General features: G+C 42.2%; 6 protein-coding genes across 8 annotated transcripts; 4 read left to right on the forward strand and 2 right to left on the reverse strand.

Annotated features, from left to right (window-relative positions):
* Positions 1 to 1,142: 1,142 nt before the first annotated feature.
* tmem53 (transmembrane protein 53) lies at positions 1,143 to 2,840 on the reverse strand. The gene is made up of 3 exons (XM_024436446.2): positions 2,633 to 2,840; positions 2,287 to 2,390; positions 1,143 to 2,174 (listed from the first exon to the last, which is right to left on the reverse strand). The coding sequence occupies exons 1-3, from the start codon at positions 2,685 to 2,687 to the stop codon at positions 1,479 to 1,481; spliced, it is 855 nt and encodes a 284-aa protein (XP_024292214.1). The 5' UTR covers positions 2,688 to 2,840; the 3' UTR covers positions 1,143 to 1,478.
* Positions 2,841 to 3,377: 537 nt separating this feature from the next.
* LOC112260476 (dual specificity testis-specific protein kinase 2) lies at positions 3,378 to 37,302 on the forward strand. Of its 2 annotated transcripts, XM_024435623.2 has the most exons (12): positions 3,378 to 3,801; positions 3,943 to 4,113; positions 11,113 to 11,417; positions 20,917 to 21,038; positions 23,749 to 23,797; positions 29,146 to 29,292; positions 29,711 to 29,793; positions 30,602 to 30,686; positions 34,301 to 34,384; positions 34,517 to 34,603; positions 34,783 to 34,921; positions 36,016 to 37,302. In XM_024435623.2, the coding sequence occupies exons 3-12, from the start codon at positions 11,196 to 11,198 to the stop codon at positions 36,957 to 36,959; spliced, it is 1,962 nt and encodes a 653-aa protein (XP_024291391.1). In that variant the 5' UTR covers positions 3,378 to 3,801; positions 3,943 to 4,113; positions 11,113 to 11,195; the 3' UTR covers positions 36,960 to 37,302. The 2 variants fall into 2 exon arrangements, with proteins under 2 accessions (XP_024291391.1, XP_024291390.1); XM_024435622.2 differs by having other exon boundaries at positions 3,378 to 4,113.
* Positions 37,303 to 38,842: 1,540 nt separating this feature from the next.
* LOC112260478 (target of EGR1 protein 1) lies at positions 38,843 to 43,246 on the reverse strand. The gene is made up of 7 exons (XM_024435624.2): positions 42,824 to 43,246; positions 42,670 to 42,710; positions 41,345 to 41,441; positions 41,104 to 41,259; positions 40,746 to 41,005; positions 40,499 to 40,661; positions 38,843 to 39,713 (listed from the first exon to the last, which is right to left on the reverse strand). Exons 1-7 carry the CDS (start codon positions 42,935 to 42,937, stop codon positions 38,967 to 38,969), a joined length of 1,578 nt encoding a protein of 525 aa, XP_024291392.1. The 5' UTR covers positions 42,938 to 43,246; the 3' UTR covers positions 38,843 to 38,966.
* Positions 43,247 to 43,468: 222 nt separating this feature from the next.
* Positions 43,469 to 45,499, forward strand: LOC112260479 (THAP domain-containing protein 1). 2 transcript variants are annotated; one of them, XM_024435626.2, is made up of 4 exons: positions 43,469 to 43,950; positions 44,175 to 44,328; positions 44,539 to 44,711; positions 44,939 to 45,499. In XM_024435626.2, the coding sequence occupies exons 1-4, from the start codon at positions 43,801 to 43,803 to the stop codon at positions 45,314 to 45,316; spliced, it is 855 nt and encodes a 284-aa protein (XP_024291394.1). In that variant the 5' UTR covers positions 43,469 to 43,800; the 3' UTR covers positions 45,317 to 45,499. The 2 variants fall into 2 exon arrangements, with proteins under 2 accessions (XP_024291394.1, XP_024291393.1); XM_024435625.2 differs by having other exon boundaries at positions 43,470 to 43,950; positions 44,536 to 44,711.
* A 3,470-nt stretch (positions 45,500 to 48,969) lies between these two features.
* selenop2 (selenoprotein P2) lies at positions 48,970 to 52,091 on the forward strand. The gene is made up of 5 exons (XM_024435628.2): positions 48,970 to 49,061; positions 49,226 to 49,468; positions 49,795 to 50,007; positions 50,847 to 50,958; positions 51,249 to 52,091. Exons 2-5 carry the CDS (start codon positions 49,242 to 49,244, stop codon positions 51,468 to 51,470), a joined length of 774 nt encoding a protein of 257 aa, XP_024291396.1. The 5' UTR covers positions 48,970 to 49,061; positions 49,226 to 49,241; the 3' UTR covers positions 51,471 to 52,091.
* Positions 52,092 to 53,159: 1,068 nt separating this feature from the next.
* elovl8a (ELOVL fatty acid elongase 8a) lies at positions 53,160 to 59,181 on the forward strand. Its single transcript, XM_024436447.2, has 8 exons — positions 53,160 to 54,184; positions 54,867 to 54,933; positions 55,065 to 55,252; positions 55,442 to 55,522; positions 55,637 to 55,693; positions 55,856 to 55,970; positions 56,683 to 56,810; positions 58,907 to 59,181. The coding sequence occupies exons 1-8, from the start codon at positions 54,116 to 54,118 to the stop codon at positions 59,072 to 59,074; spliced, it is 873 nt and encodes a 290-aa protein (XP_024292215.1). The 5' UTR covers positions 53,160 to 54,115; the 3' UTR covers positions 59,075 to 59,181.
* Positions 59,182 to 70,212: the final 11,031 nt, after the last annotated feature.

The following is a 70,212-nucleotide window of genomic DNA, read 5'->3' on the forward strand; positions in this document are numbered from 1 at the left end:
CAACCAAGCTATTGTTTATTTTTTTTAAAACACATTTTAGTGTCAACTTAACCCCATTAGCATCAGCTGATTGATGCTAGAGACAAAACCATTTGAACCAAAACACTAAATCAAAGATTTTAGATTTCATTAGAATAAATCCCTCCATAAGGCAGACATATTCAGGTCATACAAGCTAAAGGAAATAAACATCCACAAAGAAGATAAAGAACACAGATCACACACACTCCTTTTCATGTTTGTGTATTTGGCACACCCTTGCTATTAGGAAACAGTGTGTATGAGTCTGTATTGTCACAACGTAGGCCAATAGTTTATCCACAAATCACCTCAGTAATTCATTATTTTCTGTCTTTTGTAATATTGCTATTCAGACTTTCATTAATTGGGCACACCATCCAAATGGTTATTCATGTTTGCTCTTCATCTCTTAAAGTCAGGGAGGCAGTTAGGTTTAAATCAGATCAGCAGGAAGAGTCTGCATCTCTGGAAAACATTCCCAAAACAACCATTTGGCAATGTGAGCCATGCAGCCACCCAACTAACAAAAATGATCTAGTATGTACTCCAATAAGCTTTGTTCATCTGTGTCTGCAGATGTGTAAACTTTTCCCTTCTCCTTTGAGTGGATATAAATGATGTTTGATGTGCCAGGGTGTGCTTTCTGTAGAGACAAATGCCCATGCCTCTCTCCAAAATGTGAAATTTGATATTCAGAATAATTCAATAATCATCTCTACCTGACCAACTTAGAGCACTGCTCTTCAAACTATCACTGATGTCTGGCGAGGCAAAGGCTAAGTTTAGACAAGGCCAAAGGTAGCCATGCACAATCTGCTTTGGTGGGTTGAGTGGAACGGGTCCTTCCCCAATCGCAGCATCATACAGATCGTCACATCAGAAAGAATATATTTTTTAAATGACCTTTTGTGTGATGCAATATTTACAGTATAGGCAATAAGAATGCTGCACTGCTTTACTACAACTGCGAAGTGTTATTGAATTGTAATCATGTGTTCAACCCTATAATTTCACAAGAAACTTAATTCATGTAATGGCCATTGCTAACTGTAATAGTTCATCTTCCAGAGTAATCCAAGGTTCCGCATTTTCAAACAAGTAGACCAAAAGAAATGCAAATGTTGACATAACGCTTCTTTAATTTATAGAAGGCACAATAGTTAAACACGTGTTTAGTAAGTACATACATTCTTAGTCAATCACATTCTTTTGAAATATCAACCACTGGATTAAAGATTCACAAATAGTACCAATCAAAATTCACAGCACTGGCACTTTGGTTATCACTTGTCTATTTCTGCTTAATTGTCTTCAACTCTTAAAACTTAAGCATTTGAAATAAGATGTGCAGTGGAGCTGCAGATTTCCAAGTACAGATTTATACATGTGTAACATTACAGTAGAATCACAAAAACATAAGTGCCACAGACTTTTGAGAAACATTAATTAGTGTGCTTTCAATGCTGGATCAAGTGTCGCTTTTTTATTTGCACTGTTGAATCCTTCATGCAGTTGGTCAGGAAATCCAGGCATCTCTTGGAGTACTCCTCTGGAAAGTCACGGAAATGGCTCACGTGGGCTGGGGTTTTGAAGTCAAAACTTTCCACAGACACCCCTTTCTCCTTTAGAGTCTTGACCATGAGCTCAACATCACTGTACCGAATCACTCGATCAGCTCTGGAGTACAGGTACAGCTGGGGCCAGGTAGGAGGGTGCTCCCGGATGGCATCGTAGTGGTTCTTGTGGATGTACTTGGTTATGGGGTACAGAACCACCCTAAGCAGGAAAACAGTTACAGCAAACAGTGCCAAGAGAACACACCTCAACATCACATTGATTTTGGGTCCCAGAGTGGCTGTAAGAGCCCGTAATGCCCCCCTCACATTTCCACTGCCTGGGGCACTGTCCACCACAGTCCCAACTATACATAGGGTACTGAACTGTTTATGACTGTGCAAGAGCTCAACAATGTAGCGGTACAGCATGAATCCCCCGTTGCTGAACACGTGGAAAAATATAGGGCTGTTTTCCACCTCGTAATCATAGAGTATCTCAAGTAGTTTGTGGGCAGTATTACTCAGCTCCTTGTAGCCAAATGATTCAGAGACGAATACTGTCTTCAAGGGCGCAGTATAGCAAATAGTGACACAACCCTGGAACAAAGAGAGGGGGAAAGGTAAGTCACACATGAATAATGAAGTAGAATAATAATTTATTGAAATGACAGGAGACATTTACCACCACAATAATAGTTTTTACGCCAACCTGTTCGTTATAAATGGAGCTGTACTTGGCAAGATGTTTGTCTCTGCAACCAGCCCATCCCAGCAGTATGACAACTGGTTCCTTTGTTCCATGCCAGTGTCTTTCTAAAAGGAGAAAAACAAATCAGTTATCTGTTAAGTAAACTAACTGCATAACCAGGAAAACGAATTTAGCTAGCTAGCAAGCAGTCTTTGAGTCAGAACAATTCAGCTATAATTGAATTATGGACAAACCTGCCAGTGCCCACGTTAACGTTGTCTAAATAGCTCATGGGTCTGTCTGACAGCTAACGTTAGCTAGATTAGTGTTGTTAGCTAGCCTAAGCAAGGCTAGATAAAGTGCTCACCCGAGATCAATGCATCTGGAAACACAATGTTATAGTCCATGCCATCATCTTCCATTCTGTAGCCGATTATATTACAGAACAATGAGCCCTTTTGCTATACGATTCATTTGGCTGATGCGCTGAACCGCAACGTTCTCGCAGGTTCGCTAGTCGCTACGGAAGTCAAGAGTTGTTCGTTCATTGTTTCTGATTGGTTCGTTTTCCCTTCACTATACATTCAGTTCCATGTTCCTCCACGAGATGACAGCCAATGTCCATATTTGAGTTTTCAAGCTACAGTAGAAAACGAATCGAATATTTCACTCAGAATAACATGGGAATTATTTGACAACATTATGCAAGCTGTGGAATAACAATTTTGTAATTTATTTCGTTTGACCAAAATATATTTAGAGGTGTACCCTGTACCACATTATGTGATGAGTGTTGTAAATTAGTAGTGTGAAATGTGAAATAACTGTAGACTTCTAGAGTCAATGCATAGTAGAGGTAAATTAGTATTCACAGCTGGTGAAATTATTATATACGTTCAAACTACCATCAATATTCGACTTAACACAGTCAAATATTGCACATTACACACACCCTATCAAAAACAAAAACATTAGTGTGTTGCATTCTTGTCCCTGAATGGAAGCCTCAGCTGTCAATCTGGACGTGAAAAGGGGGATCGCAGTTTAGTGGGAGTGTTAAAGGCGGTACATGGTCAATCGGCTGTCTGCACTGACCGTGCAGCATTACGGTGATATGGCCATTCATACCTCTTGCGCTTCGCAGATAAGCGCAGAGCTGTTGTGAAGGAAGTTGTCAAGAAAGTGAGTTTATGTTTAGGTTATACAGGACCTCCCGCCTTCACCGATCGTCAACCAATCATGTCAATGCGGAGCCATCCACAATGTTAAAACATTTAAGAGGCGCACAGCGATGCGGCACAGAGCTCAATATGTGCTTCTGTGTGTCTCTGGGTGCTCCGCAAAATTGCGTCACACCATCGATATGGTCTCCGACCACATTTTCGGATCAAGCATAAATTGGCTCTTAGGGGAGCCAGTCAACACTGCGTAGCAGAGCTGTCAAACGACTGAACTGTCTTTAACCACTGCGATTGTGTTTTAATGAGAAAACAAATGCCACATAAGGTGTACCGCGAGTTTACATTTCGATTTGAGGTAAGCTATAACTCGTGTAGTTAAGAGTTACTTCGGCGTTGGCTGCGTAACTTCTCGTTTGTTAGCAAAGTAGAGTGGCTACCGTTAACTAGCTTCTCATCTTCTCTTGTTGACAAACTAAACTAACGTTACCGAGACCAGCTAACTACAAGCAAGTTAGCCAACTGGCCGCTACTAGCTCTTGCATGGTGAGTAGACCGACTGGCCTGCAAACTATTGCAATGAGATGGAAGTAACTGCGTTTGGCCTGTCATTTCATCAAGTTGTTGTTGAAGAGTCCAACATCTCATCATCTTCATGACAAACGACAAGGTAAGAACTCTGGCTAGCTCTGCCAGCATGCGAAGTTTGCTAGCTTAGGTAACGTTAACGTTGGCGGATGAAGCCTGCCACTCAGTATGTGTCCGTTTCGTAACTAACGTTAACGTGAGCTAGTTGGTCAGCTAGTTTAGCAAGCTAAAATAAGCCAACTAACGTGATCACGGAAAGTGAAACGCGTGGGGTAAACAGACCAACATTTGTTGCAAGTAGTAGCTAGGTACCAGTAACAACAAAGTTACTTTAATTAAATAGTTTCAACGTTGTAGCTAATGCAGTAACTCATTGTTTATAATGGAATATTGCACTGAACTAATCAAACGGCAAGTGTTCAGATAATTCTGGCCATTAATGTATTGTATCCGAACTCGTATTGTAGGTTATAAACATATGTTATCAGATCAGAAGAAACTGGTCCCTCCCCTATGAACAAGACTGGGTCATTATTTAAAATGTCAGGTATGCCGTTGCTGCCTCGGATACCCATCCTTTACATCTGACTGGGCTCTGATAGTGATCATAAAAAATACATTTTGGTGAATAGAATCCATTGACTATTTCACAACAGAATAGAAACCTAACTAAATGTTCTACCCTCAAACACTCTCTGATCATCCATCTTTTTCATGGGGATTCTTGATCTTGCGTTTCATCATAACCAGATGACCCTCCTGTTGGCGATTTAACAATAAACATATTTTATTGTAGCACATTTGAACAGCTGGATAGAGCACAAATACCTGGTGTCAGGCGACCACAGGGATGTCTGGGGCTTGACATTCAGGTAAAGATGCCAATGGCACACCGGACAAGTGCCAACCGAAAGCTACTGGCCCAAATAAAATGAACAAAATATTGTCCTGGGTCAGGATCTGTCAGGGAAGCAAATGATGCGCGCATAATTTCAGTTGCAGGTTATTTTCTTTCATTTGGGCTGAGCAAGTAGCATACAAATTCAAGGTCTTTCAAATACTTTTTCATGCACTTAATTGTCAAACACCTGAAACAAATGAAAGCGGCTACATCTCATAAACATTTATCAGAAATTAAATCACAGAATAATTATTTTGAGCAGTAGAACTTCTAAATCGGCTACCATAACTTCAAGGGCTTTAAGGACCGAATAGCCTCGAGGAAATGTCAAGTTAGGCTATTCCATGATGAGTGAATTGCGCAAAGCAAATATTCAACCATCAACTAAAACTGAACTTTTTATAGCTGGTTTGCATTCCCATTCTTGATTATTGCCTTAGTATTTACTAGTATATATCATAATTTGGGACATCTTTCCTACCGCTGTTGGTGTCCTATCGAGTTGCTGCAATCTCACATTAGGCTTTATTTGTGCGGCGCGCGTGTGATAAATCATCGACATGACGAACTAACAGTTTCATGAATGAATCCGTTTTTTATCAGTTATATAGCCTAGATTAAAAAAATAGCATTATTACAATATTTACAGAATTCTAAACCTGTTTTTGCTTTGTCATTATGGGGTATTGTATGTAGATTGAGGATGTTTAAAACAAAAGATATATATGTGTGTCTTGTGCCCTGTAATTCCATTACCAAAAGCACACACATCTTTAAGATCTTTAATCATTTCGCTCCCTGATGTGGTGGGAGGATAATAAATGTTCACAGAAGTAACAAGTAAGGGTAGACCTGATTTAGTTACAGTGATTTTACTGATATCAATTTTGTTTATGAATTATTAAGTGATTTAAAACAAATTGGTAACAGAATTACCAAAATATCTGTAACGGAATTACTGCAACTGAATTGGCTACAATGGGAAATCATAGTCACAAACCACAGTTGGGTCACCTGCTACTCTCCTCCCTTCCACTGGCATACTGTGACGTTCAGCTCATTACTGTTTTCTTTCTTTCTATTGTCTGGTGGTCAAACTATGATTCACCGCACACAGTCGGAGTCTGGACAACCCTTCCCTCAACCTCTCTCTTTCCAGTTAATGTCAACTCTCACAGCTCTTAGTGACACCTACCCATGAGCCCCCTCTCTTTCCAGTTACTGTAACCAGCATCCTCACCCACTGAGAACCGGACGTCCATGGATGTTGACATTTGTTCGGCCCACCCTGGCCTTGACGTTAGCGTCCACAGACGGACCGGACTGGACCGAATCTGAACCTATAATAGAAGTATGTTTCACAAGTTTGGATAGCAAAGCAGAGTACAGTACAATGCAGTAGTACAGTATATTGTACTGAAATATATAGTACTGAACTCTGCTCTGCTGTATTGTACTACACTGTACTCTACTGTGCTGTGATGTCCAAACTTGTGAAACATGAGGAGAATGACATTCATATCCACACTTATGCATATCTGTGTAGAATAGATCTGGTAAACATGATGTAATTCTGTTACTGGGTGTAAATCCACTTCACTTACTGTAGTTCAATAACCAAACTCATATATATATATATATATATATATATATCTCAACTCAACTCAAGGTGCCATGTCATAGTTGGCATCCCATTCTCTCTGCAGACGTACATGCTCGTCGAATATCTCATTCCAGAATCATGGGCTTTAATATGGAGTTGGTCCTCCCCCCTTTTGCTACTATAACAGCCTCCACTCTTCTGGGAAGGATTTCCACTAGATGTTGGAACATTGCTGTGGGGACTTGCTTCAATTAAGCCACAAGCATTAGTGAGGTCAGGCACTGATGTTGGGTGATTAGGTCTGGCTCACAGTTGGTGTACCAATTCATCCTAAAGGTGTTTGGGTTTTGAGGTCAGGGCTTTGTGCAGGCCAGTCAAGTTCTTTGGAGATTGTGTGGTTGTGTGCTTTATTTTATACACCTGTTGGTGACATGTGGTTGAAATATCCAAATCCACTCATTTGAATGGGGTGTCCACATACTTTTGGTGATGTAGTGTATTTTAATCTTAATTCGTAGCAAATATTTATGTTTTTGTAAAACGTGGTTGCGTAAAAGCAATAGGGTCCAGCTGCGACCTCATCTCTCAGGGCAGTCATCCACAGGGTCTCTATGCTTCCACCTACTGAGATGGCATCGCTCAGTGCATCTCTCAAGAAGAGTGGGTGTTTCGAATGGAACCATATAAGGAGAACTGGGGGTTTCAAACAGTCTTTTAACAGTAGGAGCGCTGGAATTCCATTAATTACTAGAACCGCCATGACTTGATATTTCAATGATTGTTATTTCAAATATTCAATAATAACTTACATTTAAAAAAATGTAAGCTTACATACATTGCTACCGATAGGTAATGTTCAAAGACGCAGCTCACAGTGAGTGAATAGACACATTATTTTTTGCAAAACTGAAATGTCTTACTGTCAACTCTGCAGGCCATGACTGATGTCCGATAACCCAAACAATGTCTTGAGTGGTACCTTTCAAACCCCCCACTTCTCAATATGATTATTTTTGACTCCCCCACTTTTCCTGAGAGATGCATTGAGCGATGACATATCAGTAGGTGACATTATAGAGACCCTGAGGGATGAGGGATAACTGCTCTGAGAGGTTGTAGCTGGACCCTTCTCATTAAAAGGGAGATGTTACCAAAGTTTGCATCTGCACAGTTCTAGTGTTATCAAGATACCAGTATTGCGATAATAAATGCCATTTAGCAGACACTTTCATCCAATCATGCTTGCATACATGCTACATATGGGTGGTCCCGGGAATCAAACCCACTATCCTGTCGTTACAAGCGCCATGCTCCACCAACTGAGTTACAAAGGACCACTGCGATACCAGATTTTCCGCTTCGTGTTTTGCTTCCTTTCTTCCTAGTATTGTGATACTGGTATTGTGACCACACAATACCATTCATCCACAAAAATAGTTTTTGTATATATATTGTTTTCAGTGGAAATCACTATGTAGTCCTTGTGCATGGAGTTGTATGATTTGTTAAACTTTTAAATGATTTTTTATTTTTTTTGGCATACATTTTAAATTGAAAAACTAATTTCAAAGTTTAAATCCGTTACCGTGGAATTGCCCTCATCTGTAATTTTGTCATTAGTGGCCCATTGTAAAATTCCTCTACTTCCTCCAGTTCATTATCATTGAGACTGATTTATCGCTTTGGAAAAATGCATTATGTCCACACAAGACTACAGTGCCTTCAAAGTATTCATACCCCTTGACTTATTCCACAATATGTGACCAGTTTGAATTCAAAATGGTTTCAGTTGAGAAAAGAAAATCTCACCCATCTACACTCAATACCCCATAATGACAAAGTGCCAATGTATTGAACATTAAATACAGAAATCTCATTTGCATAAGTATTCACACCCCTGAATCAATTCTTTGTAGAAGCGTCTTTGGCAGCGATTACAACCGTTGGTGTTTCTGGGTAAGTCTCTAAGACCTTTCCATACCTGGATTGTGCAACATTTGCCCATTAAAAAAAAAAAAAATGTTCAAACATTTTCAAGCTCTGTCAAATTGGTTGTTGATCATTTGCTAGATAAACTCTACGGCAAGATCTGAAAAATGATTAAGTCAAAACTGTAACTCTGCCACACAGGAATATTCACTGTCTTCTTGGTAAGCAACTCCAGTGTATACTAGTGTTTGTGTTATTATCCTGCTGAAAGGTGAATTGATCTCCCAGTCTCTGTTGGAAAACAAACTTAACTAGGTTTTCCTCTAGGATTTTACCTGTGCTTAGCTCCATTTTTTTTAAATCCTGAAAAATTCCCCAGTCCTAACGATTACAAGCATTCCCATAACATGATGCAGCCACCATTGAGCTTGAAAATATGGAGAGTTGTACTCAGTAATGTGTTGTATTGGATTTGCCCCAAACAACTTTTTTTGTGTCCTGAATACAAAATGTTAATTGCTTTGCCACATTTTTTTGCAGTATTACTTTAGTGCCTTGTTGCAAACAGGATGCATGATTTGTAATATTTTTTAATTCTGAACAGGATTCCTTTTTTTCACTCTTTCAATTAGGTTAGTATTGTGGAGTAACTACAACATTGTTGATCCATCCTGTTTTCTCCTATCACAGCCACTGAACTCTGTAACTGTTACATCATTGGCCTCATGGTAAAATCCCTGAGCGCTTTCCTTCCTCTCTGGCAACTGAGTTAGCAAGGATGCCTGTGTCTTTGTAGTGACTGGGTGTTTTTGATACACCATCCAAAGTGTAATTATTGACTTCCCCATGCTCAAAGGGATATTCAATGTCAGGTTTTTTTAATATATATATTTTTAACCTATCAATAGGTGCCCTTCTTTGCGAGGCATTGGAAAATCTCCTTGGTCTTTGTGGTTGAATCTGTGTTTTGAAATTCACTGCTCTGCTGAGGGACCTTACAGATAGATAATTGTATGTGGGGTACAGAGATGAGGTAGTCATTCAAAAATCATGTGACCTGTTAAGCACATTTTTACTCCTGAACTTATTTAGGCTTGACATAACAAAGGGTTTGAATACCTATTGACTCAAGACATTTCAGCTTTTCATTTAACTTTTTTATTCTCTCAAAAAAATACAATTCCACTTTGACATTATGGGCTATTGTGTATAGGCCAGTGACAAATCTAAATGTCATCCATTTCAAATTCAAGCTATAACACAACAAAATGTGCAAGAAGTCCAGGGGTGTGAATATGTTCTGAAGGCACTGTAGTTGTATTCTCACCAGCTACAAAATGTAGGTTGCTGCTGAGATGCTAGGGAGGGAGGGAGTGAGGGAAGAAAGGGTTCAGACTGGAGAAGTCATGAATTCACTATCTGCATTATTGATATGACGCTGTTAAGTGTTTCTGCTTTGAATGAAGGGAAATGTATAATTTGTGACATTTATGACTTGTTCTTGTGAACCCAGACGACTAGGCCTAGCAGCAATTGAAATGGAAAAACAGCCCTCATATGTTACACATCTGTTCTGCTTCTGAAAAGCAGATTTACTAAAATAGCTGCTTTAAACATTCTTGGCAGACCGAGTCTGATCATTGTCATACACTTGCAAAATGGCAAAAAATGCCTTTAGTAATGGAGGAGGATAACATCCTTTTAAGGGTACGGCTGGAGCAGCAAAAAGATCCCACAACTAGTCCAGTAACTTTGGATGATTTGTTTTCATTTGGGATTGGATGGGGGGTGGGAATCACACGAGGTTGAATTAAGAATAGCATTCTTCTCCCAGAGTTTTTAATAGCTTCTCTCTAGTCTCTAATTTAAGGAAAGGGGAGGACAGCAGAATAATCCAGAGACCTCGCCTAGTTACAACCAGCCCATCGAGTAAGCTCAATAGACCTGTGCATGCTGGGGAAATCAGGGGTCCTTAACAAGTGCTGGATGCTTCAAAGTACTAGTGCCATGTGAAAGGTCATCCTCGCCCTCACTCAGTCATTTAAATCAAAGGACTTCTTCCTATGGTCATTACTCTGGGGTTATTATGTCCCCTTGTGTTCCTGTACATGCTCCCTTGTTCGTTTAGGATCCCAGTCTTGGGCTTTGGCTTTATCTTGGCTTAATCTCATATAATTGGACAATCCATCCCTATTAGAGCCATTATTTGTAGGCTTGTCAGACCAGAGGCGGGTTAGGACTCCTGTCATGTGTGTCTAAGTAGATTGATCTTGTGTGAAGTAATGCTTTTGTCTTAGTATTTGAAAAAAGTTGGAGGAAATGTCAGAGGAATGTGATAAAATAGATTAGGCTCATTATCCCCCTCATGACAACACAGCTGTGTTCTGTTTAAATGAACGGAATGGTGATTAAAAAAACACACACACTGATTTATTATACTTCAGGAGTACATAAAACACCATGTTTTCCATACAGATACTAGCTGAAACGATCAGTGTTTTCTGGATTGTTATTTGTGTCCTGTGAACCATAAGCTTGTACTGTACATTCTAAACTACAGGAAAGTACAAATATTATTAGCTGGCACCAAAGCACACAATTTTCTGTCTGCCTGCTGAGAATGGATTTTGGTGTTTCCTTCCTCTTAGGGCTGTAAAGGGTTGCCAAGCAGTTATCGAAAATGTGAAACCTTCATGGAGAAGTCCCCCACAGAGTTACCAGTGAAGAGACAATGATGGATCGGAACAAGCGCAACTCCATTGCCGGCTTCCCCTCCATGAGGCCAGACCGTCTTGATGACCTGGATGGTGGAGGGGAGTGGGCCCCGTCTCAGGTGGGAAGAGTGTGCCCCTCATCCTACCGCGCCCTCATCAGTGCCTTCTCCTGCCTGACGCGCCTTGATGACTTCATCTGCGAGTGGATTGGCTCCGGCTTCTTCTCAGAGGTCTACAAGGTGGGTTTATGTTATGATTGACCTGAAATGCAAGAGTTTTATGGTAGGTAGGTGGTACTGGTAGGTAAATAGTAGATTGTGTGAGGACTGCTTATTCATTCATATCAACGTATGGTTTAGGCTAGGCTAGCAGAAAAGCTATGGTATGTCATCACCAGGATTACTTAAATATATAATCTCAAACCCTGAGATGTCTCAGCCCTCATTCTGTTATTAAATCTCAGTGTGCGGTGCAGAATACATTGAGCGAGTGACGAGGAGACTGCAACCAACCAAGAGGACTTTTTATTTTTTTTATTTAACTAGGCAAGTCAGTTAAGAACACATTATTTTTTACAATGACCGCCCAGGAACAGTGGGTTATCTGTCTTGTTCAGGTGCAGAACGTCAGATATTTACCCTGTCAGCTCGGGGATTCGATCTGGCAACCTTTTGGTTACTGGCCAACGCTCTAACCACTAGGCTACCTGCCGCCCCTATCTCTATAGTAGACTAATAGCTACCATAGTAGACTAATAGCTACCATAGTAGACTAATAGCTACCATAGTAGACTAATAGCTACCATAGTAGACTAATAGCTACCATAGTAGACTAATAGCTACCATAGCGAGGTTGATGACGTAGTACCGATCTTGACTGTATCAAACTGGGAGAAGCTAGTTAAGCTAATGTGAGCTAGCTAGGCTAATTGAGGCTGCAAAGCGTTTTTTTAAATTGCAAGCACATTCTCATCCTACAGTTACAAATAACAATCCGTTCAGAATATTAAGTAGTACTCTGCCTGTTGGCGTCTTAGTCGTTGTAGCCTATCGTTCTCCTTTAACGTTTAATTCTGTCACTTCCATTGATTAGATACTTTTGGGCATATAGTGTATATGGACACCTGTTTGTCGAATATCTCTTTCCAAAATCATGGGTATTAATATGTAGTTGGTCCCCCTTTGCTGCTATAACAGCCTTCACTCTTCTTGGAAGGATGTCCACTAGATGTTGGAGCATCGCTGCTGGGACTTGCTTCCATTCAGCCACGAGCATTAGTGAAGTCGGGCATTGATGTTCGGTGATTAGGCCTGGTTCGCAGTTGGTGTACCAATTCATTCTGAAGGTATTTGATAGGGTTGAGGTCAGGGCTCTGTGCAGGCCAGTCAAGTTCTTCCATGCCGATCTCGACGAACAATTTCTGTATGGACATCGCTTTGTGCACGCGGCTGTTGTCATGCTGAAACAAGAAAGGGCCTCCCCCAATCTGTTGCCATACAGTTGGAAGCACAGAATCGTCTACTCTAGAATGTCATTGTATGCTGTAGTGTTAAGATTTCCCTTCACTGGAACTAAGGGGCCTCGCCCGAACCATGGAAAAACAGCCCTAGACCATTGTTCCTCCTCCACCAAACTTTACAGTTGGCACTATGCATTCGGGCAGGTAGCGTTCTCCTGCATCTGCCAAACCCAGATTAATCCATCAAATTGCCAGATGGTGAAGATGGTGATTCATCACTTCAGAGAACGTGTTTCCACTGCTCCGGAGTACAATGGAGGCAAGCTTTAGACCACTCTGCCCGCAGCCTGGCATTGCGATCTTAGGCTTGTGTGCGGCTGCTCGGCCATGGAAACCCATTTTATGAAGCGCCCAACGAATAGTTATTGTGCTGACGTTGCTTCCAGAGGTGGTTTAGAACTCGGTAGTGAGGGTTGTAATCAAGGACAGGCAATTTTTACTCGCTTCAGCACTCGGCAGTCCTGTTCTGTGAGCTTTTGTGGCCTAGCACTCGGCAGCTGAGCCGTTATTACTTCTAGACGTTTCCACTTCACAATAACAGCACTTATTTGGCCCGGGGCAGCTCTAGCATGGTATAAATTTGACGAATTAACTTGTTGGAAAGGTGACATCCTATGATTGTACCACGTTGAAAGTCACTAAGCTCTTCAGGAAGGCCATTCTACTACCAATGTTTGTCTATAAAGATTGCATGACTGTGTGCTTGATTCTATACACCTGATAGCAACGGTGTACAGAAATAGCCGAATCCATTAATTTGAAGCGGTGTCCACATACTGTGTGTGTTTATCTATACATACTCACTACCGTTCAAAAGTTTGGGTTCACTTAGAAATGTCCTTGATTTTGAAAGGAAAGCACATTTTTGTTTTTGGCCATTTTTAAAATAACATCAAATTGATCAGAAATACATTGTTAATGTTGTAGATTTCCATTGTAGCTGAAAACAGCTTTTTTTTAAATTATTTTATTAATAATTATTATTATCGGTAACCATCACTCCTGTGTTCCAATGGCACGTTGTGTTAGCTAATCCAAGTTTATAATTTTAACAGGCAAATTGATCATTAGAAAACCCTTTTGCAGTTATGTTAGCACAGCTGAAAACTGTTGTGCTGATTTAAAGAAGCAATAAAACTGGCCTTCTTTAGACTAGTTGAGTATCTGGAGCATCAAATGTTATTGGTTACATGCGCCGAATACAACCGGTGTAGACCTTACAGTGAAATGCTTACTCATGTGCCCCTAACCGACAGTGCAGTTTAAGAAAATAAGAGAAATGAAGCTGGCAGCTTCAATAAATAGTACCCGCAAAACACCAGTCTCAACATCAACAGTGAAGAGGCGACTCCGGAATGCTGTCCTTCTAGGCAGAGTTCCACTGTTCAGTGTCTTGTTCTTTTGCCCATATGAATCTTTATTTTTATTGGCCAGTCTGAGATATCTGGGCGGCAGGGTAGTCTAGTGGTTAGAGCGTTGGACTAGTAACCGGAAGGTTGCAAGTTCAAAGCCCCAAGTTGACAAGGTACAAATCTGTCGTTCTGCCCCTGAACAGGCCGTCATTGAAAATAAGAATTTGTTCTTAACTGACTTGCCTAGTTAAAGGTGAAAAAAAATATTTGGCTTTTTCTTTGCAACTCTGCCTAGAAGGCCAGCATCCCGGAGTTGCCTTTTCTCTGTTGACGTTGAGACTGGTGTTTTGCGGGTACTATTTAATGAAGCTGTCAGTTGAGGACTTGTGGGGCGTCTGTTTCTCAAACTAGACACTCTTATGTACTTGTCATCTTGCTCAGTTGTGCACTGGGGCCTCCCACTCCTCTTTCTATTCTGGTTAGAGCCAGCTTGCACTGTTTGTGAAGGGAGTAGTACAGTGTTGTACGAGATTCAGTTTCTTGGCAATTTCTCACATGGAATAGCCTTCATTTCTCAGAACAAGAATAGACTGACGAGTTTCAGAGGAAAGGTCTCTGTTTCTGGACATTTTGAGTCTGTAATCAAACCCACTGATGCTCCAGATACTCAACTAGTCTGAAGGCCAGTTTTATTGGTTCTTTAATTAGGACAACAGTTTTTAGCTGTGCTAACATAATTGCAAAAGGGTTCTGATGATCAGCCTTTTTAAAATGCCTTTTTTTTAAATGATCAACTTGGATTAGCTAACACACCGTGCCATTGGATTACAGGAGTGATGGTTGCTGATAATGGGCCTTTGTATGCCTATGTAGATATTCCACAAAAAATCTGCCGTTTCCAGCTACAATAGTAATTTACAACATAAACAATGTCTACGCTGTATTTATGATCAATTTTATGTTATTTTAATAGACAAAAAATGTGCTTGTCTTTCAAAAACGAGGACATTTCTAAGTGACCCCAAACCTTTGATCGGTAGTGTAACATACATACATACAGTACCAGTGAAAAGTTTGGACACAGCTACTCATTCAAAGGTTTTTCTTTATTTTTACTATTTTCTACATTGTAGAATAATAGTGAATACATCACAACTATGAAATAACACATGGAATCATGTAGTAACCAAAAAAGTGTTCAACAAATCAAAATGTATTTTCGATTCCTTAAAGTAGCCACCCTTTGCCTTGACAGCTTTGCACATTCTTGGCATTCTCTCAACCAGCTTCACCTGGAATGCTTTTCCAACAGTCTTGAAGGAGTTCCCACATATGCTGAGTACTTGTTGGCTGTTTTTCCTTCATTCTGCGGTCCAACTCATCCTAAGCCATCTCAATTGGGTTGAGGTCAGGTGATTGTGGAGGCCAGGTCATCTAAAGCAGCACTCCATTACTCTGTGGTCAAGTAGCCCTTACATAGCCTGGAGGTGTGTTGGGTCATTGTCCTGTTGAGAAACAAATGATAGTCCCACTAAGCGCGAACCAGATGGGATGGCTTATCGCTGCAGAATGCTGTGGTAGCCATGCTGGTTAAGTGTAGCTTGAATTCTAAATAAATCACTGACAATGTCACCAGCAAAGCACCCCAACACCATCACATCTCCTCCTCTATGCTTCATGGTGGGAACGACACATGCAGAGATCATCCGTTCACCTTCTCTGCGTCTCACAAAGACAGTGGTTGGAACCAAAAATCTCACATTTGAATTCATCAGACCAAAGGACAGATTTCCACCGGTCTAATGTCCATTGCTCATGTTTCTTGGCCCAAGCAAGTCTCTTCTTCTTATTGGTGTCCTTTTAGTAGTGGTTTCTTTGCAGCAATTCGGCCAACAAGGGCTGATTCACATAGTCTCCTCAGACCAGCTGGCCGGTGTGTTTACGGACATATTCAATCAATCCCTATACCAGTCTGTTGTTCCCACATGCTTCAAGAGGGCCACCATTGTTCCTGTTCCCAAGAAAGCTAAGGTAACTGAGCTAAACGACTACCGCCCCGTAGCACTCACATCCGTCATCATGAAGTGCTTTGAGAGACTAGTCAAGGACCATATCACCTCCACCCTACCTGACACCCTTGACCCACTCCAATTTGCTTACCGCCCAAATAGGTCCACAGACGATGCAATCTCAACCACACTGCACACTGCCCTAACCCATCTGGACAAGAGGAATACCTATGTGAGAATGCTGTTCATCGACTACAGCTCAGCATTCAACACCATAGTACCCTCCAAGCTCGTCATCAAGCTCGAGACCCTGGGTCTCGACCCCGCCCTGTGCAACTGGGTTCTGGACTTCCTGACGGGCTGCCCCCAGGTGGTGAGGGTAGGCAACAACATCTCCTCCCCGCTGATCCTCAACACTGGGGCCCCACAAGGGTGCGTTCTGAGCCCTCTCCTGTACTCCCTGTTCACCCACGACTGCGTGGCCATGCACGCCTCCAACTCAATCATCAAGTTTGCGGACGACACAACAGTGGTAGGCTTGATTACCAACAACGACGAGACGGCCTACAGGGAGGAGGTGAGGGCCCTCGGAGTGTGGTGTCAGGAAAATAACCTCACACTCAACGTCAACAAAACTAAGGAGATGATTGTGGACTTCAGGAAACAGCAGAGGGAACACCCCCCATCCACATCGATGGAACAGTAGTGGAGAGGGTAGCAAGTTTTAAGTTCCTCGGCATACACATCACAGACAAACTGAACTGGTCCACTCACACAGACAGCATCGTGAGGAAGGCGCAGCAGCGCCTCTTCAACCTCAGGAGGCTGAAGAAATTCGGCTTGTCACCAAAAGCACTCACAAACTTCTACAGATGCACAATCGAGAGCATCCTGGCGGGCTGTATCACCGCCTGGTATGGCAACTGCACCGCCCTCAACCGTAAGAGGGTAGTGAGGGTAGTGAGGTCTGCACAACGCATCACCGGGGGCAAACTACCTGCCCTCCAGGACACCTACACCACCCGATGCTACAGGAAGGCCATAAAGATCATCAAGGACATCAACCACCCGAGCCACTGCCTGTTCACCCCGCTGTCATCCAGAAGGCAAGGTCAGTACAGGTGCATCAAAGCTGGGACCGAGAGACTGAAAAACAGCTTCTATCTCAAGGCCATCAGACTGTTAAACAGCCACCACTAACATTGAGTGGCTACTGCCAACACACTGTCAATGACACTGACTCTACTCCAGCCACTTTAATAATGGGAATTGATGGGAAATGATGTAAATATATCACTAGCCACTTTAAACAATGCTACCTTATATAATGTTACTTACCCTACATTATTCATCTCATATGCATACGTAGATACTGTACTCTATATCATCGACTGCATCCTTATGTAATACATGTATCACTAGCCACTTTAACTATGCCACTTGGTTTACATACTCATCTCATATGTATATACTGTACTCGATATCATCTACTGTATCTTGCCTATGCTGCTCTGTACCATCACTCATTCATATATCCTTATGTACATATTCCTTATCCCCTTACACTGTGTATAAGACAGTAGTTTTTTTGGAATTGTTAGATTACTTGTTCGTTATTACTGCATTGTTGGAACTAGAAGCACAAGCATTTCGCTACACTCGCATTAACGTCTGCTAACCATGTGTATGTGACAAATAAAATTTGATTTGAGCAGTTGATGTCTGTTACTTGAACTCTGAAGAATTTATTTGGGCTGCAATCTGAGGTGCAGTTAACTCTAACAGAGGTAATTCTGGGTTTTTCTTGTGATAGTCCTCATGAGAGACCGTTTCATCAGAGCTTGATGGTTATTGCGACTGCATTTTAAGAAACTTTCAAAGTGATTGAAATGTTCTGTATTGACTGACATTCATGTCTTAAAATAATGATGGACTGTTGTTGCCATTATATGGACTTGGTCTTTTCCCAAATAGGGCTGTCTTCAGTATACCTTGTCACAACACAACTGATTGGCTCAAACTTTTAACAAGGCACACCTGTCAATTGAAATTAATTCCAGGTGACTACCTCATGAAGCTGGTTGAGAGAATGCCAAGAGTGTGCAAAGCTGTCATCAAGGCGAAGGCTGGCTACTTAACACTTTTTTTTTTTCTTTTGGTTACTATGTGATTTAAATTTGTATTTTCCTATTTTTGATGTCTTCACTATTCTCCAATGTCGAAAATAGTACAAATAAAGAGAAACCCTTGAATGAGTAGGTGTCCAAACATTTGTGTGTGTGCGCATGCATGTATACATATCTCTTTTTAAACACGCAGAGGCTGACTGTAGCCTATTGTCGCTTTGAGGACTATGATTGGGCAACAAAAACAAGCTAAATGCACCACTCTCCACTTTCATGAAAATCAAGAGCAGCGGCATAAATGATCCAATTTCTCCCTCGCGCACGCACAGCAGTCGCGTTCTGATATGTACAGGGCCTTCCGGATAAGTCAGTTAAAATGACACATGCCCGTATCAATCAGATCCAACTCATACCTGTGACATTATTTAGAATTCTAGATTGGGTCTCAGGTATTCGAGTACAGGTGGATCCGTGAACACCTCTAGCACACAGATACTGTGGCCGCTCCTTATTACATTGATCTAGGCTATTGTCTCACAATCGACTGATATGGGACGTGCGAAAAGCCCTTTATTTCCACGTCGCTCTGGTTACGACATGAAAATATAGAAGGGCTGAAGAGGTTTATGATGGCGCCTAGACGTTAGGCTACAATGGCTGTCTAAGTGCTATATCGTCCGTTACACTAACAACCTGACAGGGTTGGTACTTCAACAGATATGGCTGTTGAGGTTAGATGTTCAACTCCTTTACTGACATTTTGAGATCATGTTAGCTACATTCACTTTTGGTGTAACCCACATTGTAATTTCCTCCAACCAGCGTCAGCGCTCATGAAAGTGAATTACTTTCAATGAGGGACTTTCAATTAGTTATAGGCTATAGACTTCATCTTCACCTACTGAAAAGTCGGAGTCAGGGCATTCTATATTGATGTTGTCACAACCACCACAATGTCAGCACTTTCTATCTCATGCCTCTATCTTAGTCATACTATTTCCTTTCCATCTGTATGTATGAGTCAATGCATACTAATGGACTGGAAATAGAATTCAGATTAGTTTCTAAGCTCAAACAGGAAACTAGCCTAATTACAGAAAGGTATAGAAGTGTCGCTATGTCTGGAGCTGTGATGCATAGTAATCTAATGGCCGCTTCAGAGCATGGCCACAGTGGTCTGCCTTAGAACTACTCAATCACTGCTCATTGGAGTCAAAGGGTTAATGCAAAGGACCCAGTGCTGACTTGGTGGGGGAAGGGCAGCGTATAGGGTCCTGCCCCAGGCTGCCTGAGGGGGCTGTCATCACACCATGTATTTTAGGGAGGGAATGCCCATCCAACCTGAATATGACTGGGGCCTTTACAAATAGTCCTTGTTGAACAAACCTTAAGAAAAAGCTTCCTTTATTCACACACATGTTCAACCATGTTTTAAAAGGTGCTGTTTAATCCTTGGGGCCATAATATTGTTATATTGCAGCTGTTTTCTCAAGTCAAAATTATGACTTCAGCTCTATTAGTACAACAATATTTACCCTTGTTGCTTCTCACTTGCAATATTGACCCTCGTTGCCTCAGACTTGCTTCTCTAAATGCTTAACGGACACAAATGTTTCCTGTGTAATGAGAGTTCCATATTTGTCTCAGCAAGGGGACAATGGATCTACATAAAATAATTATCTGTTTGTCTTCGACTGTGTGTCCTGTCTACAGGGCTAGGTATTGAGGAGGCTAGCTGGATTGATGGAACAGATTGGAGGTGCAGGGTCTTGCTGGGGCAACATTATGGGTCTTTGTTTGAGCCAGGCTGCACTCTCTCTCCTGGTGGGCAGAGGATGGGACTGGGGGAGGTGGTCTAGAGGAGGCCATCTGCTGCCTGCTCCTCTCCTACAGGGAAGACTAGCTGCACCTTTGTACTAGAACTTCAAGAGTGGCTAAAGAAGCACTATGAACTGGATACTCATCCAAGTGCTATGTAAATAAGGCCTAGATCGGCTTGCTTCCCTTTTCTGTACCTCAAACTTCCTTTTATCTCCGCTCTCCAACAAATGTAACCTGTAAACTAGCTATATAACCAGATAGGCATTGTATCTGTTACTGTACTCGCAGACCGACCTGAGTTGAGACTTTAACTTCTTATTCACTGGTTTCAGTGTCTTAATATTTCATCTGGAGGAAGTGAGCAGTAGCAGATACAGCTTATTTTTCTCACCCTGACTCATAACTTCCTGTGGTTGTTATGGCTTTGAGGAAGCAAATAAAACTATTTCCCAACGATCAGATTGATGTTTGTATTGTTGTAGTTAGAAAAGTGTTCTGCCTTCTCTGCAAAAGAAAAAGGTTACATTTTAGGTAGTTGTGATAGGCTAACACCTAGGTTACATATCACAACATTCATATTCTTGGCCTCGGCTCAGTATTCTTTCTAGTGCACCAATGTGTGGATGAAAGCCAGCCACTCATCTTTGATCACATTGGAGTTAATGCTGCAAGGAAGGCCAGTGACTGATCTAATTCACAGGAGAAATGGACTGTTTTACTTCCCGTTGTTATGGTTCTGAATGTGGAAGGACATTCATTTTGCTGCAGAAAGAGAACCCTTCTCCATGGTCTTGGAACAACGATAATAGAGAAGTGTCCCCATGATAAGGGAATATTGATAAGGGAACGGTAGTGTTAAAGAGAAGCATTCAGATAATGTCTAAATGACTGGATTGTTGTGTTTGTTGCAGGTGCGCCACAGAGTGTCGGGCCAGGTGATGGCTCTGAAGATGAACAAACTGAGCAGTAACCGCGCCAACATGCTGAGAGAAGTCCAACTGATGAACAGACTGTCCCATCCCAACATCCTCAGGTGACCTCCAGGAAACAAAACATCTGTTCCACTACATTTTGGACAGTTGATTTTTTTTTTTTTTTTTTTTTTTTTTGGCACGGCACCATCCTCAATTTTTGTATAGTTTGAATATCAATCTGTCCTTTTGGAGAAACGGAACTAAAATGCCTTCTGCGATATTATACAATTCTTTTTCATTCTTGGTGAGTTACTGATTAAATTATCCCAGCTTTTTAATAACAATCTCAAGGGGCTACTCAAAAAATGGGTACAATACAGGGCTGGAAAAGTTCAGTTATGGTGCCATATTCAGAAATGGTGTCATTTTCTTACTGACTGATGGCCTAATCCCCTTTTGTCATTTGTGAATCCTTCATCTTTGAAAGATACTTTGATCTGTAGCTTTCTGTCAAATTGACATTAGCCTCCCCTTTAATGGAATCAGTGGGGTAATAAATAATATGATGAACTGGGCGGTTCGAGCCCTGAATGCTGATTGGCTGAAATCCGTGGTATATCAGAACGTATACCACAGGCATGACACAACATTTTATTTTTACTGTTCTAATTATGTTTGTAATCACTTTTTATAATAGCAATAAGGCACCTCTGGGGTTTGTGGTATATGGCCAATATTCCACGGCTAAGGGCTGTCTCCAGACACTCAGTGTTGCGTCGTACATAAGAACAGCCCTTAACCGTGGTATATTGGCCATATACCACACCCCCTCATGCCTTATTGCTTAAAAATATGCCATTTAGCAGACTCTTTTATCCAAAGCAAATGACAGTAATACGTGCATACATTTTATGTATGGGGTGTGACCTTGATCTCCGCTGTTCCACAGTATTTAACAATGGATTTTCTGGAACAACATCTTGAGTTTGAATTTTATTGACATGAATTCCCTTATGAGGAACAACCTTTCCCTTTTCACTTCTCACCAAAGCCGTTTATTTTCATATTAAGTTGGGAGCCTGCAAAATCGGCACACATACATATTTGACCAAACTCATCATGATAGAACAAATAGTTTGGGATTTATTATTGTATGACAATGTTTTATGTTGTCATGGACAATAATATGGAACAATCTGAATTTCCTATCCTCAAATGGATTAGGCTGACCTAGGCTTTGCATGATACACACTACAGAGCTCACATTCTGCTGTAGGTGGTGGGTAGGAAAGAGATGGTCTGTGTGTGCTGTGTTACAATCACAGCTTTGTGGCAGTTAGTTCTGTGTTGGTTGGCTGACGAGAATTCTGAGGGGTTCTTTGTCTGAGAAACCCTTCGAAGAACCCTCTGTCTTGCATTTATTGGGTCATAACTCGGGGGCGCCAACACTCGCTGTGTGTACAGCCTGGCTCGTGTGTTAGGATATTCATACAACCAGTTTGTCATTTCCAAAAACAGACGGCCTTGACTGTGACTCCAGCCTCTTAAGATTTGGATGCAGTGGCTCAAAAAAAGAGGGAGAAAAAGAGATGGAATGTGGGTCAGGAGAGTGAGCCTTGTTTCCCCCTAGAAATGACTTTCTTGTTTGCACTGCTCTTGTTGGGTCTTTTCTTCCAGTGCAGAAGTATTTAACCACCAAGAGATTTGTCTTTTTGCTCTCGAAAGGACTTTGCTGTCGTCCTTGGGCCAGATAATTAACTTTTTTGAGCTACATATAGACCCACTCAAATCTTAAACTCTAGACCCCATAGCTTAGCTTTGTCATGTCAACATGAGAAGAGCATAACAGGAGAGCCATAAATATGCATCCACCACATATCTCTCATGGTATTTTGTGGTAAATCTACTGAACAACAATATAAACGCAACAATTTCAATGCTGTTACTGAGTTATAGTTTATATGAGGAAATGAGTCCATTTAAAAAAAAAAAAAAATTAGGTCCTAATATATGGATTTCCCATGACTGGGCAGGGGTGCAGCCAAGGGGGTTCAAACTGTAGAACCCAGTTCCTACATTTGAATTTAAAAATGTATTTTATCAAACAAAACTATGCTACATTTTACCTTTGTAAATTGGACAGTGCAGTTAGATTTAACAAGCATTTAAGCTTTCTGCCCATATAAGACATGTCTATGTCCTGGGAAATGTTCTTGTTACTTACAATGTCATGCTAATCACATTAGTGCACGTTAGCTCAACCGTCCCGTGGGGGGGGGACCGATCCCGTAGAAGTTAATTGAAGACCGAAATAATTGTCAGTTTCATTAGCTGTCCGGGTGGCTGGTCTCAGCCGATCCCGCAAGTGAACAAGCCGGAAGTGGAGGTCCTGGGCTGGCGTGATTACACGTGGTCTGCGGTTGTGAAGTCGGTTGGATGTAATGCCAAAGTCTCTCAAACGACGTTGGAGGCAGCTTATGGTAGAGAAATAAATATTTGATTCTCTGTCAACAGCTCTGGTGGACATTGTTGTGTGGCAACTGCACATTTTAGTGGCGTTGTATTGTCCCCAGTACAAGGTGCACCTGTGTAATGATCATGCTGTTTCTTCAGCGTCTTGATATGCCACACCTGTCAGGTGGCTGGATTATCATGGCAAAGGAACAATTCTCACTAACAGGGATGTAAACACATTTGTGTGCACAATTTGACAGAAATAAGCTTTTTGTTCGTATGGAAAATGTCTGGGCTTTTTTCTTTTATTTCAGCTCATGAAATGTTCATTATACATAGAAACAATAACTGACTGATGTCTTTGTCTTCCTCTAGGTTCATGGGTGTGTGTGTTCAGGAAGGCCAGCTCCATGCTCTGACTGAGGTAAGAGGAACCACTGTTCGTCTTTGTGACTTAGAGCCTTGTATAGATGGGCCTACACCTCAGAAACATGACTGCTGTCGTGTTTCAGGTTGGGATGTTGGCACACTGTCTTATTCTGTTTTTCCATCCACTCTATCATGGAATGTGATTCTAGAAACATGATGGGTTTTCTAGCATCAGTATAGGCCTACATGCTTTTTACTTGTAATGTAGCTAATACTGTCATGTTGCTCATTGAGTCCTGTTGCAGAATGGTCAGCTTGTTATGTCATGTAAGTCTGAGATAAGTATAACCCACTGAAAGGTGACCTCATAGCCATGATTATAATGAAAAGGTATTGTGAATTTTCTTCAGGTGAACACTAAACAGTGCCGCTTCGCCCAGAAGGACAGCAACCTGTAATTGAAAGAACCTTGTGTTTCCCTGCATAGTTTACATGTGAGCAAATAAAGCTGTGTTGATGTTCTCAATGAAAAGCCAGGGGATGGGTTCCATTAGGGCTAAGGGTTATGTTTTATATTTCTGTCAAATTGTGCACAAAATAGCTTGACCTATTTTTAACCTGAGTCGGTGTGTCCATGTAATCCAAATAGATAGCCCTGTGCTAATGATAAGCGTCGATTAGTAAGGGGAGTAGCTTTACGACTGACTGCCCCATCTGAGCCCAAGCACTCGTGTGAAGTGAATGATAGCAGGAAGTTATCCAATATGTGGATCCATGGAGATGAAGACTGGGAGAGAGGGGAAACTTCTCACCCACCAGTCTCCTGGGGCTGTGGTGTCAGCAGCCTCAAGCCAGGCTGTGAATACTGAAAACATGGCATCATGGGGTTATGTTCTGCTGCTACTGCTGTATAAACAGAACTAGCTGCTAGCTACCAGCACTGTCTGCTCTGGCTGGATCCTGGCCTTAGCAACGGGCCTGACGAGTCTCCATGGTAGGAAATGAAGAGTCAAGTTACCGTGCAGCCACAGGCTTAGAGATGCAATCACTCATCAGGGCTCTACAGTGTGACCATTTTATTCCCACATATGCCTAAATATTTTGCTGTGTGACCTAGAATCTTAATTTAGGAGGACCAGTGCGCCTAGAAAAATGAAGGATTGTAGCTTTATTACCTCATATTTTTCATTGTGTTCGTACATTTCTTAGTGTGCCTACATTTTTCCATTTAGAATCACTTGCTCCTTGTAAAAGCCCTGCTCCTTGTAAAAGCCCTGCTTCTTGTAAAGCCCTGCTCCTCCGATCAAAACACCCTTTGACTCCGCTGGCCCTGCCAGGGCCCATCGGGTTGGCACAGTAACCTCTGCTCTGCTTCCCACTGCCTGACAGACCTCGTTTACACATTAGGCAAAGACCGATTAGGAGCATTATAATCTGGGTAATCCATGAGCCACTGGGGGGATTAGACCATTATTTGAAGCTGTTGCAGTGGTCACAAGAGACAATTAATTCCCATTTCCTTTCTGGCTTTCTTAGCTTTAATTCAGGAAGGCTCAGGGAAAGCCTTGTCTTCAGCAAAGTGTATCAGTTAATGATTTCTAAGAGTTGCACCTGCCTAGAACAGTGTTTTATGCATGTTAGTTGTTTTGGATATTGTCCAGGCCTAGGCTACTATCTTCTAAGTAAGATGACCTTTTTCAACATTAAACCGGTCTTCTCTTGAGATTCAAGTCATGTTTAGTTTTACTGCAAGATATGAATTACCACAATGTTTGTTAAAATGATGTATTTTAGTGTCTCTGCTGCTATGGACACTTAGGGTAATATGGATGATCTATCCCATTAACTGTTTTGCCTGTCAATCAATCACTGTGGGTGAGACATTGATGGAAGGCAGTAGATTACTAATCTAGACAGAAAAAATAGTCTAGTCTACCCTTTCAATGTAGTTTATTGTGGTTAAAATCTAAGAAAAAAGGTTGTGTTCTGTCAAGTAACATATTGTTTCTCAATAGGGAATCTATTTAAGAAAATAAAATTATGCAAACATTTTCTGATTTTGCGCACCTCCGCTTTTATACAAAGTCAGGTGCCCATGAATAGACCGACAGGTATGATTTGAACAATAAAACAGGTGTTAAACATGGACTTTTCTACACAGAACAAACTCAATCATCAACTTTTCTGACGACAACAGTGGTAGGCCTGTTTACCAACAATGATGACAGATTATATGGTGTAGGTGAGAGCCCTGGCGAAAGCCCTGGGAGTGGTGCTAGGAAAATAACCTCTCCCTCAACGTCAACAGCAGAGAGCGCACGCCCCCACCACATCGAGGCCACAGTGGAGAGGGTCAAAAGCTTCAAGTTCCTCAGCATGCACATCACGGAGGACCTGAAATGGTCCCTCCACAGCGCCTCTTCAACCTCAGGAGACTAAAGAAATGTGGCTTGACCCATAAAGACCCTCACAAAGTTCTGTCGGGCTGTATCTCCGCCTGGTACGACAACTACACTGCCCACAACTGCAGGGCTCTCCAGAGGATGGTACGGTCAGCCCAACACATCACCAGGGGCACACTGCCTTCCTTCCAGGACATCTACAGCACCTGGTGTCACAGGAAGGCCAAGAAGACCCGAGCCACGACCTGTTCATCCATCTAGTAGGAGGAGAGACCGTACAGGTGCATCAAAGCTGAGACCTGATAAACAGATTCTGTCTCCAGGCCATCAGACCGTTAAATAGTCACCACTAGACGCCCAGCACCCTGCCCTGAACCTTAATCACTGTTCTAGCCAGCTACCACCCAGTACCTTGCCCTGAACCTTAATCACTGTTCTAGCCAGCTACCACCCAGTACCCTGCTCTGATCCTTAATCACTGTTCTAGCCAGCTACCACCAGTACTCTGCCCTGCACATTAGAGACTGCTTTGTTCTATGTACATAGTCATTGAACACTGGTCCCTTTAATCATGTTTACATACTGTTTTACCCACTTTGTATGTATAAACTATATTCTAGTTATGGCTCATCCTATATAACTACTGCTGTACACCTTTCCTATCAATATACTGTCTACACACCATTCTACACTCAATGGCCAGTTCAGTCACTTAGCAATGGCTTGCTATATAAAGCTAGCAAAAAGGCATCCGGGCATTCAGTTACTGTACGATTGAACGTTAGAATGGGCAAAACGAATTCCGTCCGTTCACAAACAACCCATCACTAGGCTACACCAGGGGCTACGCTGACGAGTCACTTTAGCGGTCACCGGCAGGTCTCGACGTGGGCTTCGACTCCTAGGAGAATACAAACAAGATATTTGTTTTACATGTCCTGAAGCCATGGACATATAACTACGTTTGTATGATTCATGAATTGAAAAGCAGGATATAGGAGATTTGACTTTATTCAGTCTGTTTGACACCTTTTATGAACTACTCAGCACAAGCTGTTTGGTCTTCCAATCAAATAACAGTAATGGCCTATATGACCACCGATTCTGTGGCTGGCTAAACACGCAAAAGAGAATGTAAGTGAATGTGCCATAAAACAATAATTACGTGGATTCCAACTCATCTTTACCACTTACATTACATGGGACATAAATTCACTCACAGGAGACGACGAATAAGCATCATGCTCTCCCTCCTCCGTGAAAAGAAATGTTACCGCAGCCAACCACAGCGCACAAAAATAACACCGGTACCGAGCGGCAGGTGAGACAGCAGACTGGCAAACCAGAAGTTTGGCTTTGACTGACAGGGGCCTGTGCTATCAATAGATCACTACAAGATGCATATCGTTCATTCTAGTGGAAAAAGGCTATACAGACTTTTCTGACTAGCCAATTTAAACATTTAAATGAAAAGAAGCCTAGTTTAATGAAGTGGGGGAAAAGTAGCCAGCTGACTGTGTTTTATCGTCCATTTAGCCGACAGCCGGCGCTTGTGGAAAACATTGCTAGATTTGTTTCTCCATCAACATATCCTGTTTAGTCACATTTTCACTGCCTGGGTTCTGCCCTTTTTATCCTCCAGTCTGCTACTCTTGCTCTCTGTGATCATGTGTTAATGGCCTTCCCTTCTCCAGGTTACCTTGTCAGGGTTTGGGGTGGAGGTGAGTTGATGTGGCCTTGTAACCTTACTTGTGTGCCTAACTTTTGGCCTTGGCTCATTCATCTGATCTGGAGACTGTCGCCTCAACCCACAGGGTGCATGGAGTGGATCATGTCCGCACTGACCGACTGGCAGCAGGATTTGTCTGGGCTTTACCCCTGTGAAGTGGAGGCTCCTAGTGGAGCGCTAGGCTGGCAGACAGATGCGGGGGGCTACAGAGGAAGGCAAACAAGCTATAATCCTCTCCTGCGTCTGGAATTGGTTTGGGGATGGGCTGCAGGGCAGGGGGAGCCAGTATTACAGCGCGGTGGCCTTTCAGCGCGTAAGACCAAATGACGCACGCACACACACAAGTTGGTGTGTTTTCTAGGTTGACTTATTATTAGGCCTACTTCCAATATTCTACCTGAACAAAGGTAGAAGACTGCAGCACAAGTCAAATGTGTGTGATGCTTTAACCTCCGCTTTGGGCAGGCTAAATTCCATTGAAAGGTTAAGCTGTTAAAGGTACAGGCTAAGGTAGTTTAGTCTTCGTTCACATACATCATTTATTTACAGTTCCAACTGGGGGAAGACAGACGCGTTTTGACTAATATTCTCTTTTCTAGAAGTCCTCAATGTATTCATTGACAGTTTGCCAAGAAACCTAAAACACACCCGTCTAGAATCACAAGGGAGGCCCAGAGAAGTCTGGTCAGTCCAGGGACCCCAGTCTCTCTTTTCGTGACCCTTATCTACTTTAATTTCTCTCCGTAGTTATTTTCCACATTTTTGTTTTGTGGATGGATTAATCATTCTACATGATATAGGTTAGGCTAGTTCTCTGTGGGACAGCCAAGCCTCTTCTGAGCCGACAGAGCTACTTTTAAAACTACTGAGTGGATTTTTCTGCAAGCTTTCTTGTAGGCAGGCAGTCTTGTCTGTCATTGTCCTCAGCTGTGCTTGGCATTAGCATCAATCTATGTTTAGAGCGCTCAGAGTAAGTCGATTTGACTTTGACCGGTCTTCCTGAATGGGGCGGGGCATGGCCCCAAATGACCAACAGGATGCTGTAACAATGTCTGTACAGAACATTACTTCATATCTCAATAACTCATGTAGAGTATGTACACGATAGTCATTGACTTCAATAGTGTACATTTACTGATAATGTGTACTTTTTCCTACCCAGCTTTTGCTCACATCAAGGTGAAAGCCTGTGACAGAGGACAACTTTCTCCTGAACTTTCATTTGAAACCTTCCTAAATTGTTCTGTTTTCCCCCTCTCGACCTTTCTGCAGTACATCAACGGTGGGAACCTGGAGCAGCTGTTGGACAGCAACAAGCCTCTGAGCTGGGCAGCCAGGATCAAGCTGGCCTGTGAGATCGCCAATGGCCTGGGCTACCTGCACTCCAAAGGCATCTTCCACCGGGACCTCACCTCCAAAGTGGGTGGCAGTTGACTGTGGATGGATGCGTCCGAAATGTGGTGCACTGTTTCCTTTCTGAAACAGAGATAATAGATCTAGTCAGCATTTATATACAGTAACGTGTGTTCCAGTGCATTTTCTTCAAACCATAGGAGTTGGGACCTGGTTTCCATGCAATAGTACTTGACGTTATTGGGATTCTCTGGCTGTATCGGTTTCTTGTATTGCGGGTTGAAACTGAGCCACGTGGTGCTTTGAGTCATGCAGGGTGTAAACCTCTTTGACTTGAATCTAATCAACCAACATGCAGTACATCAAGTTAATTTGTGATTCAGTTCAAGTATGACTGACTGAGCATTCACTGACACTTTCCCTTCATAAATGTCAGTCATTTTAGAAGCTCATAATGGAATTTGTGCTCACTGTTTGTCCTCAGAACTGCCTGATCAAGTCCGATGAGAACTGCTACACTGCAGTGGTTGGAGACTTTGGTCTCGCTGAGAAGATTCCCAACTATGAGTAAGTAATTTCCATGGTAACGGTTATATATTAAACGGGCCAGTGCTATACAAACACAATGTTGGTTTACATTCATTGCTTAAACAGTTTTTAGCACGATACATAAGATTTAAGATCAGGACTGAAATTGAATCCCACGGTTTAATTATTAATTATTATTATTATTATTATTTATTTTTTAACTCTAAAAAGAAAATCAAGATTTGCTTCTTTGAGTCCAGTGAAATGTCTCTGTAGTGAATGAATGTGGGGCTGGGAGGTAAAGGGATGGACAAGTGCCAGTAGGGGGGGAGGGTCATTTGATTAGGCAGGAACATGAAGTACTGTTTTGGAATAAACTGGTGCTCTAGGCTAATAATACCAGAGCAGGTTAAGAAGGCCGCTCTCTTTCTCTCTCCAGGCTATGACTTCATTATTACATATTAATCTGATGAAGAATCGACCTGCTTTCATAACAAATATTTTGGCTTGTCTGATAATTGTTGTGATAAATATTGCAAAAATAGTCAAATTGTGTTTTGTTTTTTAACCTTTTATTTAACTAGGCAAGTCAGTTAAGAACAAATTCTTGTTTTCAATGACGGCCTAGGAACAGTGGGTTAACTGCCTTGTTCAGGGGCAGAACGACAGATTTTTACCTTGTCAGCTCGGGATTCGATCTTGCAACCTTTCGGTTACTAGTCCAACGCTCTAACCACTAGGCTACCTGCCAACCCGATCTACTGTAATGAATTGCATTATTACCTCAGCCAAAAGGCTTGTAACCTCCAGTCTAATGTTTATCTTCCTGTACTTGTTGTGCCTGCAGTGGTGAGGGGGAGAAGCTGGCTGTGGTGGGCTCTCCCTTCTGGATGGCCCCTGAGGTGCTGCGAGATGAACCCTACAATGAGAAGGTATTGGTATTTTATTAAGATCCCCATTAGCTGTTGCAAAAGCAGCAGCAGCTCTTCCTGGAGTCCACACAAAACATGATACATAATACAGAACATCATTAGACAAGAACCGCTCAAGGACAGAACTACATACATTTTTAAAAAGGCACACGTAGTCTACATATCAATACATACACACAAACGATCTAGGTCAAATAGGGGAGAGGCGTTGTGCCGCGAGGTGTTGCTTTATCTGTTTTTTTTAAACCAGGTTTGCCGTTTATTTGAGCAATATGAGATGGAAGGAAGTTCCATTAAAATAAGGGCTCTTTATAATACTGTATGTTTTCTTGAATTTGTTCTGGATTTGGGGACTATGAAAAGATCCCTGGAGCGATAAGTGTGTGTGTCAGAGCTGTCTGTAAGTTGACTATACAAACAATTTGGTATTTTCAACACATTGTTTCTTATGAAAAGAATTGATACAGTCCGTCTCTCCTCAACTCTTAGCCAGAGAGACTGGCATGCATAGTATTTATATCAGCCCTATGATTACAATGAAGATCAAAACATGCTGCTCTGTTCTGGGCTGCAGCTTAACTCGGTCTTTCCTAGCAGCACCGGACCACATGACTGGACAATAATCAAGATTAGACAACTAGAGTCTGCAGAGCTTTGGAGTGTGGTGTCAAAAAAGCAGAGCATCTCTTTATTACGGCTAGACCTCTCCACATCTTTACCATTGAATCTATATGTTTTGACCATTACAGTTTACAATCTAAGTCATATTTTTTTCTCAGCCACACCATTCATTAGCAGATTCAGCTGAGGTCAAGAATTTAGGGAATGATTTGTACCACATATAATGCTCTTAGTTTTAGAGCTGTGCACTACCAGTTTATTACTGGCCACCCATTCCAAAACAGACTGCAACTCTTTGTTAAGGGTTTCAGTGACTTCATTAGCTGTGGTTGCTGATCCATATATGGTTGAATCATCAGCATACATGGACACACATGCTTTGTTTAATGACAGTGGCAGGTCATTGGTAAAAATAGAAAAGAGTAGAGGGCCTAGAGAGCTGCCCTGCGGTAAACCACACATAACCAAACAGATCCACAGATGATGCAATCTCTATTGCACTTCACACTGCCCTTTCCCACCTGGACAAAAGGAACACTTATGTGCGAATGCTATTCATTGACTACAGCTCAGCGTTTAACACCATGGTACCCTCAAAGCTCATCACTAAGCTAAGGATCCTGGGACTAAACACCTCCCTCTGCAACTGGATCCTGGACTTCCTAACGGGCCGCCCCCAGGTGGTGAGGGTAGGTAGCAACACATCTACACCACTGATCCTCAACACTGGAGCTCCCCAGGGGTGCGTGCTCAGTCCCCTCCTGTACTCCCTGTTCACCCACGACTGCATGGCCAGGCACAACTCCAACACAATCATTAAGTTTGCAGACGACACAACAGTGGTAGGCCTGATCACCGACAACGATGAGACAACCTGTAGGGAGGAGGTCAGAGACCTGGCCGGGTGGTGACAGAATAACAACCTATCCCTCAACGTAACCAAGACTAAGGAGATGATTGTGGACTACAGGAAAAGGAGGACCGAGCACGCCCCCATTCTCATCGACAGGGCTGTAGAGGAGCAGGTTGAGAGCTTCAAGTTCCTTGGTGTCCACAACAACAAACTAGAATGGTCCAAACACACCAAGACAGTTGTGAAGAGGGCACGACAAAGCCTATTCCCCCTCAGGAAACTAAAAAGATTTGGCATGGGTCCTGAGATCCTCAAAAGGTTCTACAGCTGCAACATCAAGAGCATCCTGACTGGTTGCATCACTGCCTGGTATGGCAATTGCTCGGCCTCTGACCGCAAGGCACTACAGAGGGTAGTGCGCACGGCCCAGTACACTACTGGGGCTAAGCTGCCTGCCATCCAGGACCTCTACACCAGGCAGTGTCAGAGGAAGGCCCTAAAAATTGTCAAAGACCCTAGCCACCCCAGTCATAGACTGTTCTCTCTACTACCGCATAGCAAGCAGTAACAGAGTGCCAAGTCTAGGACAAAAAGGATTCTCAACCGTTTTTACCCCCAAGCCGTAAGACTCCTGAAATAGGTAATCAAATGGCTACCCCTATTTTACGCTGCTGCTACTCTCTGTTTATCATATATGCATAGACACTTTAACTATACATTCAGGTACATAATACCTCAATTGGGCCGACCAACCAGTGCTCCCGCACATTGGCTAACCTGGCTATCTGCATTGTGTCCCACCCACCATCCGCCAAACCCTCTTTTATGCTACTGCTGCTCTCTGTTCATCATATGCATAGTCACTTCAACCATATCTACATGTGTATGTACTACCTCAATCAGCCTGACTAACCGGTGTCTGTATGTAGCCTCGCTACTGTATATAGCCTGTCTTTTTACTGTTTTATTTCTTTACTTGCCTATTGTTCACCTAATACCTTTTTTGCACTATTGGTTAGAGCCTGTAAGTAAGCATTTCACTGTAAGGTCTACTACACCTGTTGTATTTGGCACACGTGACAAACTTTGATTTGAGATGCTTCCATTAAAGAAAACCCTTTGAATTCTATTAGATTGCCATATTGTGGATTCAGAGCCGAGGTTGAAAAGCCACAGCACTTAGTTTTTTCATCAACCAGTTATGGTCAATAATATCAAAGGCTGCACTGACATCTAACAGTACAGCTCCCACAATCTTCTTATCAATTTCTTTCAACCAATCAGTCATTTGTGTCAGTGCAGTACATGTTGAGTGCCCTTCTCTATAAGCATTCTGAAAGTCTGTTGTTAATTTGTTTACAGAAAAATAGCATTGTATTTGGTCAAACACACAAATTACTTTAGCTTCCCTCCAGGCCTGAAGACAAAGACTTTCCTCTAGGCTCAGATTAAAGATATGACAGATAGGAGTGGGTATAGATTCAGCTACCATCCTCAGGAGCTTTCCATCTAAGTTGTCAATGCCAGGAGGTTTGTCATTTTTCATGGTTAACAATTATTTTTCCACCTCTTCCACAATAACTTTACAAAATTCAAACTTGCACTGCTTTTCTTTCATTATTTGTTTTTTATACATTAATATAATTACTCACTGTTTGTCGTGGGCATTTCCTGCCTAAGTTTTCCCACTTTGCCAATTAAATAATTGGCAACATCAAATGGTTTTGTGATGAATAAGCCATCTGATTCATTGAAAAATGGTTTTGAATTTGTAATAATAATTTAATAATTATAATTTAATTTAAAGTACTCAAGTTTTTTTCCATTAAATCTTTATATCATTGATCTTGGCTTCTAATAAAGATTCTTATTCTTTTTGTTTTAGTCACATAATTTCAAAATTTGCAGTAAGTAAGCCATTCAGATGTACAGCCAGACTTACTCCTTTTGCCCCATCTCTTTCAACTATACAGTTTTTCAATTCCTCATCAATCCATGGAGCCTTAAGGTAGGTCCCTGATCTCTAACCCTTGACCTCTACTCTTGACAGGACTGGACAGGACTACTGGTCTGATACACATCAACCCCTCAAGCTAAGAACTCATCTCAAACGCCTGTCTCTGTTTTCTTCCGTTTCCAGGCAGATGTGTTCTCCTACGGTATTGTCCTCTGTGAGATTATTGCCCGAATACAGGCCGACCCAGATTACCTTCCTCGCACTGAAGTGAGTATTGCTCCATTTCCTCAGTCCTCCTCATCCCCTTGATACATCACATTACATAAGACTCATATCTGGGATTTAGTTGAAATGAATTTCCTGCCTGACCTCTCTCTCTCCCTACTCCCTCCATGATAGAACTTTGGCCTGGATTATCATGCCTTCCAGCACATGGTAGGAGACTGTCCTCCTGACTTCCTGCAGCTGGCCTTCAACTGCTGCAATGTAAGTAGGCCCTCAATCTCTCCGTTTTCCCAAAACACAACTGCTTCCAAATCTTTATTCCCTTGTGTGGAATAGAAACTAGAAACACAATCTGATCGAGCAGTACCCCTGATCTTGTTTGACCTGGCTGCAGTATCCACCCCCCCACTCCTCACCATGTCCGTGTCCACTTTCTCCAGATGGACCCCAAGCTGCGACCCTCGTTCCCTGAGCTGGTAAAGAGGCTGGAGGAGATCCTGTGTCGGCTAAAGGCCGAGGAGTCTGAGCGAGAGAGGATCCCCCTCTGTGGGGACAACGATAAGAAAACCATCCCTAAAGGTGATGCCTCCAACCTCCTATCTAACCCCTACAGAAGCCTGACTGCCATGGCAGTGACTCTGTTTTATGGAATAGCATATCATATGCACGATCAAAACCATAAACATCACCACCTAACAAACTCTATAAAACAACATAAACTGTGTGAAGATGCCCCTCAGCAATCCATTTCCCTTCAATGTACATTTCTACAGGCAATGAAAGCTTGCCTCGCATGCCTGCCATGTTAGCCCGCAGTCCTGCACCCCGCAGTCATTGACACCCAGTTTCCATGTAATAGCTGCACGGTGCAGACCAATGGTTTCTTGGAACCAGGAAGAAGCTGTGTGCCTCCCAAATGGCACCCTATTCCCTTTTGTATTGTAATACCTTTGACCACAACCCACACTATGTAGGGAATAGGGCGCCATTTTGGATGTACCCCAGGTCTACTCTAAATAGGTCCAGTTGCAAGCCAGGGATGTCCTTTCTCTCCCAAGCACTGTCCCAAATAGTCCCCTCAGTCCTTTCCTCTACTTTTAATGATGCACAGTGTCTGCTTGCAGGTTCAAGTTGCCTTACAATTTAGCACGAGGTAAATCTCTAACCTCGAGTGTTTCGCAATCACCTGATTCTGTGAAGCAAAGAATAAGATACAGTACGGTTATTTGTTGGGTGGAAACCACCATGTATCCTTTGAGTAGGTTGTAAATAATTTGTATTTTCTCAGATCCTATTTCAATTCTAATTTGGTTCAGGGGCCATTTGGAATGTTAGGGCATGGCTTTGTTTTTGTTTAGCTGGCTTTCATTCCTTGGCCAGTCATTCCCTCTTCACTGTTTATTTACCTTCTGCATCTACTTTCTCTGAGGCCCAGTCCACTTTAGTATTTCTACTCTATTTGCATGTATTTCCCATAATGTTTTGCCCTATGCCATTTACTTCAATGTAAAAAATTTGACTGTGCCTCGTTTATTTTTATCTTTTCATATATTGCCCCCTGGTGGCTACATTGGGAATGAACACTTCAAAACAATCATGTGTTGTGTAGTAGAGATTTGACTTGTCTCGCTCTTTGTCTCTTTCTCTGTGTCTCTTTGTCTCTCTCTGTCCAGGTGACAAGGTCCAGGGGATTAAGAGGTTGAACCCGTTGGATCTGAAGGAAGATAAGATGTCTCCCAAGTCACCTCGTCCTCGCCGCAACATCTGGCTGTCCCGCAGCCAGTCAGACATCTTCTCCCGCAAGCCCAGCCGGAAGGTCAATGTCCACGACCCCTACTACAACCCGGGCCCCAGGACTGTACCAGGGGCCCGCAAGATCAACCCCTTCAATGCCCGCGAGGACCTGTGCGGAGGCAAGATCAAGTTCTTCGACGTGCCCAGCAAGTCTGTGTTCTCCCTGATGTTCGACCTGCACTCTCCCCAGGATAATGTGTTCTCCTCTGGGACCCAGATCCACTCTGGAGCCCACATCCACCCAGGTATGTGGCAGGAGACCTGGTTTACTGGCAGACAGTGCCGCTCTCTGCCCGCCTCCCCCCAGCTGGCCCTCTTGGATGGCTGCTGCCCCCTTTCTGCCACTGTCTCCAAGTGTGACCCGGCACAGCTGGGCCAAGAGGTCCGACAGAAGGTGCTCAGCGCCTGGGCCGGGAAATATGCTGTGATGGAGATCCCTCCATACTGTGGAGAGAAAGAAACAATAGAGGAGGATAACAGAGTAGATGAGAGCGGGTCTCTCTCTCCCATGCCCAGTGACCGTACAGAGGCTATGGACTGCTCTAGCAGCCAAGGGAGTCCAGAGGAGGACAACGTCAAAGACAAACATGTCTGCTGCCCCATGCAGGCCCAGAATGGAGGCCCAGTGAAGGACAGTAGGGATGCTGTGTCTGAGGAGATGGAGGCTGAAGACCAGGAGGACATGCAGCTGCAGAGCACTCCCTGTCCAACTGTCACTATCAGCCCAGCCACAAACCAAGACCATCTGAATCCCATCATACTGGTGCCTTGTACGGCCCCACACTCCTCCACAGAACTGCCCTCTAAGTGTGACATCATCTAGGCCTTAAACAGGTCAAGGAGAAAGGGAGCCTTGTTGTGAACTCGTTTTTAACCTAGAGAGACACTCCTCAGATAGGAATGATGTGTGATGATGATCAATGCTCTGCATATATTCTTTATTTTTTAAAGATTTCTATTTAATATACTGAAAAACGTGTATTTTATTTCTTAAAAAGGCACCCCTAAACCAGGGGTCTCATAATTCGTTGAGGTTCTGTGTGTATGCTGGTTTTAAATCACTGCCTTCTCCTTGATATTCAACGGTATGGTGTTTATCTTCTGCCCCATGTGGAAATGTAGGAGAGTAGATGCATATGATATTAAAGTAACACTTCTAACACTTACCAGGGAGAAAGGGTTGAGTTGTGAATGAAAAACAGCATACTCACTGTCTATCCAACATTGAGACCCCCCACCCCTGCATCATCTTGATTAGTGGTATTTCTGTACTATACAATGGTGCCTGCCAGAAAAGAGAGCCAGAGCCAGACCATATCAAGGCTAGTAAAATTAGTGTGGTTCACCAGACTACAGAGGTCTCTTATGGAGACTAAAAATAAACTGCTCTTAAATTTGCGGTAAAACCAAATACTGTTTGTGTAAATGTGCACGCCCACTGGAAATGGTTTGTATGTACCTTTTTAACATTTCTGATTTAAACGTTTGGTATAACCTGAGTGTCCAAACATTGGGAACTGCTGTTTCCATGACAGACTGACCAGTTGAAAGCTATGATGTCACCTGTTAAATCCACTTCAGTATAGATGAAGGGGAGACAGGTTAAATAAGGATTTTTAAACCTTTAGACATGGCGTGTGTGTGTGTGTCATTCAGAGGGTGAATGGACAAGACAAAATATTTAAGTGCCTTTGAACGGGGAATGGTAGTAATTGCCAGGTGCACCAGTTGGAGTTTGAGTGAACTGCAACGCTGCTGGGTTTTTCACGCTCAACAGTTTCCCGTGTGTATCAGAATGGTCCACCACCCAAAGGACATCCAGCCAACTTGACACAACTATGGGAAGCATTGGAGTCTACATGGGCCAGCATCCCTGTCGAAGGCTTTCGACACATTCTAGAGTCCATGCCCTGACTGAGGTTGTTCTGAGGGCGGAGCGGGGGGGTTATTTTATGTCCGTCCTCCATCATGAAAAATTATGGCTTCATGATTGATATGTGTTGAAAACTTGTGGAATTAGGTGTGGCTTGAATGTGGGATCACATGTTGAGGTGGGTCCTATTTTGGCCTTAAGTTGAAAGCTCTGTTGGGTAAAAGGAACACTAGTTGGCATGGATGCATCACTCTCTCACTCACACACACACACACCAGTTGGCATGGATGGATCACTCACACACTTTGGTTCACTACTCTCTTGGCACATGTTTTGGTCTACTGAAATATTCCTGTCTAACCACTTTAATAGGAAATTGCACTTGAAAGGAAAACATTTGAACTTTATCACAATTTCTATGCAATAAATGTAAACTGCATCAGGATAATTTTACATAGAGGATCTATTTTGATGTAAAAATCAATATTCCTTTTTAGGGTGTGTGTGTGGATGCCATGGTGTGGAGATGTTAGAACTATCCTGTTTTTTCCTCCGTCTTGGCTGATGTATGAACATGTAACAGGATCTTTCAGGCAAAGCTGAGGAGCTTACAATTCAATCGTTTTTTTACGTTGATAAAGAACATGTGTCCGCAATCGTTTTTTAAAATAAATTGCTAACTTTAGCTTCTTATGCTTATTTCAGTGTGATCCTATGAACATAGTCATACCGAGTGCCCTACAGGCTGATGGGGACTAATGTGAAATCGGCTCACTTTTCCTGCCAAACCTCACATCAAGTTGTTTAAGACTCAAATGACCATGTTTGTCATAACCAAGGAAAAGCCTTTTTATTGAAACATAATACTGTATCAACAAACATTTAAGATGTGCAACAGCATGTCTAACTAAAAAGGCTTTATTATAACCGAGGAATACATTTGGTTCCATTGAATGTTTATACAGTTCCCTCTGCTTTGCTTGCCACACTGCTAGAAAAGCTTTTTCCCCACACAATGTCCATCTTGTGCATGTGAGCCTTGGAGGACTTGGAGAAGGTGCTCTTGACAATATGCATCGGGACAGATTTGCCACTGAGGTAAACTTTGTTCAGGCACTCAGGGAGCCAGGACTCTGAACACGGTGGCTCACCCACTCTCTCTGTCAGAGTGGCGGCATAGGAGAAGATGTAGCCGGTCATGAATGCATCAAACCCTGCCCGGTGGGAACCTCCTTCCAGCTTCTTCCTCTTGGACTTTTCTTTCTTCGCTGCATCAGATGTGGCCAGAGGCTGTGGTTCTGACACATCATTGCCTTCCACCTTTTCTTTGTCAGTCTTAATTTCTTCATCTGCAGACACAGCCTGTGGCTCTGCGACTCCGTTGCCTTCCTCTACCTTCTCGGTTATCATTTTCTCACTGCTCTCTGACCCCTGTACCGGAGTCCCATCTACCTGCTCTGTGGCAGGGGGAGGTTTGCTGTCAGGGATCACCTGGTCCGGGCCCTGCTCTCCATCCTCCAGCTCCATATGGGCCTGTTTATTCTCGGAGGCACCTTCAAAGTCCACGTTTCCCTGAGAAGAGTTTTTTCTTTTCCTCTTCCGTTTCTTTTTCTTTTCCACCTGGTTTTTTTCATCGTGCTGGATGATGAGGTCCGTGTCATGTGACAAGGGACACTGTGACCCATTGGGGCACCAACCGTAAGCCTGCAAAATACAGAATGTTAAGTTAACAAAATAGAGAACTTGGACTTATTATTTGTATGGCAGCACAGCCCCTGAAGTGACTTCTTATCAACTGTATAAAAGCTTTCTCTTATCTTGCCAACCCACATTGTCACACCTGAGAAGCAGAGGTTCTGTTGTCTTTACAGGTCTGATATCTGATTGGAGGTTAACTTTTGAATCCAAACAACTCGGATGCTTATAAAAGGGTCTTTTACTTTTTTGTTCCTGAACTGATGTGCTGCGATACCTACACTTTCCCATGAGCCATGGTGCACCTCTCTCACTCAACATGCTTTGTAACTTAGGCTTTGCCTTATGTGAACCCATCCAAGTTATTAAATAATACTTGCTTGATATTCGCTCCTCATTACCATTCCTTGATCTTAGTCGGCCAAAAGCATAATACTTGGATGCACAAGGTTTACATAGTGTCTTTCATATGGCTAGGTATCTTATGTAGGCAGATAATTAATTGAATGGGTTAATTGCTTAGTCTTATTACGAGTTGCATGTGTAAAAATAAAATACTTATTACCCCATTGCACGTGTGTCAGCTGAAGTGTAACAGGGTCATAATGCAGGGTCAAGACACTGCATTGTTCAGATTCAGTTTTATTATCATTAGAAAAATCGCTTGGTTATACACTAGTTATTGCATAAGAGTCCATGAAGTGCCCCAGTTCTGATCATTATGGCACACATTTTTGGGATCCTTTAAAACAGAATCTGGGGATGCCTACAAGTTTAAGAAGTGATGTACTTACAGAGAAACGCTGGCAGACATTCAGCGGTCCCTCCAGGCTAGACCCGGCCAGGCAGGGCCTGAAGTCCACATAGCTGGACAGGTGGCCTGAGTATTTGCAGAACTCCAGGAACAGATGGTGCCCATTACCATCAACCTCAAGAGACTTGCTGTTGTCCAATTTACTGTGGGGAAAAAAAGAGCACCAAAAATACTAACTACTTCCTTGAATGTGTAGTATGGGTATGTGTCATGTTTAGTTTACTAACCATTTCTTGTAGGCATACTCCAGGTAAGAGGCAGCAAAGCGCAGCTCATACTCTGTGGCGTACTTGGTGTCATATATCCCAGCTGGGAACATCTGGGACAGGTCAGCAGTGAAAGTGCCAAGTTTTTCTGGCAGGTGGGCATAGAAGCACTGATACAGGAACACCATGTCGATCAAGCCATTGTGTAGAACCAATGGCTTGCGAGCACGCAGGAGTTCCACAAACAGCATCCGCATGTTTATTCCATGGGAATCCCCTCCCTGGATACAAGAAAGGAACAGAACTCTGGATCACTTCACCACTTAAATGTAAAAATAAGGAATAGTCCAGGATCTATGACGGATCACAACTTTCTCACCTTGTCATTGCCCTTGAGATAAGGGACACCCTCAGCATATTGTTTGTTGAAGTCAAATCCATGTTGCACCAGGAACTGCACAGATTGTGGTTCAATTACATACTCCTCACTGCAGAGCAACGTCAGGTTGTACACCTGAACAAGGTACGTATCATCCTGCAAAGAGAATACATCAAATAAAACAATGTACCATTTTATGTTAAGCTTTCTGAATGTCCGAATGTGCAAAGGATACATTTACCTTGTTTTCAAGTTTCTTAAAGCAAGCAAACCCAAGGGAGAGAATGGAGCGTGTGCGAGCTGCATTGCATATGGCTTTGTAACGGTCCTCTATGCATCTTAAAATTAAAACAGAGATCTAATGTAAAACTTAGCATAGTGAAAGTACATTGGATAAACCCAATTGAATTAAATCCCTTTTTGACCACATCCCTTTAGACTTAAACAAAACTTTCCATACATGTTTGCCTGTGGAAGAAGTGGTCAGAAAGTACATTTTTGGACCTGAATGACAAAACATTTAGGAGATAGAGGTGGTCAAGGTTGACCCATTTTGCATACCCCACCATACCATGAGACATCCATGTCTTTCTTCATCACTGGAAAAGATAAACGGTTGAGTTTGATCATTTAATCAAAATAGTATCAAATGTTATTTGCATATGTTTAGATCCTATTTCACATCGGAAGTTTTTGTGTTGTGCCCACCATCAGCTGAGACAGCATGCTCTTGAATACAGGGTGGCTGTCATTTCAATCCTATAAATACATTTCATAGAATGGACCTATCCCTTCAGACCACAGCAACTTAGCTGGTATACCATCGAAATGTAAATTGAATTGAAATTTGAACATCTAATTAGTACAACAAAGATCACCGCCACTGTCGAATATCAACTTAAATCATGTATTTTCTATTATCTATATTTCAAAGGGTTTCCTATGGAGGTTTGATAGTATAATTTAAAGGAACAGATATGACCATTCAAGTCAACATTCTCTGATGTATGGACCTCCATCTTTGTAGTACCATTTTAAAGTTGACATTTCAATGTCATTCCCATTTTAGGTCATTTATCAGCCAAAACATGACACCCACCCTGTATCCAAGAGCATGTTGTGTCTGAACTGATAGCGGACACAATAAAACCCTTAGATGTCAAATAGGGTATAAGCTACAACATATGCAAATATGAAGAAGAAAAATAGGAATGTACATGTCTTTTGTAAATAGACTTGAAGTTAATGAAAAAATAAAATACTTATAGAAAATAGTTTGACAACCCCGTGTATAAGCTTTTAAATGATATAAATCTCAGCCTATTGAAAAGATGGATGTCTCATGGTATGGTATGCAAAATGAGTCCACTTTGAGCACCTTTATCTCTTGAATGTGTTGGCACTCAGGTCGAGTCGCTTTCTAAAAACTTCTACAATTGACAAAATGCATGGGAGGTTTCGTTTAAATCAAAAGGGGTTCTGTCAAAAAAGTGACTGAATTCAAATGGATTTACCCCATTAGCTACATTAAATAATGAAGAAAACCCCAGAATCAACCATACTCACTCTGCCAGCAGAGCTTTTCTGCTTCCAAGCCCACTCAATTCCTGAAACAAAACATGCAGACATTATATGACATTAGTGTCAATGGGCTTACAGAGACGTAAAACCATCAATGTACCCACAGCTGTTTGTCTGCAAAGCTCGCTGTAACACTTACTGTATCCAGTGCAATGAAGGAGGCTGTCTTGATTGCAAGGACCATAGCAGGCCACAGTTCTTTGAAATTATCATTTTGCACATCAATAACAGGGACTATCATGGAGGATGTCATAGCTAACTGGTTAATATATGGAACACAACCAAAATGTTCAACTCGGTGTAAGCTAGTTAGCTAACTGAACACGGGGAGTGATTAGACTTATTGAATGATCAGGGAGCTCATTGCAGGAGGTTTTCGGTTGTCCAGTGAAAGCTACCTGTCCACTACTATGCGTTATTCTTCGTTTGTTGAGAAACGAATCAATGCAATCCGACAATCGTTTTCAGGGAGGAAGACCCAAATTCTTGGCAAGAATTAAGCGCAGCTGTAAACATCCAACCAACGTGGTCTGAATGGGTCCTTACAGATTGTACACCAGCAACACACAAAGGACCCCAGTAGGAGTGGACAAAGTTTTCCAATTTAAAATGTTAAACATTCGTTTTTACCATCCTATAACCATCCTTTCAATATGGGGACGATGTTGACTAAATATATATTGTATATTTTGTTAGTCTGCATAAATCGAATTTTAATGGAGGATACTTTATAGTTCTCTGGAAGAAATATTTGAAACATGCAGTCACATGGGCAGCTCAAACCCGTGACGTTATCAAACAACCGTTGAGGGCAGGTGCGCCATTTTGGCTCAAACAAAGTCGGAAATTATTTACTTTGCAATTTCATATTATTTGGCATGCTAACATCGCTTAATACTTTTGTGAACCTTTGTGATGATAAAATATCTTATGTGAGCTCATGTTTCAACCATGTTCTATTTAGTTTTGTTTCCTATGAGAACAAGTGTAAAGTTCTGGTAGCCTTCGCTAGCTACAAGCTAGCTCTGTTGTTTGATTGGAATGCAAGTAACTGGGGCTATAGTTCACTTGCTAGCTAGCTGCATGCAGCAGTTTTGACTTGTTAGCGCGATAGGTATGGGTGGGTGTTCCGCTCCAAATTGCTCAAACTCAACAACCATTGGGAAGCAACTATTTCGTTTTCCAAAAGAGCCTATACGCAAGAATAAATGGCTTGTAAACTGCCGGCGTAATTTTGTACCAACTCCACATTCCAGACTGTGCCAGGCAAGTTTATGGGTGACTAATGTTAACCTTTACTGGCTAGCTAACGTTAGCTAGTTTGGTCCACCAGTCAACAATTCCCAGCTCCAAATTAGAACAAAACATGTTGACATGTTTGTCTACACTTTGAATATAATAACTTATTTGATTTAGTGCAATATATAATGCACCAAGAGAAAATACATCGATATTTAGCCAGCTAATCCTACAGCTATGTCTTCTTGCAGGACCATTTTGAGCTGAGTCAGTTTGAAGAAATAGCCAGGTCGCCAGCAGGGGGAAAGAAGCTGAAACCAAACGCTATCCCCACTCTTTTCAGTGTGCAAAATCCACCTTATCCCATCACCCCACAGATAGTGCTACCTTTCAAACCAGAGCCAGGTAACTACTTTTTTCTTTATTTCTCAAAATCACAACATCTGTCAAAATAGATATTGACACATTATCAGATTGTTGAATACTGGTAGGCCTAATGCAAATGTTGGTCCAGTTGTGCTAACAATTTTTTTTTAAACTGTTAGTTCCTGATTGTAACAGTGGATCAAGTGAGTGATTCAGATGTGTTGTTAATGTTCTCTGTATACCTAGTAGAGAGAGATCTGAATGTGGGGGATCATGGCTATGCACGGCGGCAACCAACTCTGGGCATGGAGGAAGATGCTGATGAACTACACAAGGCAGAGGAACGTCCCTGCACCCATTGTCAACCGTACAAAACCCTGCTGGAACAAGAAATGCAACACACTGCCAGACTTCAGAAAGAGGTTTGTTGGTAGCTCCCTTTTCCCAACTAATTTCAAACGATTGCCTCATATTTACTAAAACACCTTTCTCTAGTCAAATCTTTTCAGTGTAAATTATGTTATGTGAAATTATACAATGGACCCTTTACGCTTTCAGTCATTAGAATTTTCTCACAGAAGAACAACGTAGCATTTTGTGAGAATCTTGGAAAAGATAACACCTCCTCAACATGTTAACTTGTGTGCAGGCTGAGGAAATGAAGAAGAGGATGTTCAAACTGGACAGAATAGAGAGGGGCCTCCAGACATTTCTGTATGAAGACCAGATCCGTGCCCTGACCCTGACCAAGCGTTCCAGGAGAGCTGTGTGGTCCCACGAGACAGTGCTGAAGGCTCGTAAAATCCGATGTGCAGTCGGTGCCAAGGGTTATGAATTCCTTCGGGAGTTAGGCTACCCTTTGCCCTCTTATAGAACTTTATGCAACCGCCTGGAGGAAAAAATCATGGTGACGACAGCCATGGGCTGTGATGAGCTTGCAGAGCTTGGTCTAGGAATCATATCTACATGTGACAGTCCAGAGGGAGATGGGGACAATGAGGAGGCTTTCATTGGAGTGATGTCATGACTCATGAATGAGAGATTTTTGATCAATTTGTTTGACTATGTGTTTCATTTTGAAGAATGCAACGCAAAATGACAGGACAATATAACAGAGACTGACGACAGCTAGTAGCCCTATGCGGTGAAGAACATGTGGAAGCATATGTACAATGGGAGATGTTAGTGATAAAGTGTTCTTGCTTCTGGACTTGGTTTCACATAAAAGGTTTCACATTTTTTTTTTTTTAGAATGGTTTACTCATGCTAAAAAATTTGGTGTTTTATTTTGGAAATGAAACATAAGCTCCTTCAAAACAATAAAGAGCAGCAGTCATCTGCCTTAAAGCGGCAATCGGCAGTGGAAACAATAACAGAGCGTCCTCCCCACCCCTGGCTCAGTAAAAAGCTGAGCGATGGGGCTAGAGAAATTTAATCACTCTCAAATTCATAGACCTATAGATGCAAGGATTGACCATCCATGATATCAAAATTATAGTTTTAACAATGTTTTGAGACTATATAGTGTTTGTTACATTTTCTTTGTCTACAAACATTGGAGTAAAACAAGCTTATATTTGGAGTTCTAATGGGATTTGACAGTTGAACTAAGTTCATGAGACATAAGTTATATTCTTCAAGAATCAATGAGTACACATAATTAATTTCTAAGTCCAAAAATGGATGTAGCAACTGCTGATTGCTCCTTTAAGCTTTGAAGCTGCAATTTCAAATCACCTTTGTGCTCAATGTGAGGTCATAATTCAGAAGCTACGCTAAATAATTTGTTGTGCAACTTTTTCCTTCAGAATGTTTGACAAATGCAAAAGAAGTGCAGAATTTTTACCCCTGTTTGCAGAGTTTTTAGTTGCTCTTCATTGTCACTTATGTTAAGTGGACAAATTGGAGGATTCGTTTGTATTTTGTAATGGGAATCTGTTTAGCTGCATTTGGAAACTGCAATGCAGTATGCAGCCTTTGGAGAACTGTGGTAGCTGCATTGTATACTGGCTGCGCCCCCTGAACTTAGGCTGAATAACCTGAGGCTTCTTTTGTTACAATCACTAATGGGATATTAACCAGCAAGCAGAACCTCTGGGTGGGAGGAGGGTTGTAGAAAACACACTAAAGAGGCAGGAGAGTATGCAGTACCCTGATCAAAACAATGGTAATGTAAAATAATAAAGAAATCTATCTAGTAGAGCTGGGAATTGCCAGGGACCTCATGATACAATGTTATCACAGTACTTTGGTGCCGATTCGATGTTTGGTATTTTATTAGAATCCCCTTAGCTGTTGCAGCAGATACTCTTCCTGGGGTCAACACAAAACATGAAATGTGAAATAATACAGAACATTAATAGACACAAAAAAAATGCATACGTAGCCTATATGTCAATACATACACACAAACCCTCTTGGTCAAACAGGGTAGAGGCGCTGCTTTATCTGGGTTTTTCTTTTAGATTTTCTGTTCATTTGAGCAATATGCAATAATGGCTCTATATAATACTGTACGCTTTCTTGAATTCATTCAAGATTTGGACACTGAAAAGACCCCTGGTGGCATGTCTGGTGAGGTAAGTGTGTGTCAGAACTGTCTGTAAGTTGACTTTGCAAACAATTTGGGATTTTTAACACATCAATGTTTCTTATAAAAAGAAGTGATGCATTCAGTCTCCTCAACTCTTAGTCAAGTGTTCCAAACATATCACTCATATGTCTTCTGCAAAGGGACAAGAGACTTGAGAAAACAAGTTTTGATCAGTCGTGGAAATAAAAGTGCTGAAAACAAATTGGCTCCCTATTTAAAAAGATGGAGAACAAGCTATGAATAAGAAATACTAGAGTTTTGGTGCAGGTACAGTCAACCAGCGCAAATATAGTATTGCAATATTGTCAAAATGATACATCGTCAAAAAAATATACCAATTATGTAACTCGATTTTTTTTTCATCACTACTATTAAGTAGGCTGCCTATGTTTGTAGCTTTTGTTTTTTGTGATGTTGAAGTGTTCACTTTTATCAACAGTGTGAAACATTGTTTTGCAAAGGAGACTATACCTTACTCATAGTACTATAACTATACTGAACAAAAATATAAATGCAACATGTAAAGTGTTGGTCCCATGTTTCATGAACTGAAATTAAAGATCCCAGAAATTTTCCATATGCACAAAAAGCTTCTTCCTCTCAAATTTTGTGCACAAATTTGTTTAGATCTGTGTTATTGAGCATTTCTCCTTTGCCCAGATAATCCACCCACCTGACATGTGTGACATCAAGAAGCTGATTAAACAGCATGATCATTACACAGGTGCTCCTTGTGCTGGGGGCATTAAAAGGCCACTCTAAAATGTGCAGTTTTGTCACACAACACAACGCTACATATCTCTCAAGTTTTGAGGGAGCATCCAATTGGCATGATGACTGCAGGAATGTCCACCAGAGCTGCTGCCAGAGAATTGAATGTTCATTTCTCTACCGTAAGCTGCCTCCAACGTCGTTTTAGAGAATTTGGCAGTACGTCCACCCGGCCTCACAACCGCATATCACATGTAACCCTCCAGCCCAGGATGCCACATCCGGCTTCTTCACCTGCGGGATCGTCTGAGACCAGCCACCCGGACAGCTGATGAAACTAAGTAGTTCTGTCTGTAATGAAGACCTTTTGTGGGGTAAAACTCCTTCTGATTGGTTGGTTCCGAAGTGGGTGGGCCAATGCCCTCCCAGGCCCACCCATGGCTGAGCCCCTGTCCAGTTATGTGAAATCCATAGATTAGGGCCTAATGAATTTATTTAAATTGACTGATTTCCTTGTATGAACTGTAAATCAGTAACTGCATGTTGCATTGATATTTTTGTTCAGTATAGATACTATGAAACTGATTCATGAAACAGGAACTATTCTGTTGACACATTTATCATATTTGGATTAGTATTAATATAGCGCTCCTCTGGAATGTTGTGACCTTTGAAAAGCCATGCCCATCACCCTGTAGATTTACTTTTAGCCTGTACTGTACTTTGACCTAATCATTCAGGGTAGAAAGAGCATTGCTATGGTCAAAATCAATTGCAGTGTTTTTCCAAAATTCTGAGAGCCAAAAGAGGTGCAGAAAAGACATTTCTGACTTTTGTTACTCCAAATATGAAAAGACCTTTGGTGCTGAAGTTATTTGGAGTTCTCAGAATCAGACATGCTACTTGTAGACGTGTTTGTATGTCACACATTTATTCTACTCCCACACAGTTGGACCCCTGACCCACTTCTTGGTAAACCTTGCTAAATTGTGACCAATGATTCCGCATTGTGGAGTATATATACAATCCGTTTGATAATGTTGTTTTTGAAGATTTACACAACCCTTTTTGTTCTATAGTTTTCCTGTTTTGGCATTATTTGTCAGCCATCACACACAGTATATGAGCATGGAATCAGCATGGAAAGAGCATTGAATCAGCATGGAATGAGCATGGAATTCAGTGCCTTGGATCTGGTGTCTATAACATTCATTAGAATAGAATACCATTTGACAAATTTTTCTGACCATTAATTACATTATCCAAAAATGTAGTCTCATAGAGAAGAAAACATATCTGGAATTGACAGGTTAGTGTTGGGTTTCACAACCCTCTTACCCTAAAGTAAACACTGGCTTACTTTGTTTGTTTTGGGGGCAGTGCTTACCTGAGATAAGGGCTTAAAAACAGCAGCGTAACATTGTATTGCTTAGTTGTGTGAAGCAGAAGAGGCTCAACGAGGACAGAGGTCAGTCCAGGTATCATGTCATTCAGTAGTCCATATTTTGCATACTGTATGTAGCAGAGACTATGGCTATGTTCCTTGCTAGTGATACATACGGAGAGTTGTAATGACCATCACAACTGAAAATGAACTTCTGACATCGGCCTCTCTCTTGGAACTCTTTTTAGGTGAGGTTTGGAGGACATGATGCAGGGTCTCTTGACTCTGTGGCTGTGTGCTGCTCTGCCAGGGCTCCTATGCGCATCGCCTCTGTTAGTAGAAGGGGACAATGATGCCTCCAAGATCTGCAAGCCTGCACCGCACTGGGAGATCAAGGGCCATGGGGCCCCCATGAAGGAGCTGCTGGGAAATGTAGTTGTTCTGGCTCTGCTGAAAGCAAGCTGACACTTCTGCCGCACACAGGCCTCCAAGTAAGAGAGAAGTCTTCAGAATCTGTCTTGCATAACATTACTGTAAACCTACTGCAACATACTGTTATTATACCACTGTGCAAAGATTTGGTATAGAAATCAGTAAGATGTAATAATAATGTATTTACAAACAAATGTATGTAAAGTTGTTGATGTAATGCTGCTGGTAATCCATTTCAGATTTATTGAGAGCAGCCTTCCCAAACAGTAGAGAGAAATTATCTGAATTATGAAAGAATGGGAAATGAGTAAATAACGCCATCTAGTGGCAATCAAGTGGCACCTCTTCATGACTGATCTGCCATTGTCCTGTTGCTGCTGAGTAGACTAGGAGGCCTGCGTGACAAGCTGCTCCGCAGCAACCTGACAGACGTGTCGTTCCTCATCGTGAACGAGAGGGAGGCCGAGTCCAGAGCCATGTACTGGGAGCTGAAGAGGAGGGCCCCCCCGGGCATCCCTGTCTACCAACAGGCCCCGCTACAGGACGACGTCTGGGAGGCCTTGGATGGAGACAAGGACGACTTCCTGGTATATGACAGGTAATAATGGAAGGTAACACTGCCGCTATTACCTCGCTTTCCAACCAAGGTGCAGAAATTGAGGCGCAAAAACCCTGATGGACCATGATAATGGTGAAATGCCTTGGTTTTACTTAAAGGTCCAATGCAGCAGTTTTTTTTCTCAATATCAAATGATTTCTGGGTAACAATTAAGTAGACCTACCTCATGGTGATTGTTTTCCATTAAAATGTTAACTTGAAAAAATAGCTTCTTAGCAAAGATACATTTCTCCAGGAAGAATTTTGCTAGGACTGTCTGGGAGTGGTCTTGAGTCGGGAGGGGAAAACTGAAAACGAACTGTTACTGGCAGAGGTTTGGAAATCTCTTTCTTATTGGTCTATTAACTAATTTACAGACCAAAACACCATCCCACCAAAACATACTGACATTTCAGTCTGTCTTTTTAAACAGCTCTTACACTAACAGGGCATTATCATCATTTTCACAATTTCACTCTTTTGGGTCTTAAACAATAAATAAGTCATTTTTTCAACTTCCACTGTCCTCCAAGAGTAACTGAATTACTTCTTCACTTCAATATGACTGGTAAGAGCCATCAAAGAGGGCCAAAATACTGTCATGTTGTTTCTCAAAATGATACATCTTTCATGAATAAGGAATGGGCTTGTATTGATGGAAGGAAACCCGTCAGCCCTAATCTAAAGCTTACCACTGCTCTTTGACTTTAATGGTATGAAGTATCTATCAGGTTGTATTGAGACATTTTCTATCTACAGAGATCTTTAGAACTGGTGTGACACCTCATTCGTGTGGCCATGTAATGTATCTCTCTCCTATCCCCTCCTCTCTCTGACAGATGTGGGAGACTGACGTTCCACATAGTCCTACCCTACAGCTTCCTCCACTACCCCTACATAGAGGCAGCCGTCAGAGCCACCTACCACAAGGACATCTGTGGCAACTGCACCGTAAGTGAAGGCACAATTATTAAGGGAACTGTAGACATTTCCTTTCAGTTTGGCTACTCAATTGAAAACACTACTGTCTGCAGAAGTGCTCCATAGAAATACAATTACTAGAACAGGAAACCCCACAGACTCTTCTCTTTCTAGTAATTCTCTCTCTATGATTTGGCCTTGTAGCGTAATAAAGGTTCTGATTAGTAAACCAAATAATAGAGATCTCTCTGCGGATCTCCTAGGTGTAATTTTAGCTTGTACCTATTTTGTTAACTTTAGTTTGTTCTACTCTTTTACAGGTGGACTCCAACACAACCTCCTCAGCTGGGTGGAACAGCACTCGGAGAAACGAGACACTGAGCAGTTCAGAGATGCGTGTTAGCGAGACAGACACTACAGTGAGGTCTATTGATGTCGATACCGTCAGCAACCCAGTTCCAAGTGATGGACCCCAGATGTCGTCTGAGGGGGGTGGTAACATGTCACACATACATCATCAGTACCCCCACCACCACCACTAGCAGCAGCATCAGCACCACCACAATCATGGGTCAGATGCAGATAAACAGGACTCCAATTAACATTGTCTGTGTCGTTTCTGAGACGAGTAATTGTTAATTAGCATGGTGGTGGCTTGTGTCAGTGACTTGACAGTCCGATAAATAGTTTTGTATGAATTAAATTTGATTTTGTCTGTGCCTGTCAATTGTGTCTGATAAGGCAAACCTGTACAGTAAACTGGAATTATTTAGTCCCTTGAAATACAGTATGTCTTCCCTACATGTGGTCTGGTGACAGGTCCTGCTCTCCTCTGCAGTTTATGAAGTCTGCAGGTCAAACCCTACGGAGGTGTCTGTAGATAGATGCTGTGCTAAGGAAAGTTGGACTGACAGTCACCGAACCCATGCAGGGCAGTGTGCTGGACTTCAGGGTATACTTGTCAACGTCTTGACTATATTTCCTATTCATTTTGCAACTTTCATTTCATGTATGTTTTCATGGAAAACAAGGACATTTCTAAGGGACCCCAAACTTTTGAACGGTAGTGTATATATACATGATATATACGTTCCGGACTCCGACAAGATTTACGTTCCAGGTTGCTGGTTGTTCACAATTAAAAGTATGATTATGTTGTTGTATGAATGTAATCAAAATCATTTCAATATGTGGTGTTTCTATGTTCATAAAGGGTGGGGCAGGGTAGGTTTATTTTGCTTGTCTGGAGCAGTGGTGGGGAAAGTACCCAATTGTCATACTTGAGTAACAGTAAAGATACCTTAACAGAAAATAACTCAAGTAAAAGTCACACAGTAAAATCCTACTTGAGTAAAAGTCTAAACGTATTTGGTTTAAAAAGAAAACTTAAGTATCAAAAGTAAATGTAATTGCTAAAGTATACTTAAGTACCAAAAGTAAAAGTATAAATCGTTTCAAATTCCTTGTATTAAGCAAACTAGACGGCACCATTTTCAAATGTTTAAAAGTTACGTATAGCCAGGGGAACGCTCCAACTCAAACATAATTTACAAACAAACATGTGTTTAGTGGGTCCGCCAGATCAGAGGCAGTAGGGATGACCAGGAATGTTCTCTTTATAAGTCTGTGAATTAGACAATTGTTCTGTCCTGCTAAGCATTCAAAATGTGTACTTTTGGGTGTCAGGGAAAATGTATGGAGTAGAAAGTACATTATTTTCTTTAGGAATGTGGTGAAGTAAAATTAAAAGTTGTTTAAAATATAAATAGTAAAGTAAAGTACAGATACAGTACCAAAAAAAATTACTTAAGTAGTACTTTCAAGTATTTTACTTAAGTACTTTACACCACTGGTCTGGAGTTACCGACAGTGGATACAGGGAGGAAACTGAATATGAATACATCAGCAAAACTTAAAAAGTAGAAATAATAAGAGTTTCATAAAGTGATCTAAGACAAGCACCCAGGGCAGACAGTGGGGAGGGGGCAGACAGGAGTAGGGAATTCGTAATGCAGTTTGGATCTAGTTGTCACGGTCGTCATATGGAGGAGACCAAGGCGCAGCGTGGTAAGCGTACACACTTCTTTATTAAAGAAAAAACACTGAACAAACTATACAAAACAACAAAACGAAGCTAATATGAGAAGTGCAGAACAGGCAACTAAACATAGAATAAGAACCCACAAACTACCCAAGGAATATGGCTACCTAAATATGGTCCCCAATCAGAGACAACGATAAACAGCTGCCTCTGATTGGGAATCAATTCAGGCCACCAAAGACATACATAAACCTTACAAAAAACCTCTAGACATACAAAATCCCCTAGACAATACAAAAACTAACAAACCACCCTTGTCACACCCTGACCTAACCAAAATAATAAAGAAAACAGAGATAACTAAGGTCAGGGCATGACACTAGTCTGACTCTGAGCTGATGAACAACTCTGTTGCTCTATCACTGATGTGCCAGAGAAGCGGTTGGTGAGCTGAATTAGTTGAATGAGTCCTACCTTGCTCCTACTGACCTGTGAGCCATACATTGTTAATGAGCAGTAGGGCTACATCTCAGTGTCATTAAGTGTTTGACTTGGACTGAAATAGGTGCCAGTACTGGTGTTACTGACCTGTGAGCCATGCATTGTTAATGAGCAGTAGGGCTACATCTCAGTGTCATTAAGTGTTTGACTTGGACTGAAATAGGTGCCAGTACTGGTGTTGGGTGAAGGTACTGTTTATATTTAGGTGCAGGAGCTCCACAATACTTTTGAGCTAATATTCTATGAAGAACAGGAGCTCAAGCATTAGAAAATTTGTGGTGCCGGAGTACTGGTGAGCTCCTGTCTAAATCAGGCACTGAGCGTCAATATTGTTTCACCTTTATGTAAACTCATAGGCTATTTCCTAACGAATAATAGGTCAATGTTACTGTTTGTGTTTGGGCCTAGGCCTATATCTATTCACTATTCTTTGAAACCATACATTTATTCAAGTTAAATAGCTTCTCACAAGTGGGCAAGGCATGAAATAGATAGCCTAGGGCTCGGCTATAGGCTAAAATACCATGCACAGCAGGTGGATTACCTCATTGCCGCGGGGGGTGATGGTAAACGACAATTCAGCTCACTCATATCGCCATCAACACTCAGAGAGAATGCTGCGTTGGATGGCGGACAAATTCAACCATGGTTAGATGGTTTGCGACCATCAGATCTGCAATTTGTGCATTCCGGTCAATGAGTGCAGCCTACGAAGTAAGTTCTGTTAATCTCGCACCTGAATATAGACAGCCTATTATAAATGACTTTCGTATGACAAAATCAGTTAGGCCTAGCATAAATAGTTATTTTGTAATTTCTAAAATGAATGTCCCTCTAGTCTAGACTGTAGTGGTATAACCAAGGGAAATACCTTAATCATTTGATCATCACCATTATCATCATCTCCACTATTCATGCCAACACCTTGTTATTTCATAAAGAGCTATACACACTTCTGTGAGAGAGAAAAAAATCATAAAAGTGTAACTCTTGTAGGCGACAGAGTTAAAATACAGAAGAGGTTATCCGAGGTTCAATATGCTGTGCCGTTGTGTAAGGGATTTCCTAAATCCTCCTGAAGCAAGAAGCTAAACCTGCTTTAGCTTATCCAGCTGGCCGAGTGATTTGAGTAGCCTATCAACAAAACACCTCAGATACAGTATTTCTGTGCGTGTTTTGTAATTGTGACCCTTTTCATAATTGACCAATCTGACGTTAGGTGGCAGTACTGTCGCTTTCATAGACATCCTTCTGAAATCTACTGTATGAGTTATAAAATGTAAACTTCTAGGAGCAAATAATTCACACCGACTATTTGGATAGCTTCATCAGAGTAAATATTTACTTCATATAATGTAAAGTGATAAAATGCATTTAACTCATCATATTTTTGCAGCGTTTAGGGATGGCCACAACATGGCAGAAAATCCTACTGTTCTACCAAGGGGTGCTAGATAATGGAGGTAACTGTGCCCAGCTTCTAAAACCAGACAGTGCTGATGGAATTTACCAGTACAAGACCAACATACGTGAATCATTGCTTCACCTATCCATTTTCTTATCTTATAGTAATGCTGTCTCTGTGTGCTTTCAGACAAAAGAACTGACAGCTGGTTGCTGGTGTACTCACCTGTGCCAATCACTTGCATCTTCCTGTGCTACCTGCTCCTCATATGGGTGGGCCCCAAGCTGATGGCTCAGAGACAGCCAGTCAACCTCAAGCCTGTGCTCATCATGTACAACTTTGCTATGGTCTGCCTGTCTGCCTATATGTTCTATGAGGTATGGAAACAGTGGAAAGCATGGATTTGCTTGTAGCTATTTTACTCATATCGGATGTGCTTGGGATCTATTGTACACATTACAGTACCTATCTATATCCTTGTTATATAGTGTATGTGTAAATAAGTGATGATGAGTAGCTATTTCATATAGCACATAGTATTTTAATGCATTTTACTCTCTCCTCAGTTCACAGCGTCATCCTGGTTGGCAAACTATAGTATATTATGTCAGCCTGTGGATTACAACACCAGCCCACTGGCAATGCGGGTAACTCATATCCACTGCAATGCTTTGCAATTGCCTTAATGTACATATACTGTGTGTGAATGATTTCTACTCTTAACCTACTGCTGAAATGTATCTTCTATGTGTTCTGAACAGATGGCCAAGGTCTGCTGGTGGTTCTACTTCTCCAAAGTCATCGAGCTCAGTGACACTGTAAGTACACTTCAGGGATTCTACTATCCCAGGTTGAAGCAAAAACGGTGTGCTCTTATTACATCTCTTCTATCAAGACATGTAGCTAATTGTGTTTCTTGTCATATTCTTGTATATCTGTCAGGTTTGATAAATAAATGAAATATGACACGTCTCTTCCAGCTTTTCTTCATCCTGAGGAAGAAGAACAGTCAGCTGACGTTCCTGCATGTCTACCACCACGGCACCATGATCTTCAACTGGTGGGCTGGGGTCAAATACGTGGCAGGAGGCCAGTGTAAGGGTTGTCACATTACTACAGCCGAGACGGTGATTCATTTACCCGGTGCTAGACCCAGACAATCATGTCCTATATGTAACCGTATGGCACTGCACAATCTATTTCTTGTGTCTGCTTCCTGCTCAGTCTTGGTTGAAATAAAGATTAGGATATTCATACAGGACTTGTTCTGTAGGAGACATACAGTACACACACCCACACATTGAAATGCACCTGACATTTCAATGACTCTGGAACACATGCCGTGATACCTACAGTGTCCTGGGAACTGTTCCACACCCCTGCTATTTGAAAAAGACATTTGCAGTGGTCAAAGGACTGATCAAAATAGACCAGCTAGGAACAGAACGGCAGGATTAAGACAAGTTTTTGGCACTAAGATGCTGTATAATTTGTTTAAAATGGCGGTGAGTTTGCAGAAAACAACTGGCGAAGCATCTTAGTGCACCATTTGCCCTCCTTTAGGTTTAAAGATAGTCAACACAGCCTGGCTATTTATTTTCACATTGCATGTACTTAGATGGGCAGATAGTTAGTTACGCCTTGAGATAAAATAAAGGATGAATCAAAGCCTTGTCATTCAATTAAAGAACCCAGCTTTAGAAACAAATTATAAACAACTGACCTTGTAATAAATGAAGAACTGCTGTAAACGGATAAGTGAATGAATCGCCCATTCTCTGTGTATTGTGTGTTCTCCTCCCTCCAGCCTTCCTTATAGGCCTTATCAACTCATTGGTGCACGTGGTGATGTATCTATACTATGGGCTGGCAGCGCTGGGGCCTCACATGCAGCAGTATCTGTGGTGGAAGCGCTACCTCACTTCCCTGCAGCTGGTGAGTAGAGTGGCCTTGATGCAGAGCCTCTGCTACAGTATGGCCTCCAAAATAGCACCCATACAGTACATTCACTAGAGTATAGATAATACAAATGTACATTTACTTTATATCCTGTAGGGGATTTTACCCTAAGAACCTCAAAGTGCTTTAAAACCCCTTTAAGGTTAAGTCCCCTATATTACCGGTTCTGGGCTGGTTCTGACTGACATGTTGGTATGCAAAGCACTATGTGAACTTCACAGGGTCCAGTGCCTTATATTGGCAGAAAGCCCCATCCGTCTTGTCTCCACTACCACTCTGTCAGCAGGGCCTGACTTGAAGTATACGTTTTCATACCCCACATTAGCATAGGGAGTGACATGTCACATTTTCTGGCTTATCCAGACAAATAATAGATTTGCTCTCCCTCTGAGCAACTGAGACAACATATTAAAGGGGAGAGTCTAGCCATTTCAGGTATCGTGGTTTTATCTCACTGTGATATTCTGAGCCGGATTTAGAACTCTCAACATGAAAACGTTGTAAATGATTTCATAGAATTGAAACACGCCCACTTTCTTTTGGTCACTGAGGGACAAAATCACTTTGTGTGTAACGCTGAAGTTGTAACGAGTCTGCAGCAATTTGAATGGCATTGCTCAGAGGAGGCTTGGCAGAAAATGCTCTATCTTCAGTTACTGTACATGAAATGGGGTCACATTTGTACTGTCACTAAATATGATCATATTTATTTTACAGTTAAATAAATATTAAATCTCATAGTAAGTTGTTTCTAATTTTATTTATTTATTTAGAAAGCATTTCAGTCATTTCAAGAGCTATTCCACTTGTTGAATATACAGTACCAGTCAAAAGTTTGGACAAATGAAAATATATTTTCGATTTTCGATTCTTCAAAGTAGCCACCCTTTGCCTTGATGACAGCTTTGTACACTCTTGGCATTCTCTCAACCAGCTTCACCAGGAATTATTTTCCAACAGTCTTGAAGGAGTTCCCACATATGCTGAGCACTTGTTGGTTGCTTGATGGTTTTTGCGACTGACCTTCATGTCTTAAAGTAAAATGGACTGTCATTTCTCTTTGCTTATTTCATCTGTTCTTGCCATAATATGGACTTGATATTTTAACAAATAGGGTAAAATATCTCCTGTATACCACCCCTACCTTGTTACAACACAAAGGATTGGGTCAAACGCCTTAAGAAGGAAATAAATTCCACAAATTAACAAGGCACACCTTTTAATTGAAATGTATTCCAGGTGACTACCTCATGAAGCTGGTTGAGAGAATGCCAAAAGTGTGCAAAGCTGTCATCAAGGCAAAGGGTGGTTACTTTGAAGATCTCAAATATAAAAATATATTTTCATTTCTTTAACACTTTCTTGATTACTGCATGATTCCATATGTGTTATTTCATAGTTTTGATGTCTTCACTACTAAAAACACTGGAATGAGTAGGTGTGTCCAAACATTTGACTGGTACTGTATATTTTTATAATATTTGTAATATTTACTTGAGCTTGTGTCCTCAAAAGTAAGTACAATTCAGCAATGTATAACTATGTTTAACCAGACTTTCCTAGAACTATTCAGCAATTAACTAGTTATTGTTTATGGCCATCTCATAAAAAATCATTACTTTTGGGTATGTCTATTTAGGCAGAAATCTACATTTTGCATTATCAGCTGGAATCCTTAATTGAAACAATAACAAAGCTGTCTTCCCACCTGTGTTTTGGTGAAAAGTTGAGGGATGGGCCTGGAGAACAGGACCCACTCTCATATTCAAAGCAAGAGCTATGTATGCAAAGACTGACTATCCATGATATCAAAATGATAGTTTTAGCCATGTTTTGAGATCATCACTGACCTTATTAACCCTGAAGCCTTACTGTAAGACCCCCGCTAATAACTGTTGTGTGAAGACAATAGGATCATACTGCATGTACTGTATGAAGCTGCATCAGTGCTGAATACGTGAAATGTTTTTATGGGCTCTACAACTATGTACTTTCAATGTGGTCACACTAGAAGCCCACAACTGAGCTTTCTTCTTATTGACACTAGTTATGTTGACCCTCTGTGACCCCAGCTCCAGTTCTTCATAGTGACCATCCACACCAGCTACAACCTGTTCACTGACTGCGACTTCCCAGACTCCATGAATGCTGTGGTGTTTGCCTACTCCCTCAGCCTCATCGTACTCTTCAGAAACTTCTACTATCAGAGCTACCTCACCAAGAAGAGCAAACAGACATGAGACACGGATGTAGAGGCAATTATTACTTTTATTAAATTGATCATGTATGTTTTTTAAATATTTATTGACCCTTCACGTTTAAGTAAAGCAGGTCTCTATCCGCTGGACATAAGCTTCTGTTTGTTTCTGTTCCAGCCTCCCCTCCAACCATTAGGGGAACACACACACACACACACTCAGAGAGAGCTAGCCCTCTCCCATTCCCTCCCATCCCCCCTTAGGTCATTAGGGATGAAGTCCCAGCCACGCTCTGGCGACTCTACCAAATTGAAATAAAACTGAGCAGGCCTCCTACTCTTCACTCCACTTATTTATCTAATCTCTCTCTGTGACACTTCATTTGTCTTTGGAGTCATTGGCTGAGAGGTTAGCCAATCGCAAGTCAGCTGTCAGTCTAAAACCGCACCCTGTGCCCCTCCTACTCTCTCCCTCTCTGACTGTTCTGTGAGTCCCAATAACTCAACTAGGTGAACCGAACAAGTGTGCTCGCATACTCCCTTAGAAGACTTTTGCTTGAAAAGAAAAAAAAGTGGCAATAGTACTGTTTGTCCACCTTGAGATGCCGTGGCCAGTATACACTTCCTCAAATTAGTCCGAATTAATCTAAGATAACTCAAAAAATCTGTCATTCATTTAGACGTTTTTCATTTAGAAGACGCTAAGGTGTTTGGTGCAGTATTTGTCAAGTGATCTATTTTTTGCATGAAAACAAGTAATCTATCGTTGTGAATGACAACAAACACTTGAAGAATCCCTACTGTTGACCAATGAGGAGTAGACTTCAGCTACCGAAATTCTGCATGCCTCAATAATTTTTTTTGTTCTTATGAACAGCCGAAGAACCCTTGCTAAAGAACAAAATGAACAAAAACGTCACAAAATGTCTTTATAATATATGTTTGCACAAACTGTTTGGGATGCAAAGCCTGCAGACACCTTTAGCTGATCCTGTTTCCAATGTCTATTTGAACCATTCAAGTGAGGATAACTCTGAGGGGGTTTCCATCTTATGTCTTTATGACTTGTGAACAGTAAAGCCTAATTTCATTACTGAAACTGATAAGCCTGTTTCCCTTCCTCCTTTGAAAGTCCTTAAAGTCGAGTGACAATTAGTGTCTGTCCGTATAGTGTCACCATTGACTGACTGTTCTAGTTTTCCATCCTGGGTGTGTAACTCTCGCTATTCATGGGTTCTGGAAAATGACGTAGCTTGTATTGCAGTGCATGTGCTCAGTCTGTTGTGTTGAATTGCATGACAGCTGTCTTTAAAAAAAGCAGTTCAACAACAATCACTAAGAGTTCAGTCATGCAGGCACTGTGATGTCTTTGTGACTCGTGTCATGACCAAGGACTGAGGGGCTTTGTGGCCCCATATAAAGTAGCCGGTTTGAAATGTCTCTGGTACACACTTAGCCAGCAGCATACCACCCTGTATCCCACTGCTGGCTTGGTTCTGAAGCTAAGCAGGGTTGGTCCTGATTGGTCCTTAGATGGGAGACCAGATGCTGCTGGAAGTGGTGTTGGAGAACACGTAGGAGGCACTCTTTCCTCTGGACAAAAAATATCCCAATGCCCCAGGGCAATGATTGGGAACATTGCCCTGTGTAGGGTGCCGTCTTTTGGACGGGATGTTAAACGGGTGTCCTGAATCTCTGTGGTCACTAAAGATCCCATGGCACTTATCATAAGAGTAGTGGTGTTAACCCCGGTGTCCTGGCTAAATTCCCAATCTGGTCCTCATACGGTCACCTAATCATCCCCAGTTTACAATTGGCTCATTCATCACCCCTGTAACTATTCCCCAGGTTGTTGCTATAAATGAGAATGTGTTCTCAGTCAATTTACCTGGTAAAATTGTTTTTATTTCACCTTTATTTAACCAGGTAGGCTAGTTGAGAACAAGTTCTCATTTGCAACTGCGACCTGGCCAATATAAAGCATAGCAGTGTGAACAGACAACACAGAGTTACACATGGAGTAAACAATTAACAAGTCAATAACACAGTAGAAAAAAAGGGGAGTCTATATACATTGTGTGCAAAAGGCATGAGGAGGTAGGCGAATAATTACAATTTTGCAGATTAATAACACTGGAGTGATAAATGATCAGATGGTCATGTACAGGTAGAGATATTGGTGTGCAAAAGGGCAGAAAAGTAAATAAATAAAAACAGTATGGGGATGAGGTAGGTAAAAATGGGTGGGCTATTTACCGATAGACTATGTACAGCTGCAGCGATCGGTTAACTGCTCAGATAGCAGATGTTTGAAGTTGGTGAGGGAGATAAAAGTCTCCAACTTCAGCGATTTTTGCAATTCGTTCCAGTCACAGGCAGCAGAGAACTGGAACGAAAGGCGGCCAAATGAGGTGTTGGCTTTAGGGATGATCAGTGAGATACACCTGCTGGAGCGCGTGCTACGGATGGGTGTTGCCATCGTGACCAGTGAACTGAGATAAAAATAACGGTTAAATAAAAATAAAATAGAAAAAAAGGTGCTATCTAGAACCTAAAAGGGTTCTTTGGCTGTCCCCATAGGAGAATCATTTTTGGGTTCCATGTAGAATTATTTTTGTGTTCTATGTAGAATCATTTTTGGGTTCCATATAGAACCTTTTTGTGTTCCATGTAGAATCCTTTTTGTGTTCCATGTAGAACCCTTTCAACAGAGGGTTCTACATGGAACACAAGGGGGTACTACCTGGAACCCAAAGGGTTCTACCAGGAACCAAAAAGGTTTCTCCTATGGGGACAGCAAAATAACCCTTTTGGAACCCTTTTTTATAATAGTGTAGATACAGCTGTGTAGAGTTACAGACCATATCCTGCTGGTGAGATGGCTGCTGTTTTCCTCGCAAGTATGAGTGTCACATCTCATACCCCACAGCTTATTGCCAGATGCACATTTGGACATATTTGTCACTGGAATCAGCTTGCAGTATTGCTCTGGGGGCATTTGTCCTCTCCCAGCAATATATTGCTGTCAGTCTTCAATCCCAGCCATCCAACACCACATGCCTGTGCTGATGTGTTTGAAAACAAACCCTTGAGTCTCCTTACTCCTAAGAGCACATTTTCATGTCTGTACGTTGTGTTCACACAAATGCCAGATAAATAAATGATAGCCAGTATTTTCCACCACTCTCATTTTAATCAAAGTTTGACACAGCCGACACTCCTCCTTGGCTCTCTAAGCCTGTCACATAATATCTGACAAGATGTCCTCTTGGAACTTGTCTTTTAATGTGACTCGTCTGGGAGAATGCAGTGGTCTACAGCCACGTTGATTTACAGTAGGGGCCTCCCCTCCTCAACGTTCATCCACTGACTGTCTTGTGCAATAAACAAGTGACAGGTTCCTGGGTGTGTAGTTAAATGTCACTTTCCCCGTGAGACAGGAGATGAAGACCATCCTTTAATGCCACTGTCACTTTAAGTATCGGAGGCTTCCTCTGCTGCTGCCGTTTGATAAGGGGAACTGAAAGTGGATGAAAGCACATTCATTTGTGGTGAGAGAGAGGTTGGAGGGAATGATAATATCTCCCCTAACTCCCCTCTGTTTCTTCCTTTCTTTAGTTTAGCATGTTGTGGTTGTGGCTGATATTAAGGGATCCATTTTACCTTCAGTGGCTGGTGCCAAATGGTTTGGGATTGAGCAAGGGGTAATTTGAATCACTTGTGTCCAGTCCTCAGCTACTCTATGCTGTTCTAGGTATACTGACAAACACCCATACCCACACTTCCACATGAAAAAAATATGTTAGTTGTCTAAAAGCTTAAACTCTAATCAAGATGAGAACTCATGTTCACAAGTCTCTCACATCTAGACATGGCGACATTATCTTCTAAAAATGTCTCACAGATCAACAAAGGTACATCACTTATGGCAGCGAGAAGGAAACACAACACAACCACTGATAACAAGAGAAAGTGATGATGTAGAGTCACTTATAAGTCTCCCCAGTAACAGCAAGTAGCACCTTGTCTGTACACTGTAATTTGTAATCCCTTAAAGTGGGGGTGAGCCCTCCTTAGCCGGGCCAGTCGGTAATCACAGAGTCAGTGAGAGGGGCTGGGGAACGAGCGGTTGATGATGGTGCTTGAGGTGAGCGACTGGTTTCAGACAAAGAGGGTTAACAAGAGGGTGAGCAATCTCAGCTAGTGCTTTCATTTAAGCCTCTTGTTTCAGCCAATCAACCAGCTAGCACTCGTAAAGGGGTCAGTACAGGGCGTAAGGTATGTATGAGAGTTCTGAAGAGGTTTATACAGACATGGAAGGAAAGGATGGGAAATTGTTTTGTTGAAACAAGAGTTAATCATTTGGTTCCTAATGGAAGCGGCCTAATGTGTGTGGATATCCCTACACACACACACGCACGCACACACACACATACACATACACACACACACACACACACGGTCTTGTTTAACTAACCTTGTGGTGACACTCAATTTATAAACATTCTAAATCCTATTTTCCCTAAACCTAACCCTAACCCCATAACCTAAACCTAACCCCATAACCTAAACCTAACCCTAACTCTAATTCTATCTTAACCCTCTAATTCTATTTATCCCTAAACCCCTTCGAAATAGCATTTAACTTGTGGGGACCAACAAAATGTCCCCAGTTTTTTGTTTCCAGGTAGAACCATTTTAGGTTCTATGTAGGACCCTCTATGGAAAGGGTTCTACAAGGAACTCCAAAGGGTTCTACCTGGAACCAAAAATTGATCTTCATATGGTTCTCCTATGGGGGCAGCTGACAAACCCTTTTAGGTTCTAGATAGCACCTTTTTTCTAAGAGTGCAGAATAATTAATCTGGTAAGAACGGACACTTTCATCAGGAAACATGAAAACCTTATCAACATTTGTGTTAATACTCTGTGTAGCTGCCAGGCTGTACCTTTTATGGGTGTCTGATGAACAATACAAAATGGCTGCCAAAGGGCTACAAAGTCTCCTAGTCTAGCATTGTTTACCTTTTGTATAACCCTCATAGAAGAGTGAGACTAATAACCTTCAGCCACCATCAGTCTCCAGCGACCTAATATCTGGTTTGAATAGGAATCTAGCCTGTGCTGAATGGATGGTTTGTCTGTGACTGATGTTCTCTAGCTCTCTGGTCTCATATAGAGATGACTTGACCTTTATCAGTAGTGCTGTAATGCAGCGCACCGCCTGGCCTCCCTCTGTGTTCAAATTGTAATCAGCAGCTGTGCTGTCAGGTTCAATTCCAATGTGCAGACAGCCTACCTGTCACATACACTCCCACACATATACAGACACACACACTCAGACATAGCAAACACGCACACACAAACGCACACACACACACACACACACACACACTCACAGTTCTTAAAGTGGGCCCTTATGTACCCTGTAGACTTAGCAAATCATCGTAAGATGGACACAGCTACTTTGTGGTTTATTGACACAACCGTGATGCAGAGCCTCCTACCACAGACACAATGGGCCCCCTTTGATATTAACACTTTATTTGGTTAAAATATTCCTCAAATGCATCTCGCCACTGCCCTCTAGTGAGATCAGAGGCCATATCAAGCTCATTGGAATTGGTCTAGTGGTCTATACCTGCTTATAAACTAGTCTTATAAACTCACCCATATCATTGTGACTGTACATCAAATCGTTCTTTTACAACATATTCTGAGGTGAATACCATCTCTGTGTACTATCTCCTTGCAAGGTCAGTCCGAAGGCTTGATAGCTTTACATGACATCTTTAGAGCACTAAGTGTGTGTGTGTGTGTGTGTGTGTGTGCGTGCGTGCATGTAAGGGAGCTGTGACATTCACTTCATTTTCAGTGGAATCACACAGAGTCAGCTAGTTGGGGTCACTGTCCCTCTTATGTGTGATAGATCTGAGAAAACATTTGTTTTGATTGGATGTCTGAAATAAGCACTTACATTTCCACTATCCAGTAACCATCTAACCATCAAATTATCAGTTGATTACTCAATAATGTGTATAAAGTTATACTAAGAATAGATATGAGGATTTCATTGATGTACAGAGACCCTGGCTGTAAGTTCCTACTTGCACTTACACATAACCTTTTGCAAATTTGCACTTGATGCTCAGTCATGTCAACCCATGCCAAAGGTTGTTGCATATTTCATCACGAAAAAACAGTAAGTGTTCGGTTGGCCTCTCTGGTTGTAGGGCAGATTTTCTGTGTTACTGGCTCTCTTTGCCTACCTACTCACCACCCCACCTCGGGTCCGGCTGTCCTTCTCTACATTATTCAGAGCCACAACGCCAAGTTACAGTGCTGTATTTCCCATGTCTTCCATTTCAAATGATTTTCCAAGCATATTTCACTTGACAGAAAGACAAAGGACCCTGCACATTTGTTTCTCTCCTTTTCCTCGTAATATTAAATATTAATGCCAGCATAATTTCGCAGACTCCCGAGTACCAAGGAGCGGGAGAGTACAGCCCTGTAGTCATCAGTGACTTCAGTTTTTTTTTCCTAGAGGTAAGAAGTTTGTCAAAATACATTTTGAGATGCAACAGCACAGTATTTACATTTACATGTCACATTTTGTTCATACTGTATATGGGGGGCTACTTAATATGAAGCTCTAGTCTGTTCTATAACATTTGCCTGGGTGTTTATGTTTATCTTTGTTTGTGTGTATTACCCAGTCCTTACCTGGACCAGAACAACACAGAGAGATGGCAGCAGAGTTTGCTGGTGCATGAGTGCAATCACAGTGCATTGCAGTGGCAACATTTATACAAACCATTATTCATGCATTGTGGAGACCCCGCTCCCCACAATACGCCAAGAAACTTTAACATCAAAGGCACCACACATAGTCGCCTGGCTCCCGTAGGAGCGTACTCTTTTGATTCTCTTCCCCCCTCTCCCTCCACTGTTTGCTGAGCGGTTCCCCCTGGCCCCCTGGCCCCCTGCTCTCCCCAGCCCCCTGTTCTCCTGCTCCCTGGGTCACCTAGCGCTTAAAATAACCGCGCCAAGGACCCGCTACGTCTTCTCCTCAGCCCACTCCTCCAGTGAATTACACAGTCGTTCCACGTTATTAAACATGACACTCAACCAAGATAATGAAGCCTTTCTTCATCTCATTTGGAATCCTAATCTAATTTCTTTGATTAATGGGCACTGATCTGCATATCAAGGGCTCTTGTTAATTTCTCCGGCAAATCCCTTTTTATGATGCGCTCGCAAAACAAAATAAGTATCTGTCTTAAGAATCTCTCTTTCCCTACCCCTTCTTTTCCACATGAGAGGCTTAATGGGGAAAGGGAATGGGGCCGGGTAGCAGGCTGATTAGATGATGGCTCCAACCACCATCCCCTCCTCCCACTCAAGACAAGACAGGAGAAGAGAGAATCTGCCATGTGTTTTGTTCAAGTTCAAGTTTATTTGTCTGATGTACAGGATACGCATGGTATACACTGTTGAACGAATAACAAATAAAATATCTGATTTTTTGTTGTTGAATGGTCTTGGCCTCATTTGTCCTCTCTGTGCGGTAGTACTGCTCTGTTGCATTGACCATTAGATCAAGGCACAAGGTGAGACCCAAATGCAGACACAGGAGGCAGATGGTTGGAGTCTTACAATGTTTATTAATCCAAAGGGGTAGGCAAGAGAATGGTCGTGGACAGGCAAAAAGGTCAAAACCAGATCAGAGTCCAGGAGGTACAGAGTGGCAGACAGGCTCGTGGTCAAGGCAGGGAGAATGGTCAGGCAGGCGGGTACAAAGTCCAGAAACATGCAAGGGTCAAAACCAGGACGACTAGAAAAAGGAGAATGCAAAAAGCAGGAGAACGGGAAAACCGCTGGTTGACTTGGAGACATACAAGACGAACTGGCACAGAGAGACAGGAAACACAGGGATAAATACACTGGGGAAAATAAGCGACACCTGGACAGGTGAAACAGATCAGGGTGTGACACATTAGGCTACTCCACATCCTCACTAGAACCAGTCAAGCCATCCAGGACACAAGAGCCACCAGGCTTCTTCATGGGGGAGGAGGAGGGATGGAGGTCTGGCCTGAGCCATTAATAAAAATCCCTACTCAGAGGAAAAATACAATAATGGAGCTTCACAGCACAAGCCTCCTTCTGTGTATTCATCCCAAATGGAATCCTACTCCCCACAGGGCTCTGGTCAAAAGTCACACACATAGGGCCTGATTCAGACTTAGGAAATGTATTCCTTTTTTATGCATTTTTACTTCTCAGTAGTTCAAATCAAAATCACATCAAATGTATTTATATAGCCCTTTGTACATCAGCTGATATCTCAAAGTGCTGTACAGAAACCCAGCCTAAAACCCCAAACAGCAAGCAATGCAGGTGTAGAAGCACGGTGGCTAGGAAAAACTCCCTAGAAAGGCCAAAACCTAGGAAGAAACCTAGAGAGGAACCAGGCTATGAGAGGTGGCCAGTCATCTTCTGGCTGTGCTGGGTGGAGATTATAACAGAACATGGCCAAGATGTTCAAATATTCATAAATGACCGGCATGGTAAGTAATAATAATCACATTAGTTGTCGAGGGTGCAACAGGTCAGCACCTCAGGAGTAAATGTCAGTTGGCTTTTCATAGCTGATCATTAAGAGTATCTCTACCACTCCTGCTGTCTCTAGAGAATTGAAAACAGCAGGTCTGGGACAGGTAGCACGTCCGGTGAACAGGTCAGGATTCCATAGCCGCAGGTAGAACAGTTGAAACTGGAGCAGCAGCACGGCCAGGTGGACTGGGGACAGCAAGGAGTCATCATGCAAGGGTGTCCTGAGGCATGGTCCTAGGGCTCAGGTCCCCCGAAAGAGAGAGAAAGAAAGAAAGAGAGAAAGAGAGAATTAGAGAGAGCATACTTAAATTCACACAGGACACTGGAGAAATACTCCAGATATAACAGACTGACTCTAGCCCCCTGACACATAAACTACTGCAGCATAAATACTGGAGGGTGAGACAGTATTACAACTTTCTGGTGGTGGAGTTGCCATACCAGGTTGTGATACAGCCCAACAGTATTCTCTCGATGGTGCTCCTGTGGGCCCTTGGGGAAACTACACATTTCTTCAGCATCCTGAGGTTGAAGAGTCGCTGTTGTGCTTTCTTCACCACAGTGTCCTTGTGGTTTGACCATTTCAGCTCCTCAGAGATGTGTATGCTGAGGAACTTGAAGTTTTTGTCCATCTCCACAATGGCCCCTTTGATGAGTGTGGGGGCGTGTCCAGCCTGGTTCCTCCTGAAGTCCACAATCAGCTCTTTTGTTTTTCTGACGTTGATGGAGAGGTTGTTTACCTGGCACCACACAGTTAAAGTGCCTACCTCGTCCCTGTAGGCCGCCTCGTCGTTGTTGGTAATCAGGCCTACTACTGTCGTGTCATCAGCAAACTTGATGATGGAGTTGGATATGTGTGAGCCCATGCAGTCGTGGGTATACAGGGAGTACCAGAGGGGACTGAGGACACACCATTGTGGGGCCCCCGTGTTGAGGATCAGTGTGGAGGAGGTATAGTTGCCTACCTTCACCACCTAGGGGCAGCCCGTCAGGAAGTCCAGGACCCAGTTGCATGGGGAGGAGTTCAGTCCCAGGGCTGTGAGCTTTGTGGTGAGCTTAGAGGGCACTATGATATTGAAAGCCAAGCTGTAGTCACTGAACAGCATCCTCACATATGCATTATTGTTGTCCAGGTGGGTGAGGGCAGTGTGCAGTGCAATGGTGACTGTGTCATCCGTGGATCTGTCGGTGTCGGGGAGGGAGGAAGTGATGTGGTCTTTGTCTAGCCTCTCGAAGGAACTTCATGACGATGGAAGTGAATGCTACAGGTTGGTAATCATTCAGTTACTTTCCCTTTCTTGGGCATGGGGATGATAGTGGACATCTTGAGGCAGGTGGGGATAGCGACCTGAGCAAGAGAAAGATTGATCTCCACATGATCCCCACATGATCTGATGGCATGGCTAGGGATGCGAGGGTTAACAGGTTTGAATGACTAACACACATCCTCCGTGGGGTCTGTTAATATGTTGACCTCAGATGCTCTCATCGGTCGCTCAGTAGTTGTTTTGCTCTAAGTGTGAGAAAAAGATGTTTAGCTCATCCAGAAGGGCGGTGTTGGTGGATGGCTTTCTTTTTGTAATCCATAATCGTTAGGAGCCTCTGCCACATACGCCTTGTATCCGACCCGCTGAATTGCTCTTCCACCTTGTCCCTATACTTGTGTTTCGCCATCTTGATCTATCTGCGTAGGTTGTATTTGTATTGTTTAACCATACACCCATCCCTGGTCACCTTACCGTGTTTGTAAGCCGCATCTCTCTCCTTCAGTTTCTTTACAAGTCTGCCAACAATCCACAGTTTTTGATTCGGGTATGTTTTGAAAGACATTATAGGTATCACATCATCTATGCATTTCTTTATGAATCCGGTGACTGAGTCAGCGTATCCATTGATGTTACTCCCAGGGGTGACCCAAAACATATTCCAGTCCACATGATGAAAATAGTCTTGGAGCATGAATTCTGATTGGTCGGACCAGCATTGTACAGACCTGACCACCGGAACTTCCCTCGAGTCTTTGTTTCTAATGGGGAGAAGCAAAATGGAGTGGTAGTCAGATATGCTGAAAGTAGTCTCTTACGCCAGACAGCTTACTTCAATCTCACACGTGAGACTAGATCTGCTCTATCAGGCACAGATGTCGCTAAAGTAAAAAGCAAATTGTAATTAACTTGTAAATAAATAATCATAGCAGTCATGGGAGCCTGGGAGCCGATAAACTGGACAACTACATCCAATAAGTGTCACGATCGTCGTAAGAACATTCGGACCAAAGTGCAGCGTGAAATCGGTTCGACATTTTTATTATAAGTGAACCGCACAAAAAACAATAAAGAATAAACGATACGGGAAGCTATGGAGTGCTCACAGGCAACTACACATAAACAAGATCCCACAAAAAAAACAGTGGGGAAATGGCTGCCTAAATATGATCCCCAATCAGAGACAACGCTAAACAGCTGCCTCTGATTGGGAATCATACCAGGCCAACATAGAAATAAAACAACCTAGATTACCCACCCTAGTCACACCCCGACCTAACCAAAATAGAGAATAAAA

The sequence above is a fragment of the Oncorhynchus tshawytscha genome, linkage group LG10, assembly GCF_018296145.1.
Source record: "Oncorhynchus tshawytscha isolate Ot180627B linkage group LG10, Otsh_v2.0, whole genome shotgun sequence".
Lineage (NCBI taxonomy): Eukaryota > Metazoa > Chordata > Actinopteri > Salmoniformes > Salmonidae > Oncorhynchus > Oncorhynchus tshawytscha.

What these genes read in the sequence shown, in the direction of transcription:
- LOC112260479 (XM_024435625.2), top strand. Translation starts at nt 43,801, where the DNA reads ATGGGTGGGTGTTCCGCTCCAAATTGCTCAAACTCAACAACCATTGGG. An exon ending in CACATTCCAGACTGTGCCAG is followed by an intron (nt 43,951 to 44,174) that starts GCAAGTTTATGG and finishes GTCTTCTTGCAG; the next exon opens with GACCATTTTGAGCTGAGTCA. An exon ending in CTGCCAGACTTCAGAAAGAG is followed by an intron (nt 44,712 to 44,938) that starts GTTTGTTGGTAG and finishes ACTTGTGTGCAG; the next exon opens with GCTGAGGAAATGAAGAAGAG.
- tmem53 (XM_024436446.2), bottom strand. Translation starts at nt 2,687, where the DNA reads ATGGAAGATGATGGCATGGACTATAACATTGTGTTTCCAGATGCATTG. An exon ending in TCCAGATGCATTGATCTCGG is followed by an intron (nt 2,391 to 2,632) that starts GTGAGCACTTTA and finishes TTCTCCTTTTAG; the next exon opens with AAAGACACTGGCATGGAACA. An exon ending in GCTCCATTTATAACGAACAG is followed by an intron (nt 2,175 to 2,286) that starts GTTGGCGTAAAA and finishes TCTTTGTTCCAG; the next exon opens with GGTTGTGTCACTATTTGCTA.
- elovl8a (XM_024436447.2), top strand. Translation starts at nt 54,116, where the DNA reads ATGGTTAGATGGTTTGCGACCATCAGATCTGCAATTTGTGCATTCCGG. An exon ending in CCAGCCCACTGGCAATGCGG is followed by an intron (nt 55,523 to 55,636) that starts GTAACTCATATC and finishes TGTTCTGAACAG; the next exon opens with ATGGCCAAGGTCTGCTGGTG. An exon ending in TCATCGAGCTCAGTGACACT is followed by an intron (nt 55,694 to 55,855) that starts GTAAGTACACTT and finishes CGTCTCTTCCAG; the next exon opens with CTTTTCTTCATCCTGAGGAA.
- LOC112260476 (XM_024435622.2), top strand. Translation starts at nt 11,196, where the DNA reads ATGATGGATCGGAACAAGCGCAACTCCATTGCCGGCTTCCCCTCCATG. An exon ending in ATGAACCCTACAATGAGAAG is followed by an intron (nt 30,687 to 34,300) that starts GTATTGGTATTT and finishes TTCCGTTTCCAG; the next exon opens with GCAGATGTGTTCTCCTACGG. An exon ending in ATTACCTTCCTCGCACTGAA is followed by an intron (nt 34,385 to 34,516) that starts GTGAGTATTGCT and finishes CCTCCATGATAG; the next exon opens with AACTTTGGCCTGGATTATCA.
- LOC112260478 (XM_024435624.2), bottom strand. Translation starts at nt 42,937, where the DNA reads ATGACATCCTCCATGATAGTCCCTGTTATTGATGTGCAAAATGATAAT. An exon ending in TTAAGAAACTTGAAAACAAG is followed by an intron (nt 41,260 to 41,344) that starts GTAAATGTATCC and finishes TTCTCTTTGCAG; the next exon opens with GATGATACGTACCTTGTTCA. An exon ending in ATGTCTGCCAGCGTTTCTCT is followed by an intron (nt 39,714 to 40,498) that starts GTAAGTACATCA and finishes TGTATTTTGCAG; the next exon opens with GCTTACGGTTGGTGCCCCAA.